This window comes from Condylura cristata, unplaced genomic scaffold (genome assembly GCF_000260355.1).
Source record: "Condylura cristata isolate star-nosed mole 26May11 unplaced genomic scaffold, ConCri1.0 scaffold00045, whole genome shotgun sequence".
Taxonomy (NCBI): Eukaryota; Metazoa; Chordata; class Mammalia; order Eulipotyphla; family Talpidae; genus Condylura; species Condylura cristata.
The window spans coordinates 3,713,674-3,779,121 of record NW_004567146.1 but is presented as its reverse complement, the minus strand read 5'-3'; the positions used below and the strand labels follow the sequence as shown (position 1 = coordinate 3,779,121).

Sequence of the window (65,448 nt, the reverse complement as noted above, 5' to 3'; positions counted from 1 at the left end):
ATGAGAGTAGCCTTTTAAAGATACAAGTAAAAGTGCAAATAAGTTTGACTATAACACTTTGTGCTTTATTGTGATGCAAACTTTGAACAAACAGGTATTATTAGGTGTTGTGTCCCAGAATCATAGGTCTGGAGACCAGAGTGGATGGTGAGAGTAGCTTAATTTATCATCACCTCCGTGGGAACGTGGAGCTTCTGGATCTACATCTTGACCTCTGCTGAGTTGAGGAGAATCCTTTCCCTGGGGGTGGAGTAAGCATTTCAGGAAACTTAGGTCTTAGTAGCTCCCTTGTCATTTTGGTTTCCTGATGTTTGTAGATTAGCAGGCAAAAAAATAAAAACTGTAATGCCAGGGGTAACTATCCTTTATTACAAAGAAGACAATACGTCTCTTACATTACCATGATTCATGATAATTATAAATTGACAATTAAGCAGCTATGGTAATCATGGGCCCAGATTGCTAGACAGATACAGAGATGTTCAAATGGTCTAGATCAGTAGAAGTGCTATATAAATGTAAGAGGAATCTAAAATGAGTTGTAAGTAGGACGATGATGAATGTTCTGGAAATATATGCAGTGACAGTACTCCTTAGTACTTGTTTCTTCTACACTCCTGTTTTTTAAATATCTATGATGAAATGACTTACATAAAGCATGATCATCCTCAACATGGGAAGATGTGGGCTGTAGCTAATGCTCTTGATGCCTCACATGTATCTCTCTGTATTTAATATTCCTGAGAAATAGATTGTTTCATACTATACTACAGAGAATTTGCCTGAGGACTTTGGTTTGCAATAATACTCAACTCACTCTACAGAGAAGCCTGGAGCTGACACAGTAAATGGCTCAGAGCATTCTTACACCAATAGAGAAATACACAGCTTCTTTGCTTTCAACTGAGATCAGTATAGCATAGAATCTATACATTCTCTTAGGGTACCATGGCAACAGTGAAATCCAGTTATTCACAGTAATGGGAAACCCATAAATACACCTTCCTTCCTTTGGTTATCTTTTCCATCCACTTCTTTCTTCTTCTTCTTTTTTTTTATTTAAGATTTATTTATTTATGGGGCCCTCCCTGGTGGCATAGCAGGTGAAAGCACAGCACTAGGAAGATTAAGCCACTTCTGTATGAGTTAGATCCCCGCCTGCCCGGAGGTGATCCACATGGATCAGCAGACCTCTTCTGACCTGCCCCCTGCTCCCTTCAGCAGTGTACTTCGTCGATCTGCCTGTTCTGCTCCCCACTCTCTCTGGTGAATCCTCTCACCCTCCGCTTCTCTGGTCTGCACCCCAGTTCTGTATGAATAAATAAATAATTATCTTTAAAAAAGAAAGATTTATTTATTTTTGATAAAGTAAACAACTCCATCAAAAAATGGGCAGAAAAACTAAAAAGACACTTCTCCAAAAAGGAAATGCACATGGCCAACAAGCATATGAAAAAATGTTCAACATCACTCGTAATAAGGGAGATGCAAATTAAAACCACAATGAAACAAAACCTCACCCCACTGAGAATGGCACATCTGCAAACAACTAGCAACAACAAATTTTGGCAAGGATATCGAGAAAAAGGAACTCTCTTGCACTGCTGGTGGGAATGCAAACTAGTACAACCACTATGGAAAACTGTTTTGAGGTTTCTCAATTTGCTAAAAATGGAGCTTCCCTAAGACCCAGCAATCCCACTCCTAGGTATCTACCCAAAAGACACAAAAACACTGATTCAGAAAGACACCTGCACCTACATGTTTATTGCTGCTTTATTTACAATAGGAAAGACATGGAATCAATCCAAATGCCTAAAAGTAGATGACTGGATTAAAAAGAAGTGGTACGATGGAATATTACTCCACAATGAAAAAAATAACCACATGCCTTTTGCAGCAACATGGAAGGAGCTGGAAGAGATCATGCTTAGTGCAATAAGCCAGAAAGAAAAGGAAAAATACTGGATGGTTTTACTCATAGAAGTATTATAAAGGACCAGGAGAGAAAATAATAATAATGAACAACTATATAACAGGGACATTTTATGGGGTGGAGTGGGGAATGGGATCAAAATGGGGAATGTGGAAGTGCACTGGACTATGGTGATGGAACATGGGTGAATTGGTGGTGGGAAGCCCGTGGAAATTACAGGTGAAATGGAAAAAGTCATAAAATGATGTAAAAATAAACTATTATGTTATTAAAAAAATTATTTATTTATGAATACAAGAATTGGGGTACAGACCAGAGGTGTGGGCGATGAAAGGATTCACCATAGACAGAGTGGGGAGCAGAACAGGGATATCTAGTGAAATACACTGCTGAGGGGAGCAGTGGGTGTGACAGGAGAGATCAGCTGTGCCATGTGGTTCACCTCCCTGGTGGGGGATTGAACTCATGTTGTAGTTGCTGCAGATAGCTTCATGGTGTGCTTTAACCCATTGTACTACCAGGGAGGGCCAGCAGCCTTTCCATTTGTCTCATGTTTCCACTTACAAACTGGTGTTTTCTAGGACTCTTCTTAAAATAAATTACTTGCATTCAGATTTTGCCTGAGTCTTTTTTTTTTTAAGGGAGCAATGAAATCATTGGGTCTATATGTATAACAATTCAAAGTTATACATATATACAAAAATATTGTTGACTTGCAATACATTAATTTATGGGGTATTCTTAAATATTATGCATAACAGTAATTGTTACTATAGTCTTTTATTTTCAAGATAACAAAAATATTCAAAATTAAAGTATTCTTTCTCAGGATATGCTGTTATTTCAAAGAATGCCAGTTTTCAGTCTGATGACTTTATATTTTCTATGATAGTAATGGTTATGCCTCATACTCTACACATTGAGTAACAGGGTTAGGATGGTAGATGATGATTTTGTTTTGGACATATTAAATTTGAGGTACCTAAGTAGATATGTGTCAGTATATGCAATTGATATTTAAAGCACAAAAAATATATATATATATCTGAAACAAGATATCTTTTTATTTTTTAAATTAACATTGACTTATATTATCGTTGGTATTTTGGAGTACAGGATTTCCCTTCCCTACTTAGGTATCGCCACCATATTGCACCTACCACATACACTAAACAACAGAAGTGAACTGAAATTTGAACTGAGTGAAAAGACATAATGATCCTTTAAACAGTGATTCTCAATGCAGGATGACTTTGTCCTTTAGTGAACATTTGGCAATGTCTGGAGGTATTTTTTGTTGACACCTTGTGAAGCATGGGCTTTACTATACTGACAACTATTGTGTATAATACAGGAATGCTGCCATATATTCCAAAACATATAAAACAGCTCACCATACAAAAACTTGATAACCCAATATGTCAGTGGTTGTTCGCTTCTTAGTGTTCTGAAAATCATGCAATACTTTTTGAATTAAAATCATGTGAGAACTATATGTTCTCTTCAGTTATATAATAGATTATGGTTTGATTATAAGATTTGTAGTTATCTTTTTCTGAAGATCTTGTGATTTTAGTGTTGCCTTATAGAAGTTCAGTTTTCTTTACTTATGCCTATGCTGCTAAAACACTATGGAAACCAATTTTATATTATTCTTCTCAGTGTTTCCTGCACTGATTTATATATATATATATATATATATATATATATATATATATATATCCTGAATTATTATGTAGATAGCTTTTTTTTTTCTCCAGAGTAAATTTCCTTCTATATTAGTTTTCTAGGATGGTTACACCAAATTTTTGCAAACATGATAACAAGAAAAATCAGGAATTTATTCTTTCAAAGAACTAAAGGTCAGACATCTAAAACCAAGGTAATAACAGGGCTATGATACCTCTTAAGATTTGAGGTAGATCTTTTCTTGGCCTCTTTCATCTTCTGGTAGATTCTGGCTTCCTTGTCTTCTGCCAGCACAGTTCCAATCTCTGCTTCCTTCCTTCTATCTCTGTTTGTCCTTTTCTGTCTAAGGTCATTTATTAGATTTCAGGTTCACTGTAGTGTCATTAACTTACTATCAGTAGATTATTTTTTTCCTATTTTCAGGGCTTTGGCAGCACTACGATCTATAAGTTTGTGGTATTTAATTTCCAACATTAAATCTTACATAAATTCCCATAGGTCAGGTGGCTACTTTATATTGAAAAAATTGCACAAAAACACACATAACTAGGCAACTAATTGATCCTATTATATATGACACAGTTGAGATTTGTTGATTTGATAGAGCATTAGAATAGTCGTTAATGTTTCTACTGAATCACCAACTTGAATATGAGACCCTTCAGAGTTGGTGTCTGTGCTTCAAGATGTTTACTTTGAACCAGTGACAGTTAAATGATACTGTGCCCTCCATATATAAAATACAGGTTCTGCAAACCAAAGGGTGAGGGAAAACAATCATATCTCTTGATATGGATCACAGTGAATTTCTGTAGCAGTTACAGCTTTATGAAATTTTAGGATCTGCTAGAATGGACACTTCTATATAAAACGGAGTAAACATTTTTAGTCATTTGTTTTCCTCATGCTTTGAAGGCCATTTAGAAAAGATATGTTAGTCATTTTAGCCCAGGTAAAAATAGGCTTACTGTTTCTTAATGGATAATGCAGTAAAGAGTGTGTCTAAAACTAGGGAGCCACTGAGGTAACATGTGGAAGTTCCATGATTGAAGGCAACTATAAAAGATCAATCATAGTAATAGACAGCAAAACATTTTAACCCATGGTTTCTAACTGTACATAATTGAACTGAGTCACTCACAAGGCAAGCAACATAAATCAGCAAAAGAACTGCCTGAGGTTGAGAGGGATTTGAGTGGGCTTTAGAAAAGAATCTAACAATCACTTACTAACTGCTATAGCCTTTTCCTCTTGTTTTAAGTCTTTCTTTTGTGAATTTGAAAACAACCACCAGCTTTAACAAAAACCTATACCAGGATGAAGTAAAGTTAAATTGGTATATGAGTCTGTAAAAGGTGGAATAAGCGTTGGCATTTATTATTTCCAAATAAGGAGATGGTTTTCTACTGCCAGCATTGGAGAGCCTGTCTGTCTGTAGACTAGTCTGTGGCTTCCCTACATGTACAATATTTTGTTTGGGGAAGACTGGCTACACCAAAGGAGTTAGCACGTTAAATATGAAAAGGCTTGTCAACTTCCTTTCCCTTCAATTGGGAAATTTAAAAAAATTGCTATTTTTTATTGTTATCAAAGTACCGTTATTTTATATCCTTTTATAATTTTGACATTATAAACCCCCCCTGCCCTTCAGATAAAAGCACAATAGACCTTCTTCTGCTAAAGCACCCGTAGGCCTTTGCCAAAATCCATTATATTCTTCTTTTGGAACAGTTTTAAACCATAGAATTTATAGAGTCCCAAGAGAGCCATTTAAAATAGCCCATATCACATAATGGTTTATAAACATAAAGATCCTGTATTTTCTTCCTCCGTTTCACTATGCTACTCCCTTTATAATGGTTTTCTTTGGATCTTTATCTGAAGAAAAAAAAACAAACCCGAAGTAGAGTTGTTAGTGCCACCTACATTGATGAAATGATTCCTGACATTCACCAGAGAAAGTTTGTGGTTCATTTCAAAACCTTAAGGGTTCAGAAGAGATGCCATTATATCTATATTATCAAGATGATAACAATTTCAGTTATAAGTATTATTTAGTATATTGTGATGCTGTTTGATAGCATAATCCATATCATGGTGTCTTCACTTTTGCCATAGTGATGAGAAAATGTTCTACAGAAGAAGTAGAAATCTGCTCAGGGAGGTAGTTATGTTCAGTTATGCCCATGTTAAATGTAAAATGCCTATGTGGAAATCTCCAAAGGGCAGATGGATGTTTGAGAAATCCAAAGTCAGGTGCAGTTAGCAAAATTTGACATAATATCTTCGTTTGTTCATTCTTTGCACAGCTACTTTTATGTCTTTGTTCCTTAATGTATAGATAGTAGGATTTAAGACAGGGGTGATGGCAAAGTCAACAATGAACAGGTATTTATCAATTGATGATGAGGGAAAAGGTCAGACATAGAGAAACATACATGGAGTGAAAAAAAGAACCACTACTGTAATATGAGACGACAGTGTGACACATGCCTTGGATAAGTCTCCTGAAGAACGCTTCCAGACAGTGACCAAAATAAAGATATAGGAGAGGATTAGAAGGAAAAAAATGTGCTGATAGTCATGAAGCCACTGTTGGCAGCTATAATAAATTCAAAATTGGCTCCATCCAGGCATGCAAGTTTTATGACCCTGGGGAAGTCACAGTAAAAGCTATCCACTTTGTTAGGACCACAAAAAGGCAAACTTATAACAAACACAAACTGAGACATAGCGTGAATCACTCCAATTACCCATCTGGTGATTATAAATGAAACACGTATTTTGGGGCTCATGGTGCTCAGGTGGTGGAGAGGCTTGCAGATTGCTGTGTACCTGACAAAGGCCATGTCGATGAGCGCACCATCTTGACTCCTCCAGTGATGTGGATGAAACATATCTGCATCATATAACTTTGGAAAGAAATCACTCTGTGTTCTTTTTTTTTTTTTTAAGATTTATTTATTTGTACATACAGAAGTGGGGTACAGGCCAGAGAACTCAGGGGCGGTGAGAGGCTTCACCAGAGACAGAGTGGGGAGCAGAACAGGCAGATCGACGAAGTACACTGCTGAGGGGAGCAGCGGGCGGGTCAGGAGAGGTCTGCCACGCCATGTGGTCACTTCCGGGGCAGGCGGGGATCGAACTCATGCGGAGTAGTTTTAGCTTCTCAGTGCAGTGCTTTAACCCGCTGCGCCACCAGGGAGGACCACTCTGTGTTCTTTTAAAAGGTCTGTGATCATCTTGGGAACAGTGGTAGAGGAAATACCCATATCAATGAGGGACAAGTTGGCCAGCAGGAAGTACATAGAGTGTAAATGAGAATCAAAAATCATCAAGAACAAAATGAAAAGATTTCCTAGGACAATCCCTAAATAGATTAAAGAGAATATCACCTTGAGAAAAACTTTAGTTTCCCAAGAACTAGACAGTCCCATTAGCACAAACTCAGAAGCTATAGAATTATTTAGTCCACCCATTGACTTGGGCAAGAGAATTGATTTTCAAATCACCTGTGGATAGAAAATATGAAAAGTCAGAATCAGTGGCACAAAAGAAGATTTCCTACTTATATTGCTAGTTTATTCTGAGATTTTATTTCCTAGAGGTAGAAATCATTTAATTAAATTAGAAAAAAATAAAGAAAATATAATTATTGTGATCAGGAGAGTGATCACATAAGAAGAAATAAGATATTATGAATATTTAAGATAGAAGAAAACTGGATTACTTCTCTTATTACATTTTCAAGAATTTTTTATTTTTCTTGTCAAGGATTTATAAACATATTCTCTGAGTACTTACCTAGGTATTCACTCAACTGAAAAATTCTAGCCATTTCAGTCTCCTTTATGTTGGCAAGCCTATCCTTTCTATTAATTGGTAAGTGAAACTGGTATCCACAACTTCCTTATTTGTAGAATGAAACTGACTTTGAAATATGTATATAATAATATATTTTTAATCACTTGTGTTGCTCTCCCTGCCCTGTTTATCATGCCTTTGTTTCTATAACTCCAGCTGCCCTTGGTTTCTTGCAATCTATAGAGACAGTATCCTCTCTTACTTTTTCCATAGGAACTCCAGGTAGTGGACCACCAATTTTAGGAGATTTAACCCTACCCCTGCTTGAGAGCATGTTATATGATTTTCCTAAATCAGTTTCTATTTTCGTTGGGCATAGATTTGTCTAAATAGGGTCACAGAACTCAGAACTCTTCAATGTGTCAGAACAATTATCTATGGAGGACTTTTTTTCCCCCAAATAAATGAACACATTTTCTAATGGAGAGGGATTTTTCTGATCGTTGTTTCTGATGCTGGTGTTATTCCTAAAGGTGAAGCAATCATGAAACTTTAAAGTCCATGTACAAAAAATAGAGAATAGTTTGATAGGATGAAGAGAGAGGACCCTCCCAGGTGGTGCAAGGGTTTAACACATAACACTGTGAATCAATCTGCAGGCATTTTTCTATTTTCCTCAACAGAATGATCAAACCCCCAGTTGGTGTGGGCTTGGGGAAGCAGTTCTTTTCATTTTCAGCCTATGGGAATCTTTCCAGAGGGCAACTAAATAATAGATCTTTTGAATTGAACACAGCAGTTCTATAAAAATTATTTTGAAGGAAATAAATATACAAAAGAATGAAATGTATTTGTAGTGCTTCTACCTACCTACATTTTATATAGTTGGAACTATATGGAAACATAATGAGTGTTGAGGAATAAAGGACAGATTAAGTGGCTCTACCCATACAACATGGGTTTAAAAGTTATTAATAAAAGTAAACTGACAGGTAAGGAAAAATAAAAATGAGTTCAGGAAACATAGAAAAATATTTTTATTATGAAGGTTAAACAGTATTTTTATGTGTTTAATATTTGCTCAAAAGTTTTTCAGGGGGTGAGATTTTAAATTTTATATTTGTTCTTGTATCCCCAACTTGATTTGCTTCATTTTTAAATGTAATTATCTATAGTTTTCTAAGTTAGGGACAATTGCATCAATATTAATTAAGGAAATAGGAACATTATATAGCATCAACTTCTATTGCTTAAGACCACAGACATAGGAACCAAATAGCATGACCCCTTTGAGCCTCCAGGTGCGTAGAACATAAACTAAGTATGTCCTACATGAGACATGGAATTACCTGCTGCATCAGTTTTTTTGTTTTTTTGTTTTTTTTATGTTAATGGAGCCTACTAAGAGATCCCACCTCTATAATAATTTTGAGAACTGAGTTTAAACAAGAGGCATCTGAAAATTCTATGGTATACAGCAGGCAATAAATATTATGATTTGTGGAATTTTAGAACTAGACCTGGAATTTTCAGATTGGCAACAGTCATTGGATAAATCAGACAGGAAGCATGTTCTTTCATGTTGTGTCAGTAGGAATAGAATGACAAATATAGACATTGTTTTTCTTTTTGTGATTCTCATGTTCATTGAATAAAGGTGATGGAAAATTTAATATATTCACATCCACCTTAACAAAAATACAAGAACTGTAAAGAATCTTTAATGTTTTACCCATCTTACAGTTTTAACTATGAGAATAAGATTGAGAACAAAAAAATATCAACATAACTTAAAAGTATTCAAATAAATTGATTTAAAGCATAAGGACAACAGAGAGAGATTGTGAGATTAAAAAAAAAAAAAGCAGTAATAATGATTGAACCAGATGCCAGACAATCAAAGATTGTTTTCTACTTACCTGCACAAGTCCAGGCTACTTACTCATAGCAACAACATTGGACTGAGAAACACAGATTAACACCCCTTTAGATAGACACATAGTTATAAACAGTTCTTACCATCATGCGTAGAGCCAATTAACAGGACTGTATATTAATGATTAATATATATGCTATTATTGGCTTTTTATAGAAATTGGGTCCTTCATGAACATTTGCTTTTCCCCTGGGTCAAGTGATATAGAACAGAGTTCCAAAGAAATCTAACTGTTCAGTGTGATGACCAATATTATGTAGTCACAGAGCAAAAATATTGTTCTGACAATATTTTTCTCATAGTTGCCGTTGCACATATTCACTGAATACTGAATTCATGAAAATTATCAGAATAAATGATTATATGTTTGGCATCAATATCATGTTAAACACCAAATGCCATTACTTATCCCTAATGACTAATTGCACTCAGAGTAGTGAAAATAGTGAATGGATATTTTAATATTGTGGAGCTTCAAGGATAAAGCAAAATATAAACTGAAAAATTTCATATAAGAGTTTCAATATGTAAAATCATTCTATGTAGATTACAGAGTCAAAACGACAGAATATGTCTTCGGGCTAAATATACTTATGTGATGTTTTTCACAATTTTAGGAACCACCTATATATATGCGTACTGTCCTACTAAGGGCTTTGTTGCAGGCTTGTTTTGACTTTCATTTGTACAGCAGTTGCCTGAGAATCCTTTTCTGAAGAAATAATCCACATCTTGTTTAAAAGAAAAAGAAGTTACCTAATCTATTTAAAGTACTCTATTTAAATATGAAGATATTTAGAAGAAATGTGAGTTCATTTTTTGGTGGGATTAGCTTAAATGTCTCATTGTTTTTTGACTAAAATGGCAAGGCTTTTTATAGAAAATGTATTTATTGATGAACTTCCTAAACACAGAAATAAGAAATATACTGGATAGCAATAATGAATCTGGGAATAGGATTGTATTACAATGTTTTAAGTATAAATTGTGTAGAAGAAGGAAAATCAGGAGCAGACATGATGCAGAGCCAACTTAAAAGGTCTTGACAGTCTTTCCTTTGCAAAACTGAAGTCATAATATTTATTGTTTTCATGTTCAGCCTAACTATGGAGTGGGAAGGCAACAGATTCAGCACTAAACATTAATTAACAGCACAGTTTTTATTGACTAATTGTTCTTCTTTCTTTTGTAATTGGGGTACCATCCGTTTATACTGTTTTGTATTTGAAAGTATAGAATCACCCCTTCTGTTGCTCTTTGCCATACTGCTTCTACAGGGGTAAAAAAAAAAAAAAAAGTAAACAAAACCAATTTGCCTAATGTTACAGTATTGCCTAACCCTGAAAAATAATTTAACTTATTTGTAACTTGGATTATTTATTTTTTTATTTCACTAATATTTTCTCTATTATTTAGTTATTTCTGCACTCTGAGATGAATTTTCTTGAAGTGGATACCTATTTCCATAGATGTACGTCTCTTCCTTTCAAAATGCATATGATAAGTTCCAGCAAGTATGGCTGTAGTTGCTTCCCTTAAGTTCTTATGTCTGTATGTATTTTACTTAGTATTCATTTCAGAATTTTTAAGAAGAGAAAAATATATTGTAAAAAAATGAGCAAGGGTATGAAATATATAAAAAACATATAAAAATAAAAATTAACAATTTCGAATGTATTTTTTTTGTGAATGTGGATCACTTAGAAGTTGTGTTGAAATGCGCATGAGTTAAATGAAATTCATATACCTAGAAGTGAGATCAACAGTAAGACCTCATTTTGTAAAACAGCAAGTCTAATGATACAATCTAAGAAGGGCACAATCAGGATTTAATGCTGTTATGTTCCTTTCACAAAGAAGTGTGAAAATGAATAGACTTCCAATCATTGTTGAATAAATGATGTCTCTAAAAAGTGGAGATTGGTATCTGTGAGCATGCTGAGAGGACTTCACCGTCAAAATAGCCTAGGAAACTATCTTCTGTCCTCCTGAATGACTGCAGTTATATGTGTGATGATTCCAGATTGTCTGATTTTGGAAAATATACTGGCTGCAAATAACTCTTGACAGTTTTTTCTTACTATGTACTGTGACTACAATTGATCTATTTTTGTTCAGTTGGTTAGATTGTCATCCTCTTTTGATTTATTAAAAGAGTTAAAGATTGATGTATCATTAACTTTTTAGAAACTAGTATTGAATGGAACCCATAAAATAATGTTTTTCCTCTTCTGCTCATAGCAATACACTAGAAATTAAGGCATTTTACTTGTTTATAATTTTATTCAGTAATGGCATACACCATCTAGGACTATATATAATATGTAAATCAGAGGCAATTTTATTTGAAAGACCCTGGGTACTGATATAACTGGCTTTGTCCAGTCTAACCTACTAATCACTACACCAACTGCATGTGGTTTTCCTATAGTCATATTACAGTCTTTGTATGAAGCATGTGTGTGTATATGCATATAGATTTTTGAGAAGGTGTGTCAGGGGAGGGCTACTACAAGAAACGAGTTATTATGGTATATGTTCCAGAACTATTCACTAAAACCTGTAGTGAATGTTATCAATTATTTTGTGACTTTTACCTTTTATTTTTTAATTTGTAGGACAAAGAGAAAGCATTACTATATTTTTTCCTTAAAATTTTAACTGACAGCTTTTTCTGGTTGCAAATATGCTCTGTATCCCTTTAACACATGTTTCCATTATTGAGTCCAAATATTCTGCTCTAGTATTTCTAGGACCAAACAGTGAGACAGGAAAGGGACTCTGGAGTTGATGTCTTTAAAGAGAAGAGTTGGAAGCTGTAACACATTTCCTGTCATGCTTTTGCCAGAGTTAGTAATTCAGTTACATATACCTACCAAAACTAAAAATTGGGTGGTCTTGTGTCCTATGAATTTGGTGGTGAAGGGGGAGTTTCCATTAGTTAAAGGACAGACATATGGATACTGGGGATGAGATAGCAACCAGTTACTGGACAGAAGTGTGTTCATATTCTCAGCTGTACTATACAGTTCCAGATTGTTTGGAAGAATGGTTAAATCAACTCACATCTGGTAGCACATGAAATTTGCATTAATACAAAATCTCAATATTAATATATATTGCCAGACTTCTTTAACAAGTTTACAGTGGAAATTCATTATGATTTAAGATGCATTTACCTAATTTCTAATGACAAAAAGTTGCATTTCCATAATTACTAATGAGCTGAATGACCATTAGTATTTTGTTGTAGTGAAATCAATTCCTGTTCAATTTTTTTTTTTTTTTTTTGCTCACCTTATCCCCTCTGTAGGGATTTTATCTTTTTGAATTTATTTTAAGGAGGTTGTTATATTTTGTACAAAAGTATAATGTGGTTTCGCCTTGGCTTTCTTCTCATCACCAAATTTCTAATGCTTTGAAAGCAGCACATATTTGTCCTTGTCCTCACAGTCTTGTCTTCTTTCTTAAACATTATAATCATAAAATGTTATTTATTAACCTAAGAGAAGAAATGAGAACTCGAGGGATTTAAAACACTTCTCCCTATGTAATTTTTTTCAAGTTACTCAAACTTAAATCAAAATGTAAGTCATCATAAACTTGAATTGTATAGATTGTGCTGTAATGTACAAGGGCAAAAGTATTATGATTTGATTCATTTATCATTTTGCTTTCTAAGTGTGTACAACTATAGGACCAGAGTAGGAAAAAGTCCCAGTGGTCTATGGTGAAAGGAGTATGGGTGCTTTGTGAATGAGTGTTCGGTAACATACTCATACTCATAAGTATGAACCTATTCTTCTAAATCATATAGTATTGTATATTATATGTATACAATATGTATAGTGTATATGTATAATGTATATTATAAACAATAACAATATTGTTTGTTACCTTACAAGTAAGCAGATAAAATAATATACTATACTTTTAACCCAGTATTCTATCCAGTGTAGCTAAGTTAGTCTTTGGTAGATAAATAGGTGTTTCTAGAGATAACAATTATCCCGAATTCAGAGTAACTTTATCAGTAACAAATGAAACCTTAATGGTTAACATGAAGTTGGGAACCTAAGCAATATTTAGTAAACAGTAGTTATGATTTTTATTTTTTAATGATCATTTTCATCATTGTCATCTGTTAATCTTTGAACATATACAAAGGAATTTATGCAAACATATGTGGAAGCTATTTTTCTCTCAAGTGGGAAGAATAAGTGTGCTAGATTTTTAAATATATATTCATAAGCACAGTACATCTGGAATGCCTATAGCTTATAGCTATGAGGAGGTAAAGTCTGAACTGAGTTTACAGGTTAAAATGTGGTCCAAGTCACAAACACATAGCGAATCTTTTGAAAACATCAAAGATCTACAATTTATCTTTTGAATCCTTATGTTTGCTTTTAAGTCTTTTTATGGCATTCTTAATGTCTTTATTTCTCAGTGTATAAATAGCTGGATTCATCACAGGTGTGATTACTGTGTAAAACACAGCAAGAAACTTGTCTACCCAAGTGATATTAAGCGGCCACAGGTAGATGAAGATGCAGGGTACAAAAAATAACACCACCACTGTGATATGAGAGATACAGGTAGAGAGTGCCTTTGATGCCCCATCTTTGGAGCGATGGCGGACATTTGTCAGTATATAGATGTAGGATATTAGCAAGACTATGAAACAGATTGTTGACAAGACACCACTGTCAGCATTGATCAGTAATCCCATTTTAGGACTATCCGTACAGGCCAGTTTGATCACCACAGGGATATCACAGAAAAAGCTGTCCACTATTCTGGGTCCACAGAAGGGAAGTTCTAAAATCATAAGCAGTTGACTTAGAGAATGCACAAAGCCACTGATCCAAGATATAGAAATTAGCCAGATGCACTTTTGTTTGTCCATGATGCTGTGGTAGTGGAGTGGCTTGCAAATTGCCACATAGCGGTCATAAGCCATTGTCACAAGTAATACCATCTCTCCCCCTCCAAAAATATGCTCAGAGAAGATCTGTGCCATGCAGCCTTCAAAGGACATGGTCTTATTAGCTCTTAGTAAGTCTGTGATTAGTCTAGGGGTGGTTACCGAGGAAAGACAGAAGTCAACAAATGAGAGATTGGCTAAGAGAAAGTACATTGGGGAATGCAGATGAGGGTCAATGAAGATTAAAAGCACAACAAAGAGATTTCCTACAACAGTCATGAGGTAGAGCGCTGAAAATGGCAGTAAGAGGAAGGTCTGGATTTTGCTTGAATCACAAAGTCCACGAAAAATAAATTCAGACACCATAGTCTGATTTGCTTGCTCCATTTAGTACAGCATGTTCTAATGCAACCTAAAAAAGAAATGAACTAAGAACCTTTAGAATATAAAGCAAAACTTATTGTTTAGATGTCAGAGAATAGATAAATACTTCTCATGTCAAAATTAAATTTGTAGCCATATACTCAAAACTGGAAATTAAGTTTTCTTGAATATATATGATTGAAGAGGAGCTAACTGAGTGTACAAGAGTGGACCATTAGAAGTCTAACCCATACAGGTAGCAAGAAAAATATTCTGACTGAAACTTCAGTAATTATGTGTTCCACAAACATTTTCTCCAAAGATCCAAATATTTAATCAATGGTTTATGCAATGACAATCATAGCTGTAAAATATACTCAGAGGTTCTGTATTTTACCAGGTTCAATCCAGGGCAATAATCTAATACTACACTGTTGCAAAACATTTTCTCAAAAACAGACACATTGCCTACTGGATATTTATGCGCAGATGGAATTAAACCAGTCTTCTATAAATTTTGGTGAAAATTATGTATCATATAAGTTGATAACAGATATTAATGTTCAAAAAAAAGGCTCCAGAGAATAACTAAAATTTTCGAGAAGTATATATATTCCTATGCATTTTGAATTTCCCATTGAAATTGTATACAAAATATATTTTCCTTCAGGTGATGAATGTCCCTTTAAAATACAACAACTGGTCTTTATTCCTCACCTGTAACAGAGATTTCTTTGTTGAGACTTGTTTTATTGACTGACACATAAGAGTTACCATTCTCCTGATTGAACTTCATGGCAGAAAATAAAAATTCTGAGTTCATATGTACTTATTCACTGTAAACTATTCACTGTATTTTTTACATTAATCTCTGTTGAAATAAATTTATTTTCTGTAAGCCAGAGGCCAAGTTCAAGCTATCTTTCCTCCCATCCCTCTTTTAGTCTAATTTTTCCTCATATCTTGGCATTTTATCCTACTACATGTTTTCAGTGTGGAAACAGAGATCACAGAGTTGACTATCCAGAACTTACCATATTCCAAATCTGTGTTAAGTACTTTAAAAACATTTTTTTTAAAGTTTTTGTTGGTTTCCTTTCATATGGTGGTGACTTTTCCACAAGCAGTGTCTCAATTGCATTCTTTTACATATTCTGACCAACACAGCAACTGAATACACTTTCAATCCTTTATAAGATCACAGAATTGCCTACTATTTTGAAGCGCTATTGACCTTTCTTTTTCTTTAGAACTCTTATATTCCATCTTTGTGCATTTTGTTGTTTGGTTTTTTTTTACCTTTTTCTGCCCAGTGTTTTTTTTTTTTTTTTTTCCATCGTAAAAGTAAGACTTTTTAAATATGATAAGCGACCATCTGGATTAGATTCTTTGGATATCACCCTACTTGAAATCTACTTATTTTATTTTACACAATAAATAAAAATATGAGACTAATAAACTATGTACACTAATGTACAATCTGTTTTTAATGTGCATATTTCTTGCCATTTTACAAGGAAGCTTAGCTTTCCTGAGTTACAAATCAGAAATTAATAATATTGAAATATAAACAGTGATCTATCAGTATAACTTACCTACAGAAACGACTTCTGGCAGGATTCTTAGTGTGGACAAGACTTGTTACAAGAATAAAAAATAAGTTAAAGTTTTCTGGAATATAACTTTTTTCTGTGATGAGGTTTTGGAGACACAAGTACAAATAACCAGTAGCAATAGGAAAGATGTACAGATTTACATTAAAATTCATTCAGTTTCATCATCTTCAAGTTGTATGATACTTTAGCCAGATAAATTTTAACTAATGTTTTTCTCCACTTACGATTGTATTAACTATTCGAAGAAGTCAAATCCAAAGGAATTAGAAAATATCATGAGAAATCGGATGATCTGCCAGAACCTATCTTCCCCAAACTGAAGAGCTTCTAGGAACCACTATTTATAGAAAGGTAGTCCTTTTTGTTAGTATGTGAATGTGCTGGTTGGAATTCAGAATTTCCAGGAATTACTTGGAAGAGAAGCCTATAATTCTTCCTGTAAGCACATTAAATAGGACATTTAGAACTCTAATCTCCACATCTGGTATGGAAAAAGTGCTGCATGGAGAAAATAAAATCAACTAATTTTAAAAATAGAGGAGCAGTACTGAAAGTGATATTTTACAATCACATTGCTAGGTATACTCACCCTACATGCATCAACTCTGACAAAGAGGGCTTATTCTAGATCCTAACTTAAGTCTGAAATGATGTCCGGTCAATTTTTGGCCATGATTGGTGTATCTGCTCCCTGTAATATATATACACTCTAAAGTGTAGTCTCTGATTTTGGAAATTTTCCATTGATCTGTTTTAAATATACGTAAGTACTTGGGAAAAAAAAAATCTCTATAACTCTCCTAAGGGATCTTTAGCTTCTTAATTTCCCTAAGGTAGAGATGGGTATTGAGACCATCATGCATTTTTCAAAGCTAGAGTGTAGTTAATACAGTTAAATACAACTGTAATGTAAGAGACAGAAGTTTAAAATATTGCATCATTCTGGTTATTAAGAGGATGTGACTTTTTTTCTTTTACTCTATGTTAGACTTGTGGTAAAGTGCACAAAGATGTCATTTTCATCCCAAGAGGGCTTTAATGCATGAAATGAGTGAGTAAATGACAGCCTGTTTAGGCATGATGCAACTATGGTATCAACTTAATGCTCATGACTTTAACCTCTGATCTTTGGATTTCAAGAACATTAGGTTTTAATATTCTCTGTGTTTCCTTGAGTAGAGTTCTGAAATTTTATAGTCTGAGTGTCAATCATGTTATAGACATTTCTCTAAGTGATAATTGAAGGGTATTAGTGAAAGGATACTGAAGACTAATGAGAGGTAGTTACACAGGGATGGGAGAAGTTGTTGCTTTAAAGGAGAGCTTGAGGACATGTGATGGCTATGAAACTTGAAAACACACACACACACTCACACACACACACACACAACCTCTGAAATGCATTAAGATATTTCTGGAGATTGGTAATTTTTCATTTATTTTCCTGGTTGTTGAAAGCTTTTTATCATTTTTGGAAAACTCAGATAGTTGTACATGTAATGATTTTTTTTAGCAAAGCAATATAATATCCTGAATTTCCCTTTCCGATATTTCTGCCACTGTCAGATTCAGAAATAATAGGTCCATTTGGAGATAATAGTATTCAGAGTTGAACAAATTTGAGAACAATATAAAGCAAAAGAAATGAATGAATTATATTCAGTAAGACATGAGAAAGGGTTGAAAGCAGTGCCAGAACATGTAGGAAACGTCTGACTTATGCCTGACAGGTAAAATATACTTAAATGTCACTAGAACTTTTACTTTAAAACTCTGGATACTGAAAGCCAATGATTTTTATGTAGTCATAAGATAACTGAGATCATAAGGAAAATTTCCTCCGAGAAGCCTAGGGGAGATCTACTTAACAATAAAAGAAGTCACTGTTTGGGACCATTGAATGGTAATTTGTGATTTATTGTTACCTGAGTGTGGACTAGAATGTGAACTACAGTGTTTTATGTTTAGAGTGGCACACTTTTTTTTTTTTTTAATTTACTTCTTTATACTTAGAGGAATGAGTACAGGCCAGAGGTGCGGGGGGTGAAAGGATTCACTAGAGACAGAGTGAAGAGCAGAACAGTCAGATCAACTGAAATACACTGCTGAGGGGAGCAGTGGGTGGGTCAGGAGAGGTCTGCCGTGCCAAGTGGGTCAGCTCCCTGGTTGGGGATTGAACTCGTGCTGCAGTATCTCTGGAGAGTTTCATAGAGCTATGCTTTAACCTGTTGAGCCACCAAGGAGAGCTCAGGTGGCACACTTTTTCTTCACTTCAAGAAACCCCATATGGTTCTCAGAGTAAAATTTTAGAAAGATCCTTTCCTTATGGCTATGGCTGGGGAATGTTAAAAGTAAGCATTGCGTAATATACCCGGATCCTTCCCCATAACAAAGGACACATGAAAGAAATTTTCTAGAGCATCATTTAAAAACTTTATCATAGCCAAAAGATATAGTCTTCAAGAAAAACACTGGCAATGCTGCTTCCAGAGAAGGAATTCAGAAGAGTTGAGCAACTATACCACTGGAGAAACATTTGTAAAAGTCACAGCTCTAAAATATAGGCCACCTAGAAAATGGTGATGTAATCTCTGAAGATTATAGAAAATGCTCTCCTTTCCAACAGGTTATCACTATACCAACAGGGCTCCAGCATAGCAACAGCAGATTACAATAGAAAGAATTGCATGTCACACACTGTGTTTGAGTAGAGCAAGTCCAAAGTCAATAAAGGAGGACAAAATAAGGGTACTCAAGAAAACTGGCCTCCACATTTCCAAGGAAAGAAGATGAAAGGCATATTGAAAAAGAATGAAATATAACAATCCCCAAATTGCAGACAATGATGGAGATTTTTAGTGTTGGTCGTGGTGTAACACATTTGAGTAGTGTAAACTTAAATCCCTAAGTCTCATACATGTTGAAAACCTCAATAAAAGCAATGCAGTTTTCGGCCCTCCCTGGTGGCGCAGCGGGTTAAAGCACAGCACTGAGAATCTAAAGACGCTTCCGCATGAGTTCGATTCCCGCCTGCCCCGGAGGAGACCACATGGCGTGGCAGACCTCTCCTGACCCGCCCGCTGCTCCCCTCAGCAGTGTACTTTGTTGATCTGCCTGTTCTGTTCCCCACTGTGTCTCTGGTGAAGCCTCTCACCGCCCCTGAGCCTCTGGCCTGTACCCCAGTTCTGTATGCACAAATAAATAAATCTTTAAAAAAAAAAAAAAAGCAATGCAGTTTTCAAAATCAAAAACCCCAAATCACTCCAAAATAATTTCTTCAAGGTGAACGTTGTAAATGAAATATTTACCTAATATTTCAAAATATAGCTAAACTTAAAAAAAAGCAGTATTTTCATTAACGATGAAGAAAATCACCATTGGAACAGAAGAAATTTATAAAGAATTTTTTGTCTTTCAACAGTGATTTGCCGAGTTCTTTCTGAATTGCATGATCAGTAGTATTGATATATTTTCTGTTCATGCTTATTTTTCTGCTTAATATTTGTATTTGTAATGGGTACTTGTTAGGTGCATTAAATTAAATAGGGACAATGTTAAGCCAAATATCTGCTTGAGGTATAAGCCATATTTTGGAACTATCAGGGAAAAGACACAGAGCTCTAGAATTTTGAAGGGTAAAATTGAATTACCTGAAATCTTTCAGGCTGAGAGACAAGACAGATTGCTTAGAATGTTACTAAAAATGTGGAAGGATTTTATATAAGGATTTTATATAGGTTCAAAACCAAAAATGTATTGACTCATAAAAAACTTAATCCACACTTCTCAATAGAAAAACACACTTAATTTCTTGATAGAATCTATGTGAGATCAATCTTCTTCCTTATAGCTCTTTTAGGTAAGAAAAAAATAGATTCTGGGGAGATGTATCTATCATGTCAGACTTATGTGACTTAAAACAATATATATAGTGTCTATGATGCATAAAATAGTTGTGAATCATTTAAGAGCATGAATATGTGGATCATATTGAGAAAAATAGTTAACAGCAGCAGACCAAAGAGGTCTGAATTGGTGATATGCTCAAAGAATATAAAATAGCTCACACATTTAAAATGACATTAAACATTAAGGAAATGAAAATAAAACTGAAAACTTTTTTAAAAGAACATATTACTTTATTTTTTTAAAGATGTATTTATTTATACATGGTACAGGCCAGAGGTGCAGGGGCAGTGAGAGGATTCACTAGAGACAGTGGGGAGCAGAACAGGCCGACTAATGAAGTACACTGCTGAGGGGAGCAGTGGGTGGGTCAGGAGAGGTCTCTTGCTCCCTGTGGATCACCTCCAGGGCTGGCAGGGATTGAACTCAAATGGAAGTGGCTTTAGCTTCTTAGTGGTGTGCTTTAACCCGCTGCACCACCAGGGAGGGCCCACCAACAGTGAAATCTTTTAACAAAAGAATGAATAAGATTGAACTAAGTGATATTTTAGAATATGAAATGTAAAGATTGAAAAGGATAAAAAATCCAGAATCCATATTTATGTATCGTACATACACAGAGAATTATTTTTTTAAACGTTTATGCTTCAGTCTTTCTGTTGGGAATGTTACACAGTCCAGAATACCATGCCATATTGAAAATGCATTATGATTAAGGAACAAAACAAAGGAATATATAAAACTGAACCAAAAGAAAACCTAGAAAGCTAGAACTGGGGTTACCGGAGGGAGAGGTTTGAGAATGGGGAACAATGTAGTGAGAGGGGCACCCAAATGGACAAGGGTGGAGAATTATAGGTGCTTTGGTTTGGGTATGGTTTGGTAACATACATTTAATAAGGTGAGAACTAAATTATGTACTGTATTGTAAACCAGCATTTCCTCAATAATGCAAAATAAATAAAAATAGTATGAAACCTGAAGAGTATCAAACACCATAGATATCAGTAAGGAAATAGAAACTTAAACCTTCTGAAACATACAGTAAGAATTCTTTTAAAAAAAATAACAGTTTATTTTTACATCATTTTATGCATTTTTCCATCTCAGGTGTAATTCCCATGGGCTTTCCATCACCAAATCACCTGTTTGCCATCACCATAGTCCAGTGCATTTCCCTCCCTCCACTGTTTTTGATCCGATTCCTCACTCCACCTCTACAGTAAGAATTCTTGCAAAAGTTTCATGACAAGTGATGGACAGTTCATGAACTTTGTACATAATTTAGCTGCTTATAGGTCATCTAAACACTGTAGTGAATTAAATGGTAATAGAGTCCATTCTAAGATTAGACTTTTGATACCATCTTCATAACACTTTTCCATGCTTCATTTGGTATAGCTAAAGAACTCAATAACCTGTTTATAAATTGAAAGAGAAGTTACAAAAACACAGGTTGCTAGATGCCATTCTGTACATATGCTACATCTTTTTAATTCATTCATCTATCATGGCCACTTAGGTGCTTCTGGAGCTGCTGAGATGCCCCAGTGCAGCATTAGATAAGTGATACTCAGAACAGCAGCTGAAGTGGTGACCGACCTGACAAATGACCATACTTATGCTGCTCAGGGAGACACTTGACTCTGGGTCTTTGCCTTCTCTGCCAGGCTGTAACTGGAGCAAAACAGAAAGTTTCAGTCACTTGGCTACTTGCAAAGCCTCTTAAATGTCCCTATCTGATGTTGACTGCTGGAGAGCACTACATATAGAGGCCCATAACAGACTTCTGAAATTTGGTGTGGTGGGGGCCAGAATCTGCTGACCTTAAATGCTAAAGATGTGAAAACATTGAATACTGAAGACTGAATGAAACCCTTGTGCTCTTCTGCAGTACCCTTATATCTCTTATCTGTTGTCCTACCCCCAATATGATACATTTTATGACATATGATATATTTTAGCATTTTTCCTGGGGTTATCTATCCTCCCCAGTAATCCTCTCCAGGGACCACCACCACCTATAACAACCTCAGGCACTAGTGACACCATCACCTGCCCAGATCACCAGAGGCCTCATAACCTTCTCTGAAGCTGCCAGGACACCAGAACGACGACTTCTCCCCTGAATCCCCACAGGGAAGGTGCCAGAGTGGCCAGAGGCCTGACAACCTCTTATGTTATGCCATTGTTCTCCCAGAGGTTCCTTAAACACTAACATTTGATCTGTCTCATAATTCAGCTATTTCACTCCTAGGAATCTTCCTGAAAATACAAACACACTAATTTGAAAGGAAGCCTGTTTATTGCCACACTATTTACAGTAGCCAAGATATATGGAAAAACCTAAATGCTCCAAGCAGATGAATGTATGGAGGATGTAGTATGTACACACACACACACACACACACACACACACACACACACATGGAATACTTGCAAGGATACAGTGGATGTCCAGATGCTTGACTGTTAAAAGTTGCTTTCTACTTACCTGCAGAAGTCCAGGCTGTTTACTTATAGCAACAAGAATGGATTGAGAAACAGTAACACTCCTTTAGATAGACTTATAAACAGCTCTTACCTTTAGGAGTGGAACCAATTAACAGGACTGGATACTAATGACTAACATATGCTCCAGTATTGGCTTTCTATAGAAATTGGGTCTTCCATGAGCATGGGTTTTTCCCAAGAGTCAAGTGTCATGTGATGCAGAACAGAATTTTAGGGAAATATAACAGTTCAGTGTGATGCCCATTTATTATGTGATTCTGACAATATTTTTATCAAAATTAAGGTTAGAGATATCCATTGGAATACTGAAAGTTATCAGAATAACTGATTATATGTTTATCAATAATATCATGTTAAATACCAAATGCCATTGCTCATTCATAATAACTAATTCCACTTAGAGTTTTTAAAATGGTGAATGGATATTTTAATATTGTGGAGTTTGAAGGATAAAGCAAATATAAATTGAAAGATTTCACTTAAGAGTTTCAATATGTAAATTATTCTATGTGGAATTCTATAGTCAGGATTTTTTTTTTTTTAAAAAGCAGAATATGTCTTTGGGCTAAATACACATAAGTGATGTGTTTTACAGTATTTACAAGCCACCTATATATGTATACTGTCCTACCAATGGCTTACTGCAGGTTTGCTTTGATTTTCATTTGTTACAGCTTTCTTTGGGAAACCTTTTCTGAAGAAATAATCCACATGTTTAAAGGAAAGAGAAGTGATTAAATCTATTTAAAGTACTCTATTAAATATGAAAATATTTAGAGGAAAGCTGACTCTATTTTCTGGTGAGATTAGCTTAAAGATGTCACTCCTTTTTGACTAAAATGGCAAGGCTTTTTATAGGAAATATATTGACAAATTCCCTAAACATAGAACTAAAAAAAAAAAAAGGATTACAATATAATGAGTCTGTGAATAGGATTGTATTACCATACTTAAAAGTATAAATTGTGGAAAAAAGGAGAAATCAAGACAAGAATAGGCAGAACCAACTTTAAAATAGCTTGATGATTTTTTTCTTTCCAAAACTGAACTCATAAATATTATTGTCATTAAGCCTATCTGTAGAGTGGACATGGAGTAGATTCGGCATTAAAGCATTAATTAAGATCACAGCTTTTACTGACTAGTTGTTCTCTTCCTTTCTTTTGTAATTGGGGTACCATTGTTTAATACTGTTTTTGTATTTTGGAAGTATAATATCCCCCCTTCTGTATTTTGGAAGTATAAAGTCCCTCCTTCTGGTGCGTTGCCACAGTGTTCTAGCAAAGCTCCAGCTCCCCCTACCATAGTTCCTCTGTCCCTGTCTACTTTGTGCTTGTCCCCTTCTTCCTTTATTAGCAATAGAAACTATATCAAGAAAAGTTGAGGCAATGTGAGTATGCAGCTACATGATTGATTTTTCTTACTTGACCAAATTTAACATGAGAAGGGTCAGGTTTCTGTGATGAGTAGTTTTGAAATATGAGTGTTTTTCATATATTATTACTAATTAAAAAAAAAAACAGTTTACCTAATCTTATAGAGTTGCCTATCCCAGGACAATAACTAAACTTACTTATACTTAACACAGCTTAATGTGTTCTACTATCATATAATTATAGTGGGTTTAGGGAGGTGATTTGAGGTATTTGAGGCAAATTGTATGACCAACTTTCAGTGGTAACCCTTAAACTCTAGATTCCATTTGGTATTTTTTTCACAAATACTTTAGTGTCCAAAACAATTTATTAGTGTCTGTTCTTGGTCTTTATAGCAGAGACCATGACAGATGTGTTAAATATTTCTTATGGGAAATGTGTAATTGGAAAGCCATTACAGCAGATTGCCAGAGTGAGTGGCTCCTGTGAAAGATGAGGTTGAAAAAGGGAAGGTGAAATTTTAGTACATCATCTTGTAATATTTCTAATCACTATAGCAGCTGTAGAATTGTCTCCCTTTTAATTTCTGGTATCAGTTATTTGCCCTTTATTCTTCGATATCCTAGTGATAATATTACTAATTTTGTTAAACTATTAAAATAATCAATTTTCTTGATTATTTGGATTTAAATTTTAGTTCATTAATTTTTCTCTATTATTTAATTATTTCTACCCTCTGAGATTAATTTTCTTGCAGTGGATACCTATATCCATCGATGTACATCTCTTCCTTTCAAAATGCGTGTGATAAAGTTCCAGCAAGTATGGCTGTAGTTGCTGCCCATAAATCATTATGTCTGTATGTACTTTACATTTATTAGTATTCATTTCAAAAATTTTAAGAAGAGAAAAAATATATTGTACAAACGTGAACATGAATAAGGTGAGGTATATATAAATTACATAAAAATAAAAATGAAGAATTTCCATTGTATCTCTTTTATAAATGTGGATCGCTTAGAAGTTGTGTTGAAATGCTCGAGTTAAATGAAATTTATATGCCTAGAAATGAGATTGACAGTAAGACCTCATTTTGTACTCTAGCAAGATTAATGATAAGCTTAGCAAGGGCTCGATATGATTCATTGCTGTTATGTTCCTTCCACAAAGAGGTGTGAAAGCAAGTGGATTTCCAATAATTTTTTTTTAATAAATGCTGGCTACTAAAAGTGAAGATTGATATCAGTAAGCATGGCTGAAATAATTTCATCTTCGAAATAGCTTAAGAAACTATCTTCTGTCCTATGCATGTCTGCAATTATCTGAGTAATGATTCCAGGTCATCTGGTTCGGTTGCAAACAACTTGACACAGTTTTTACTTGCTTTATATTGGAACTACAAGAGATCAATTTTTGTTCAACCTGTTTTGTTTTTTACTGTGTCATCATCCTCTTTTGATTTATTGAATAGAGATAAAAATTGATATGTCATTATTAACTTTTTCAATATTGGATTGAATTGAACCCAAAATTAGTGTTTTCTCTCTTCGGTTCTTTTCAGTACACTAGAAATTAAGACATTTTAATAGTTTGTAACACATTTTTATTCAGTAATACATTATCTAGAATTATAAATATGCATATCAGAGGCAATTTTATTTGAAAGATCACAAGGTGCTGGCATAATTACTCTTTTCCAATCTAACCTACTAATCATAACACCATACTGCATGCATTTTTAATATTCATTTTACAATTCCTTGTATAATGCATGTGTGTATGTGCATGCATATTTTTGTATGTCAGGAGAGGGCTTCCACAGGAAACAAATGTTATGGTATATGTTCCAGAACTGTCCACAGACCAAAACCTGTAGTTAAAGCTTATATATGTACACAGTATATAGTGTATATATTTTTTCCCTCAATTGTTTTATGTTGTGACTTTTACCTTTTATATTTAACTTGTAGAGCAAAGGGAAAACAAAAGTATATTTTTGCCTTAAATTTGTAACTTATAGCATTTTCTGGTTGTAACATCTGCTCTGTGTTTCTCAACACTTTGGTTCCGTTACTGAATCCAAATATTCTGCTCTGGTATTTCTGGGACTCAACCACTGGGACAGGGAAAGGAATCTGGAGCTGATGTCTTGAAGAGATCAATGGGAAACTTTAACACATTTCCTGTCACACTATGTTGCCAGAGTTAATAATTTAGTTATATCTGTCAAAAAAAAAGAATTTAGTTATTTATATCTAAAAAATAATTTATTGACATCTGTAGCTGTGTGGTCTTGTGTCTAGTTAAATTTGGAGAATGGGGCATTTGTATTAGCAAAAAGAACAGGCACAAGGATACTAGTGACCAGATAGCAGCCAGTTATTGACAAAACTGCATTCATATACTCAGATGTACCTAACAATTCCAAGTTGCTTGGAAGAATGGTTAAATCAGCTTACATCCATTAGTAGGACTAAAATTTCCATTAATACAAAATCTCAATACTAATACTTGTTGCTACATTTTCCTTTTACCCATTTAACAAGTGTATAGTGAAAATTCATTACATTTCATTTCCCCAATTTCTAATGATAAGTTGCATTCCCCTAACTACTAATGAGCTGAATGTCCGTAACAATTTGTTTTCCAAGCACCTCCTCCCCTCTTTTTAAATTCACTTTTGAGGAAGTTTTTTAATTGTAGGAAATTTTTATGTGTTTTTTTCTAATTGATGGTTTCTCATTTGTTTTCTTCTCATCATTAAATCTCTAATGCTTTCAAATAAAACATATTTGTTCCATACACAGTTTTTTTCTTAACTTAGATTTAATGTAACATTTTAATCATAAGATTATTTATTTACATAAGAAGATAAAAGACGATTTAAGGGGTTAAAACACTTCTTCCTGTGTAATTTCATTTCAGGTTACTCAGACTTCAGATCTAAACATAGGCTTCATAAACTGAAATATATAGATCATGCTAAAGTACAAGGCAGAAATATTACAGTTTTATTGATTTATCATTTTACTCTAAGTGCATGTATACATGGAAAAGTGTAGGGAGGGGCCCAGAGATCTATGGGGAAGGACTGTGGGTGCTTTGTGATTGGTTATATGCTAATATATGTCTTCTAAATCATATAGTGTTGTAAATCATATAGTGCTGTATATGATATGTACAGAATATTTAGTGTATATATGTATAGTATTATATATCATATGTTACCTTATAAGTAAAAGATAAAATAATATAGCATACTTTTAACCCAGTATTCATTTCTTGTGTAGCAATATTAGCCTTAGGGTAGATAAATAGGTGTTTTTATGGACTAGAATAATAACTAACTCAAAGTGACTTAGTCAATAATAAATGAACTGCCTTATCAAAAATAAATGAACTACCTGAATGAAACATATAATAAATAGTATTTATGATTTTTAATTTTAATGATCATTTTCATTATCATCATGTTAATCTTTGAACATATACAAAGGAATTTATGCACATATATACAAATTATTTTCTTTCCAAATGGTAAAAATAACTGTTCTAGACTTTTAAACATATTTTCATAATGGAATAAGCACAGTACATCTGTAATGCCTACAGCTTATAACTATGAGCAAGTGAAGTTTGAGCTGAGTTAACAGGCTAAAGTGTGGTCCAAGTCAGGTGTAAATAGTAAACCATTTGATTATATGAAAGATCTACATTTTATCTCTTGAATCCACATGCTTATTTATTAGTCTTTTCATTGCATTCTTAATTTCTTTATTTCTCAGTGTATAAATAGCTGGATTCAGGAGAGGTGTGATTACTGTGTAAAATACAGCAAGAAACTTGTCTACCCAAGTGATACTAAGTGGCCACAGATAGATGAAGATGCAAGGTCCAAAGAATAACACCACCACAGTGATGTGAGAAGTACAGGTAGAAAGTGCCTTTGATGCCCCATCTTTGGATCGAAGGCGAACAGTTATTAGTATATAGGTATAGGATATCAGCAAGATAATGAAACAGGTTGTTGCCAGGACTCCACTGTCAGCATTTATCAGTATCCCCATCTTATGAGTATCTGTACAGGCCAGTTTGATCACCAAAGGAATATCACAGAAAAAACTGTCCACGGTTCTGGGTCCACAGAAGGGAAGTACTAGCATCATAGCCAGTTGACTTGTGGAATGCACCAAGCCAATGATCCAAGATATCAACACCAGCCAGATGCACTTTTGTCTGTCCATGATGCTGGAGTAGTGGAGTGGCTTGCAAATTGCCACATAGCGGTCATAAGCCATTGTCACAAGTAATACCATCTCTCCCCCTCCAAAGAAATGCACACAGAGGATCTGGGTCATGCATCCCTCAAAGGATATGGTCTTATTATCTCTTAGAAAGTCTGTGACCAGTTTAGGGGTGGTTACTGAGGAAAGGCAGAAGTCAACAAATGAGAGATTGGCTAAGAGAAAGTACATTGGGGAGTGGAGATGAGGGTCAATGATGATTAAAAGTACAACAAAGAGATTGCCCACAACAGTCATGAGGTAAAGCATTGAAAATGGCAGTAAGAAGAAGTTCTGAAGTTCGTTTGAATCACAAAGTCCACGAAAAATAAACTCAGACACCACAGACTGATTTGCTTGCTCCATTTAGTACAGCATGTTCTAATGCAACCTAAAAAAGAGATGAACTAAGAGCTTCTAAATTGGAAAGTAAAACTTCTTGTTGAGGTGTCAGAAAATAGATAAATACTTCTCATGTCAAAAGTACAATCTTAGCCATATACTCAAAACTGGAAATAAAGTTTTCTTGAATATATGTGTGATTAAGAAAGGGAGCTAACTGAGTGTAAATGGGTGGGCCAAAAACTTTGAACATCAGAAGTGTAGCTCTATGGGTAACAAGAAAAATATTCTGATTGAAACCTTCAGTAATTATGTGTTCCATAAGCAATTTCTCTAACGTTTGAATCAGTGGCTTTTATTTGGTGTATTTTAGCAGGTTAAATCCAGGGCAATAATCTAATGCTACACTTATGATGCAAAACATGTTATCAGAAAAGGCAGTTTGCTAAGTGGAAATTTATAAGCAAATGCAATTGAACCAATCTTCTATAAAATCTGGGGAAAAATGTTTATCAAATAACTTAAAAACTGATATTTATGTTCCAAAATAGACCCCAGGGGATAACTAAAACTTTTGATAAATATATATTCTCATGCTTTTTGAATTGCCCACTGAAAATATTTGTACAAAATCATGTCTTCCTTCAGCTGATGCATGTCCTTTAAAATTCAACTGGTCCTTATTCCTCACCTGTAACAGAGATTTCTTTGTTGAGACTTGTTTTATTGACTGACACATGAGAGTTACCATTCTCCTGACTGGCCTTCATGGCAGAAAATAAAAATTCTGAGTTCATTTGTACTTAAACTATTCACTGTATTGTTTACATTAATCCCTGTTGAGATAAATTTATTTTCTGTAAGCCAGAGTCCAAGTTCAAGATTTCTTTTCTCCCATCCTACCTACCCTTTTTTACTCTAGATTTCCTCATACCTTGGCCTTTTATCTTATTACATATTTTCAGTTTGGATATTGAGAGATTACAGAGTTGACTACCACAACTTATCATGTTCAAAGCATGAGTTAAGTACTTAAAAAAACCGCTTCAAAAAACTTTTGTTAGTGTTCTTTCATATGTTGAAGAACTTTGCATTTCCACCAGCAATATCTCAGTTGTGTTCTTTTGCATAGCCTGGCCAACATAGCAACAGATTTACTTTAAATCTTATATGAGATCACAGAATTTCCTACTATTTTGAAGCTCTATTGACCTTTCTTTTCTTTAGAATTCTTACTTTCCATTTTTATACATTTTTATGCCTTAGATTCTGCACCTTTTACTGCTCAATTGTTTTCATAGTAAAAGCAAGACTTTTAAAATATGATAAGTAACATCTGGATTAGTTTCTGTGAACAATCACCCTACTTGAAATCTTCTTACTTTATTTATATATTTTATAATACCATTTTGCTGAAAACTATGTCCATTAATGTACACATCTATTTTTAATATGCACATTTCTTGCTAATTTACAACTAGAAAGCTTAGCTTTCCCGAGTCACATATCAGAAATTAATAATACTGAAATATAAACAGTGATCTATCATTATAACTTACCTACTGAAACGGCTTCTGGTAGGATTCCTAATGTTGACAAGATTACAAGAATAAAAAGTAAGTATTCTGGAATAAGATTTTTTTTTCTCTGATGAGGTGTTGGAGATACAAGTACAAATAGCCACTAGCAATAAGAAGGATGGACAGACTTACATTAAAATCCATTCAGTTTCATCATCTTCAAGTTGTATGATACTTTACCCAGATAATTTCTAACTAATGCTTTTGTCCACTTACAGTTGGATTAAATAGTTGAAGAAGTCAAATCCAAAGGAATTAGAAAATATCATGAGAAATTAGAGGATCCACTAGAACCCATCTTTCCCAAACTGAAGAGCTTCTGGGAACCACTAGTTTATAGAAAGGCGGTGCTTTTTGTTAGTGTGTGTTTCCGCTGGTTGGAATTCAGAAGTTCCAGGAATTAGTTGGAAGAGAAACCCATAATCCTTCCTGTAAGCACATTAAATAAAACATTTAGAACTCTAATCTCCACATGCAGATATGAAAAAGAGAAAATAAAACCAGCTTATTTTTAAAATAGAGGTAGGCATTGAAAGTGATATTTTATAATCACATTACTGAGATATACTTACCTAACATCAACTCTGAAAGGTGATCTTCTCTGATGGAGTGGGTTTATTCTAGATTGCAACTTAAGTCGGAAATGATATCCAGTCAGTTTTTGGCCATGATTGGTGTTGTTGGAATGTATCTGCTCCCTGTGACATATATACACTCTAAAGTGAATCCTCTGATTTTGGAAATGTTCCATGATATGTTTTAAATAGACCTCTGTACTCAAGAAAAAATTCTCTATAACACTCCTCAGGGATCTTTACCTTCTTACTTTCCCTGAGGTAGAAGTGAATATTGAAGTCAGCATGTCTTTTTCAAAGTTATTACTAAGTTAGTACAGTTAAGTATAACTATAAGAGACAATTTGAAATAGTGAATCATTCTGTTTATTAAAAGGATTTTTTTTCTTTTACTCTATGTTAGCCATGTGGTAAAGTGCATGAATATGTTATATTCATCCTGAGAGGGCTTGGATGAGCAAATGACCGCCCATATTACCAGGCTGCATCTATGCTACCGACCTAATGTTCAGGACTTGAACTTCTGTTCGTTGGATTACAAGAACTTTAGGTTTTAACATTCTTAGTGTTTCCTTGAGTAGAGTTCTGAAATTTGATAGTTTGAGTGTCAACCATGTTATAGACATTTCTGTAAGTGATAACTGAAGAATATTAGTGGACAGATACTGAATACTAATGAGAGGTCGTTTCTGAGGTGGGGGAGGTTGTTGATTTAAAGGGGAGTTTCATATATGATTATATGAAACTTGAAAAACCCATAGACCTCTGAAATGCAATGAGATATTTTTAGAGAGCTGGTAATTTTTCATTTATTTTCCTGGGTGTAGCCAGATTATTTTTTTGGGAAAACTCAGACAGCTGTATGTGTATGATTTCTTCAGCAATTTACTTTCCAGATCTCTGTCCACCATTTCTGCCACTTTCAGATTCAGAAATAGTAGGTCCATTTGGAGATGAATTGCAATCAGAATTAAGCAAATTTAAAAACTATATAGAGCAAAAGGAATTAGTTAACTATAATCAGTTAAAAATGAGAAGCACTGCCAAACATGTAGGCAACTTCAGATTTACCCCTGAGAGGTAAATAGTATTTAATTTGTCACCTGAGTTTTTATACTGACAAAACTCTGGACACTGGAAATCAATGATTTTTAGGTAGTGGTAACATAACTAAGGTCATAAGGCAAATAGCCTCAGTGCAACATAGAGAGGCGATCCAAGGGAGATCTGCTGAACTGGAGGAGAAGTCACTGGTTGGGACCTTTGAATGGTAGTTTTGTGTATCCTGAGTGTGGACTAGAATATAAGCTACATAGGGCCTTATTTTTAGGGTGGCACGCTTTTGTGGGCTTTTTTTTCTAGAAACTGCACATAGTTCTCACTATAAAATTTTAGGAAGATCTTTTCCTTGTGGCTATAATAGGGAAATTGTGAAAGTACATATTGTGTAATATACCGAGGGCTTTCCCCATAAAGAAGGACACATGAAAGAAAATTTCCAGAGCATCATTTACAAACTTTAAATGATCAAATTTATGTAAAAATAAACTATTATGTTATAATTTTTTTAACTGATCATAGTCAAAAAATGTGATGCCTTCAAGAAAATACAGTGAGAATGCTGTGTCCAGGGAAGGAAGTCAGAAGAGTTGAATAACTACACTACTGGAGAAATACTTGTAAAAATTACAACTCTAAAATATAGACCAGCTAGAAAACAGTGATATCATTTGAAATGATTACATAGAATGTTCCCCTTTCCAACAGGTTACTATATCATCAAGGCTCCAGCAAAATAATAGCAGATTGCAATAGAAAGAACTGCATGTCACATACTGTCTTTGAGGAGACCTAATTAATCAAGTCCAAAGTCAATAAAGGAGGACAAATGAGGATACTGAAGAAAATTGGCCTCCACATTCCCAAGGAAAGAAGATGAAAGGCACATTGAAAAAATAAAGAGCCCAAGTTGTTGACTGTGATGGAGATTATTGGTAATTTTGGTGTTGCTCATGGAGTAACAGATCTGAGAATTGTAAACATAGATCCCTCAATAAAATGTTTGTAGCTTGCAAAATCAAAAAACCCAAATCACTCCAAAATAATTTCTTCAAAGTGAACATTGTAAATGAAACATTTATGTAATATTACAGCATATAGCGGAGGCTAAAATAAATTATTTTAATTAGGGATGAAGAAAATCACAAGTGGAACAGAAGAAATTATTTTAAAAATTTATATTTTATATCAGTTCATTTTAAAACTATAGTGACCACCCCAATTGTAGATCTCATAAAATTTCCTCCCCCAATTCACCTGTGCACCATCACCACAGTCTTCTGTGCTCCTCCCTCCCTCCTTGTGATCCCTTCCCCTTCCCTGTAATATGTCCCTGGTTTATAATTCTTTTGTTTTGGTTTATTATTATCTTGTCCCCTGTGTCTTATTGGGTTCCCCTTTATTCTTCCTATAAGTGAACACATTCAGTATTTTTTTTTTCTTTTTCCTTCTGACTTATTTCACTGAACATGATTCCTTCTAGCTCTATCCATGTAGCTGGGAATGCCATGAGTTTATCCTTTTCGTTGCAGAGTAATATTCCACTATATATACACCCCACAACCCCACATCTTCTTGATCCAATCGTCCATTTTTTGGTATTTGGGTTGTTTCCAAATTTTAACTATTACATATAGTACTGCAATAAATGTGGTGGCGCAAGTATTCTTTTGAATTAGTGTTTTTAGGAGTGAAATTACTAGGTCATGTGGTAGCTTCATTTTTGGTAGTCCTAGGAACTTCCACATAACTTTCCATAGTGGTTGGAGCAATTGCACTCCCAAAAGCAATATGAGTCTTTTTTTATTTCATCCTCACCAACATTTGTTGTTGCTAGTTACTTTGATATGTGCTATTCTTATTAGTATTAAGGTGCCATCTCATTGTGGTTATGATCTTCAGTTCCCTGATGATATGTGATGCTGAACCTTTTTTTGTATGTTTGTTGGCCATTTGCATTTCCTTTTTGGAAAGTGTCTTTTAAGTTCTTCTGCCCAATTTTTGACTAGATTGTTTACTTTGTTTTTGTTGAGTTGTGTGAGCTCTTTGTATATCTTTGTGATCAGTCCCTTGTCTGTTGCATGAAGTGCAAAGATTCTTTTCTCAATCAGTGGATGTCTGTTTTGGTTAATGTCTCTTTTGCTGTACAGAAACTTTTCAGTTCACTGTAGTCCCAAGTGTTTATCTTTTCCTTCATTTTCTTTGCTTTGGGTGATGAATCAAGATGCTACTGAAGTATATGTCTTGTAGTATTTTCCCTATATATATTTTTTCTATTATTTCATGGTTTCAGGTGTTACACCCAAATCTTTCATCCATTTTGAGTTGATGTTTGTGCATGGTGTGAGGTAGTAATCTAGATTCATTCTTTTGCTGTTGGAGGAATTTATAAAGAATTTTATGTCTTCTCAAAAATGAATTACTGAGTTCTTTCAGAATTGGATAATCAGTAATATTGATGTATTTTCTGTTCATGCTTATTTTTCTGTTTAATATTTATATATTTAATGGGTACTTGTTACTTGTTAGGCATATTAAATTAAATGGAGACAATGTAAAGCTGCATTTCTGCTTGAGGTATAAACCATATTTTGGTGTGATCAGGAAAAAAACTAAAAATCTAAGCTACAGATTTTTGAAGGGTAAAATTGAATTACCTGAAATCTTTCAGACAAAGAGATGAGACAGATCACTTAGAGTGATACTAAAAATGTGGCAGGATTTTGTATAGGGGACAGTTTAAAACCAAAATTGTATTGACTCTTATTAAGCCTGAATCCATTTTGAAATACACTTATTTCTTGATAGAATTCATATGATAATATATTATTCTTTATACCTCCTATAAGTAAGAACAAATTCTGGGGGTGTATATCTTTCAAGTCAGACTTACATGGCATAATGCAATACGTATAATGTCTACGATGCTTAAAATAATTTTGAAACATGAAAAGAGCAGGAATGTGTGCTCATATTTCTGAGAAAAACAGTTAACAGCAGCAGACCAAAGAGTTCTGAATTGTTAATAGGAGTAAAGAATATAAAATAGCTCATACATTTAAAAATTACATTTAAAATTAATGAATTCAAAAACCAATGAAAATTTTTAACAGAGGAATGAATAAGAAAGAAACTTACTCTTTCCTCTTTTGTGGCACAGCACTGGGAAGCAGTCTGCAGCACCAGTTCCATCCCTGGTCAGGAGCTGACCCACATGGCACAGCAGACCTCTCTTGACTTGCCTGCTGCCCCCTTCAGCAGTGTATTTTGGTCAGTCTGCCCATTCTGCTCCTTACTCTGTTTCTGGTGAATCTTCTCACCCCCAAACCTCTGACCTGTACCCCAGTTCTTATATGCATAAATATTAAATAAATCATAAAAAAGAGGCAAGTGATATTTTAACATTTAATTCTATTTTAAATTTAAGTAGGTTTAAAAAGCATAGTAGAAGTTTAATAGGTTCAAAGACATGTTTTCCAAACTGATATATGAAGATATTAAAAGGTAAAAGTCCAGAATCCCTACTTATCTATCTGTGCCTACACAGAGAAATTATAATTTTTCAAAGTTTATGCTTCAAATTCTCTGTTGGGAATGTTACAGAATACAAAATACTCTGCTATCTTTGATAAGTGCTATGATAAAGAAAGGAAACCAAACCAAGAGAAACCCCAGAAAGGTAGAATTGAGGTCACCCGAGGGAGAGATGGGAGGAGGGGGAGTAAAGAAGAGAGGGGCACCTAAATGGACTGGGGTTGAGGATCACATGTACCTTGGTACTCGGTGTGATGTGGTCACATACATTGAATGAGGTGAGAACTAGTACACCTAAGCGATATACTGTGGTGTAAACCATCATTTCCTCAATTAAAAAAAGACATACACACAAACAAACAAACAAAAAACAGTATGAAATCTGTATATCACACACCTCAGAATATAGTATGGAAATGGGAACTTAAGCCTTTTGAAACATGTAGTGAAAGTTCTTGCAAAAGTTATATAGAGTGATGAACAATTCGTAAACTTTGTACATAGTTTATACTTTAGTTGTACTTTAGTTGCTTATAAGTCATCTGAACACTGCAGTGAATTAAGTGGGTAATAGAATTCATTCTGAGATTAGACTTTTAATAACATCCTCATAACACTTTTCCCATGCTTTATTTGCTAGAGCTAATGACCTCCCTAACCTGTTTATAAACTGAAAAACATAAAAAACTCCTTACAGGTTGCTAGTACATTCATCTTTTCATTTAGTGTACATTTTTGAAAGATATTTGCTTTCTCAAATGTAGGAAACAAAGTTGAAGGAAAAACTCTTATTTCATGTTATGATTATGATTATTTTTTCTGATATTATTACCTCTATAGATGTCTCTCCAGAAAAAGTAGATAGCTTTAACACTGTGAATGCTAATTTATTCATTTGTAAAAATAAAGATACAGAGATACATTTTTACTGAAAAACTTAGAGATGTTTTATGAATAATGCTTTTGCTCAGCAAAATGCTTAGCATAATAGAAAATTTCAGGATTTGCTTTATTGTTGAACTAGCAGCAACAATAGTACTATGTACATTAACTTGAATTTCAAGTAATCTTTGAAGACAATCGACATCATAGTCATAAAGACAGACCAAATTGCCAGTACAGGAGGTCATATGGTCAAGAAATTATTATGGAATACGACAGTTGATAAAAGCATATCTGGAGGTACAAATGCTCTCCATTTGTGAGCTGGGAATGCTACTGAGTCCTGGGTGATAGGGAAGGTTTGAGTACTTTTGGGATTATACAGTGAACAGTTTGTAATGTGAAACTTAAAAAAAACCACAGAAATCTATCCCTGGGCTAACATCGTAACCGTTTGATGGCATTTTTAATCTCTTTGTTTCTTAAAGTATAAATGGCTGGATTTAGGAGAGGTGTGATGACTGCATAAAATACAGCAAGAAACTTGTCCACCCAAGGGATGCTGAGTGGCCACAGATAGATGAAGATGCAAGGCCCAAAGAATAACACCACCACAGTAATGTGAGCAGTGCAGGTGGAGAGAGCCTTGGATGCCCCATCCTTTGAGTGATGGCAGACCGTAAATAGAATATAAGAGTAAGATATCATCAACACGATGAAGCAGAAGGCTGCCAATACTCCACTGTCAGCATTTATCAGCATTTCTAGGACATAGGTGTCCATGCAGGCTAGCTTGATTACCAGTGGGATATCACAGAAAAAGCTGTCCAGTTCCCTGGGTCCACAGAAGGGCAACCGTATAATCAGAGCTAGTTGACTTATTGAATGCACAAAGCCAATGATCCATGATGTCATCACTAACCCAATGCACATTTGTCTGTTCATGACAGTGGAGTAATGTAGTGGTTTACAGATGGCTATATAACGGTCATAGGCCATTGACACAAGGAGCACCATCTCAGCCCCTCCAAAAAAATGTCCAAAGAAAATCTGACACATACAACCTCCAAAAGAGATGGTCTTGTCTTCCTTAGGAAAGTCTGTGATCAGTTTAGGCGTAGTGACTGAGGAAAGGCAAAAGTCAATGAATGAAAGATTGGCTAACAGAAAGTACATAGGGGAGTGGAGGTGAAGATCAATAATAATAATAAGCACAATGAAGACGTTGCCTAAAATGGTGATCAAATAAAGTGAAGAAAATATTACTAGGAAGAAGGCCTGGAGCTCCCATGAGCTACAGAGCCCAAGAATAATAAATTCAGAAACCACAGTCTGGTTTGCTTCTTCCATTTAGTCCAGTTTGTTCTAAATTTACCTGAAGAAGAGAAAAATGACATTAGATTTCCCGAATCTATATATGTGATTACAAGAGTAATTCTTATATGTTACTGATTGACACATGTATTGATGTAATCACTGTGGAAAACCACTTAGCCTTATCTTGTGAAGTTCCGCTATCACATATTCTATGACAGTTACTTCACTCATATTTATGTGTTTAAGACAAACTCTTGCATCTGTTTAAGGAGAAATTTGCAATAATGACTGTAAGTAGGACAATAAAATATTGTTCAGAACCATAAATAAAATACATCGATGTAAATTGATAGTGATGTGTTAATAGTAATGAAGAAAAATAAAAAAAAAACATAATAGATCTACAGGACAAAACTTTTATAAGGTGAAAAGCAATAGAAACTTACAGTGCACTTTGCAGACATTAATAAATTCAAATTGTGTATCCAAGCTAAAATAAAATACTTTATTTTGTTTTCAAAGAAAATGGTAGGAAAGTAGTTTCTACATATAAATTTGAAAAATTGATCAACTTCAGGTGATCACATCTGAATGGAGAGATACTATACTTCCAAAATACTTACAGGGACATTAACCAGTGGTACTTAAGTAAAAAACTTAAAAATATGTCTACGAGTAGGTTTAGGAAAAGAAAAACTGAGACATCTAGGACATTGATAAAGCCATATATTTTTTATTAGTGAATATGTGTTTTAAAGAAAGGTATTAATACTCGTCTTGGTAAAATGACTAAATTGTCAACAATGAAAGTAGTCAAAAAATACAAAACTCCTTAAGGAAACCATGATTAGCAAACAGTGAAAGAATAAATGTCCAGCACAAAGGATGAACTCAATGAACACCAGGAAAAAATGTTTTCTCTACCTGAAAGTCAAAGCTTCTGGAACCTGGAAGAAATCTTTCCACTTCTGTGGTGTATTTTGGTTAATGCTGAAGTTTAATCTTGATTTGTGAACTCTCCAGTGGGTTTAAATCTCATTTTGCCAGCATTATCCACATCCTAATTTTAAAGAGACAAAACAAGATAACTTCTAAGAAACTAAAATCTGGAAATATCTGCATAAACTAAAATGGTCCGCTGATTAATTCTTGAGAGCCGGTACATCAAGTTACTTACGATAAAGATTTTAGTGGTGAGCTTTATGTAGTATATACCAATGTTGATTTTAAATTATGCTTATCTAAAACTTATGTAATTATTTTAAAAGATGTATTTATTAATGCATACAGAACTGGGGTAAAGGCCAGAGGTGCAGTGAGAGGACTCACCACAAAGTGGGGAGCATCGAAGTACACTGCTGAGGGGAACAGTGGGTGAGACAGGAGCAGTTTGCTGTGCCATGTGAATCACCTCCAGGGTATGGGGATTGAACTTGCTGAAGCAACTGTGGCTGTCTTACAGTCCCAGCTTTAACCCGTTGCGCGACCAGGCCTCCCAAAATTATATAATATTTACTTTTAATTCCTATTTATAACAATGACAATCACTTATTATACTGCTGAAAAGTCAGGCCAAAAGGTAAATGTCCAAAGTAATAAAGTTAATAGAGGATTTATTATTGGCAACATATTTGAAAGAATATGAAAACATAATTAACATAAAAATCCACTGAAGGGGTCAAGAGATGTATGAAAAATATTCTCTATATCTATAATTCTGTAATTGCTGTTAGCACTAATTGTTTCAGATTTTTCTCTAATTTACTTACCATCACTGTTGTCTATAATGGACCCTGGCAATATTGTTTAAATCCACTAGACTTATTAGATATCAGGGATAAAAATAAGAACTGAATTAGAAAATACATAATGTGAGGGAGGATTTTACTTTTTTCTAGTATAGTCAGAAAGAACTTACTGAATATTTTCTTACTGCAGCCTCTGATCACCTTTCATCTCTGCTATATCAACTACTCCTTAATTATAAAAGTCAAAATGCTATTTTAAAGTAATTAATTCATAACTATTAATAAATATTAATGAATATTAAATAACATTAATAGTTTTTATTAATGTCAATGTTAATTTTCAGTTGCATCATGGGTGATAGAAATAAATCTCGTTTCTACAATTATACAATTATACAATTATAGTGTAAGTGTAATCTAATGACTTAAAAACAGACCAAAGAGAATCAAAACTTAAAAAAATAAAAGCAATAAAACTAAAAAAAGAAATGAAATGATTTTTATTTTTTAATTACTAATTATTTCAGGACCCTGTAAATACTAAGTTTCTCTCTCTCTCTCTCTCTGTTTCTCTGCATAGCTCCCATGCTGGAAACTTGCCCATGTCTAATTCAGTCATCACAGTAACCCATGAATAGGAGTTAGAATTCTGAGATAACCCTTCGTACAACCTGTTAGAAGTTTCAGAGCTGAGAAATGCTGGGCTTGCAGTCTTTTTTCAGTAGTATCATGATGCATCTCCTCTTCAGTTCCAGGAGTATAGGTTCATGTTCTTGATAACTATTGATATAGCTTCTGCAAGAGCTCCTTCTGCATTTTCTCTCAGGTTTCTTCCTGAGCTACTTACTAATAATCAACTCTCTCCAAGTCAAGAAAATTCTATTACAGTTCTGTTTCTATGCCTGGAATAGTTTCTTAAATCAGAAACTTTAGATTCTGAGGATTTTAGCTCTGTGGGAACATAAGTATCTCCTCAACTGACGCATTTAAGGAGACCATTTGAAAGGATTTCTTTTGATGCTCTAGGGAGTCCAGAAATTTCAAGATGTACCTGGAGAAGAAATATTCCATATTTTTGGAAGCTCTGTATCAATACCAAAAAATCTCAGTTAATATTCATGTAGATATGACATTGACATTAAAATATTGTGAACTTGTTTCATTGTAATAGAGGAAATTAATTAAAGAAATTTATAGAGTGAAGTATGTCTTTTCTTACCAGAGAGACATCATGCTTGGCTATATATATTTCCCATGTAGAAAGTATTGTCTTTAATCTCTATTCTAATGAGAATCTGAAACATTATATTGCAACAAATAAAGAATACATTTCTCTATGACCAGTGTTCATGGAAGTGTGAGGCATATATTCACTGTAAAATGTAGCCTCTGGGGTAGAAAATTTTCAAGCTAGCCATACTATTCTCCATAGGGACGTCTTAATTTCTAAGTTTCTGAGAGATTTGTGTAAGTATGTTTTTTTTTTTTTTTTAATCAAGGTCAAAGAGCGGTCTGGTGAGCACAGTTATTAACATTGTAATGATGGAAGAACATTGTAATGATGGCTGTCTTTAAAAAAAAGTCATTATTTCAGAACTATGCCAGAAGAGCCAACTATGAACTATTGATTTTCCAGGATTTTATTGGAGAATCGAGAAACTTTAAGTCTCAAAAATTTCTGTGGTTACTTGAACAATGTCTCAGATTTAACATTAAACAAAAAAATATAAATATTTTTCTGAACAAGAAAACAAGAATGGAAACGTAATTTTTATTTTCAATTGCAAAGTATTTGGAAAACTCAATAGTATTGATCACAATCCTAACATTATAGAGGTTTGAAAAGGAAATATAATAGTCTCTACTGTTTTTTCCTGTTACTTTTTTTTTTAACTAGAAAAAGACATTGTCTAAAATTTAGTGGTTGTTGTTTCAATTTCTTTTACATGCAATTACATAATTATATGTGCGCATGTCAACCTACATGAATGGAGTTGTGTTTGGTTTTGCATATATAGATCATGAAATGTCTTTTATTCAGTGGTAATATTTGTTTCCAGAGAAAGAATGGAAGATACTATTTATTTTTTAAAATTACCTACTTTTCTGTTCAATACTAAGGACACTTTTTTAAAATTTTTTAAAAGATTTATTTATTTATGCATAGAGAATTGTGGTACAGGCCAGAGGTGCAGGGGCGGCGAGAGGCTTCACCAGAGACATTGTGGGGAGTAGAACAGGCAGATGGACTGCTGAGGGGAGCAGTGGGCGGATCAGGAGAGGTCTGCCACGCCATGTGGTCTCCTCCGGGTCAGGCAGGGATCGAACTCATGCGGAAGTGGCTTTAGCCTCTCAGTGTTGTGCTTTAATCCGCTGCGCCACCAGGGAGGGCCAGGACACATTTTTTAATTCATTGTTAAATTACTTTTATTGAGATAGCTCTGGTATACGCCATATACGCTTGAGAGGTATAAGTTTACACCTTGGCAGAAGCATTTTACCAGGTCACCCTCAACACCAAGGTACCTATGGTCTTTTTTTTTTTTTTTTTTTTTAAAGATTCATTTATTTGTACATACAGAACTGGGGTACAGGCCAGAGGCTCAGGGGCGGTGAGAGGCTTCACCAGAGACAGAGTGGGGAGCAGAACAGGCCGACTGACGAAGTACACTGCTGAGGGGAGCAGCGGGCGGGTCAGGAGAGGTCTGCCACGCCATGTGGTCACCTCGGGGGCAGGCAGGGATCGAACTCATGCGGAAGTGGCTTTAGCTTTTCAGAGCAGTGCTTTAACCCGCTGCGCCACCACGGAGGGCCACCTATGGTCTTTTACTAAATTCTATTGGGTTCCCTTTACATTTTGCACCCATACATCCATCTCTGCTGTTGGCTTCAATTCTACAGTAAGATTTTTAGAGTTTTTTTTTTTTATCACTTCCTTTGTTTTGTTTATATTTCACATATGAGTGAAGTCCTTCAGTCTTTCTCCTTCTGACCTTACATAACATAATCACCTTCAGTTCCATCTATGTTGTCCCAAATGGTAAGAGTTATCTTTTTTTTTTTAATATTTATTTATTTATTCGTACAGAACTGGGGTACAGGTCAGAGATGCGGAGGGTGAGAGGATTCACCAGAGACAGAGTGGGGAGCAGAACAGGCAGATCGACGAAGTACACTGCTGAGGGGAGCAGCGGGCGGGTCAGGAGAGGTCTGCCACGCCATGTGGTCACCTCCGGGGCAGGCGGGGATCAAACTCATGCGGAAGTGGCTTAAGCTTCTCAGTGCAGTGCTTTAACCCGCTGCGCCACCAGGGAGGGCCATTATCTTTTTTTATAGCTGATTAGTATGCCATTGTGTGCATATGCTACATCTTAATCCACTAATCTGCCTTTGAACACTTGCTCCTAAAAGTTGGCCATTATAAGTAGTGCTATAGTGAACACAGAAGTGCATTTTTATACCTTAAAATTAATATTTTTGTATTGTTCAGACAAATGTCTTAGTGTAGAATTGCTTGATATTGTGGGTGTTTGCTTTAATATTGTGAGAAAACTTACATTGTTTTCCATAGATGGTGGACTAGTCTACATTTCCTCCAAGAATGTATCAGGCTTTCTTTTTCTTGACATCCTCACAAACACTGTTTCAGATCTTTTTGATATGGCCCATTCTTACAGGTGTGAGGTAGTATCTGTTTGTGCTTTTTTTCATTCATTTCCCTGATGATAAGTAATGAGTATAATTTCATTTGCCTGCTACCACTTGGTGGTTTTCTTTGAGAAGTGTCCATTTGATCTTCCACCCATTTTTTTGTTTGTACAATTTGTTCTCTTGTGTGTTGAGTTGTATGGGTTCTTTGTAGATCTTGGATACTAGTCTCTTTCTGAATGTGTCATGTGGGAATATTTTCTCCTGTGCAGAAGGATGTTTGTTTTTTTCTGTATAGAAGCTTATTTTTGCTTTGTTGTCTTGCCATTGCAGTTCAATTCTGAAGACGTTTCTGAAGTCAGTGCATGAAGAATACTTTCAAAGTGCGTGAAGAATACTTTCAAACAGTAAGTATTTTATTATTTCAGGTTTTATAGCCAAACCTTTAATCTATTTAGAGTATATGGTATGACAGAATCATCTTGTTTTTTTTTGTGTGTGTGTATATGACTGTATAACTGATCCAAACATCCTTTTGTTGAAAAGACTTTCCTTACTTGTATTGTATATGGTTAATTTATCATAGAAAATCTATGTAAGTGCAGTTTCATTGCTGGGACCTAAATTCTATCCCATTAGTCTTTGTATTTACTTTTGGCTCAATAGTGTACTGTTTTGATTGGTGTAGCTTTGAACTGTAGTTATAAATCAATTCCTTTTTTGTAAGGATTTTTTTTTTTTTTTGGTCTATTTGAAGTCTGTTGTAATTCTATATGAGTTTCAATAGCGTTGTTCAATTTCCTTGAAGAATGCCACAGAACTTTCATCAGGATTGAACTGATTCTATATTGCCTTAAGTAAGATATTAATTCTCCCACTCTAGAACAAGGAATATCTTTCAACTTGTTATCTATTTATTTTAAACATTGTAAAGATACATTTTAAAAATTCTTTTCAAACATCATCAATAGTTGATTGGTGTTGTAAAGCAAACTTGGAAACAGTATGCATGGGGTGGATTATTGAGATTAACACTAAGTATATAGGTAGTGTGAGTGAGTAATGTTAATCTGCAGATCAAATTGACTAAAAACAGGCAAAGTAAGGCCCTGTTCTTGAGACAGAGTAAAAATAACTCTACAAAAGTGTAATTGAAGAGACATTGACCTATGCTAGAGAAGCTGCCATGAAGAGTCATGATCTTTGTGAAATCCTGTGATCACTTAGGTAGATCAGCAGAGGCCTCACAGCCTTCTCTGAAACTGCCAGGATCCACAGAGAATGATAAGACCCTTTCACGAACCCACTTTAGGGAAGGTGCCAGAATGGCTCGAAGCCTCACACCTCTTATGAGATCCTGGCAGTGCCCTCCAGAGATTCCTTAAAATATGAAAAATGGATATGTCTTGTCATCCAGGTATTTCACTGGTAGGAATCTTCCCAAAGAGTACAAAAATACTAATTTGAAAGGAAACTTGCACTCCTTTCATTGTAGCACCACTCACACTAGTCAAGATAATATGAAAATAACCTAAGTGCCCCAAACAGAGGGTTGGATGAAGAGAATGTAATATATGTATACAGACAAACACACACAACCATACATGCACACGAAATACATGTAGTAGAATACTACTCTGATCAAAAAAAGATAAACTGATTCCATTTGTGGCACTAATAGATGTTGCTGGACAGGGTTACTCTAAGCAAAATATATCAAAAGTAAAGATAAATTTGAGATGGTTTCACTTATATGTGGATTATAGTGACACCAGACAAAGGTCAGATAAAGACAAACCTTTAAAGCTGATAGTGATGTGAGGCATCCAGGAGAGAAGGAGAAAGGGTGAAAACATAGGGGTGAGGGTAGGAAGAGCACAGTAGACTATAGTGATAGGTGCTTTGATGATGGGAGAATTATGGTGACCATACCTGAGGGGAGAAATAATGTACTGTCAAAAAATCAACATGGATGTGAGGAAAACTATTTCATTTAAAAGTAAATAACAAAATTTTAAAAAGAAAATGATATGATATTGAGATTAAACCATGTGCTGAAAATAATTGCATTTGAATGTTGGATGTGACTCTAGCAGAATGTCTTTGACAATATATTTAAGTTCCATCTTATTTGATATTAATAAGTATAAAATGGAGATAGTAATTATATAAATGTGGTTAAAAGCAGATAGAATGTTTCTGAGGATATGTCATAAATATGCTTGCAGCTATTTAAAACTAATTCTTACTATTGATTATGTTAATAGTTGTTCCTTTTCACTGGCATTAGATTAAATAACATGTGATTTGTAATCTGCCATTAAAATGTCAGGATATGCTACTAATTTACTTTGAAGAATTTTGCTTTCATATTTTATTAAATAGAATTTCCTTTGATTTTCATTTATGGTTTAAATTAAACTTCCACTAATTTTCCTTCTCTTAATGTGATGGGAATTAAAAGTAATGCTCCCATGGTGAATGATCTGGGGACTCAGGTCACCAAGCCATCAAGTGGTCACCAAAAGCCATTGGTAGTGCTGGAGCATTTGTGAAAAGCACTAATTACATAGCACCAAAGAGGGAAATACTTTTAATAGTTCTAGCAATAGTGAAATTATTCATTTCTGATGTCCCTTTGTTTTGGTCAGGTAAGTGCTAATGGTATGTCAATACTTAAAATTGTCAGCTGTTTCTATTATACATGTAATACACAATACCTACCACAAACATCATAAAATGCCATTTTGTTCTATCTGTCCTTCTCTCACTCTACCCATTTTCATTTCAATAAGCATTTACTGAACACTCAGTGGTTCTTTTATTTCTAAGAAGGGAATAATAGTTTTCATTTCAGTTTGTCTGCATTTCTACATATGCTTAGTTTGTGTTCTAGTTTGGAGGACATTTCTGACTCTAGTTTTACATTTCATTAGGAACTATGAAGGATCTTGGAAAGGGTCACCTATAATGTGAACAGCATTAGAGATGCCATATGAGTGACATTACTTTTTAAATTTTGTTGTCTTTGATTTTCAATAGAAAAGAGATGAAAAATAAAACTTTTCTACCAAGAACCATTATCATCCATTGTTCATGAATTTTTGTACTCATGCATGCCCACAGCTATCAAACCATATACTTTCTCTCCCATCCTCACAACATTTACATGGGACAGGATTTATGGATAAAACACAAGAAACTTTCATGCAGGCCTTACACCTAGCAAGGCAGAGCAGAGATTAACCAGTTGAAAATTACAGTGTTAAGAAAGTAATATGAGAGGCTTTCAAGTATAAAATGGGAGCATAGAGGAGGAACATCCAGTTCAGTCTGGAGGAGAGAAGACATGATCCTTGAGTAATTGGTGCATATACATAATTTTTTAGACCAGAAATTATCACCCAAATGATAAAAGGTCAGGGATACCTGTATGGAGAGCAAAAACACTGCTAGACTCGAAAGAATGGATCTCTTTATAGATCATACAGTTGCAGGTGGAGAGAAAAGATGAGTGCTTGGGGGAAGGGCTCCAAACATGTTACAAGAACTCTTTGTGCCAGGCAGAGGTGTTGTGAAGCAGGATGTTCTGAGGAATTGAGGGCAGGAAGAGAAGACAGGAAATGCTTTCTTGATATGGAAGTCTTATCACTTTAACTTTTATGCCATTCTATTGTTACCTAATCTTTTTCTTCTCTCCTATTTCTTTCCTCTCCCTGCTCCTTCACTTTCTCCCCTTTTCCTGACATTTTTTTTCTTACCTTGTGTCAATAAACTAACCAAGAGATATACTTTTTAAGAAACTAGCCATAGATTGCTCACACACAAATTTTATGTTGGTGGTGGATCTCTGAAAATATTTTTTGTGACCTAGGTGAGGCTTTGTGGCTAAACAACTCTGCATTTGTAAATATTTCAGATTTCAATGCTTATTTGAATAGTTGGCTTTACTAAAATATGAATTTGATTGATTGCAACTTGAACCTCTTACTTCATATTTAAAATATCGCATATTTTAAGTGAAAATCAGCACAACGTGGTTCTAAACCATTTAAACAATATAGAAATATAGATATTAGCAAGTAAAAGCCACATGTAGTACTAGACTCATCAATAGTAATTTTTGGTATGTACTCTTGGAGAAATTTTTAATTCAAATGCAAACACAAAATTTCACATTATTAATTTTATGCAGTCATTTTAATTTAAAATTGAAATATTTCCAGATCTCTATGTGCACAATTATTAGCTATTTTCAAGTGCTTCTTAGTATTCCATTGTATATATGTGCTAGTATGTGACCAGAACCTCCTTGATTAACCTGTATGAACAACATTTTGTTATATGAGTCTATATGCTTGTGTGTATATGTGTAAATAAATATGTAATATAAGTTCACATGCTGCAGATATAAATGTGTCCTCATGTTGGCATGTCTACATGTAAATTTGTACATTTGAATTTCTAATAAATTCTGCCAACTTCTAATCCTTTAATAATGTATGAGCACCTTTTAAATTGAAACCTTGAAAATACTGGGAATTTTCTTTCTTTATCTCTGTTCTCTGCTTTTTTTTTTTCTGTTTACAAGTAAAACAGAAAATAATTAAGGGCCTAGTCACTGATGATTATGTAAGAAACATAAATAAATATGTTTATTGGGCATTTGTATGGGCTGTTGTTGTTCTTGTTAGTAACCTTTAAATGTATACCTGCTTTGTGTAATTAGATTTCCTTCTTGTGAGTTAGTATATTAACTTTTCTATCAAGTACAGCATTCTGATTGATTCTAGTATTCCTCCCTTTCTATTGGACTGAGTGAAATGGAGACCATTTGTATTTATAAGGGAATTATTAACATTTGGAAAAAGTGAAAAATGGAAATAAACTCCCAATTTCCTACTAATTCAAAATTTATCATTATCTTTTTGCTGACTTTACTGTTAGTCTTTAAAGTATTTTTGCTCAGCTGGAGACAAACTGGGCATACATTTTTTAGATGCCAGGATACCCATGTTTTCAAGATCCACACATTTTGTCAACAATCTTTCCACAGAACTGATTATAGACTCTTTGAAATGTCACCCCTCTGTCATTCATCACAGTAATTGTCCCATCCCCTGTTTGCTCAAATATGCTCTATTTTTCCTCCCAATTATTTGTTACAAAGTTCTCTGTTGCCTACTCTTGTCACGTACCTCATATGGTGCAAGGTTGTACCCATGCTTGATGTGGGTGGTAAATAGAGAAGTGATGACATAAGAATAGTGGTACCAGTTATACTCTTGAGTGAAAGCTCGATGGTAGCAGTGCAAGTGGGGGGCCCTCGGTACCTAACTCAAATGTGGAATAAGTGCTTATGATTTAGTGTGTCTGTTTGAAGGTAGCTTAGAAATTATGTCAGAAAAAAACCCCAATATATTAGGTTAAATCTATCACATTAAGATTACAAAAAAAGAATAACTTCATATGATTTAAACTGCATAGAAGTCCAGAGATTAAAATTTATTGCTAAGAATTTAAGATAAGCGCATTTCTATTCTATGTTTTAAACATGGATTTTCTTTGTATTTTGGATTGTAACCATCTCTTTTTAACCAACCATACATTATTCTTCTCTTTCAATAGTACTGATTTTTATTTTGACATAGAAAATTGAATGACTTCCACAGTGGGCATTATCATGAATATTTAAATTCTGTACTGCAGACATTAAGTTATTTCTTATATATCTTAAAACACATATAATCCTGAGCTTTGTAACTCAGTATTTAGTTAATCTCTTGTAATTTCACTAAGCAAATTTTCTTGGTGTGAATTTTTTAGTCCTCCTTTAGAATCTGTTTTGAATGTGTTTTTTAAAGAGATGCCATCATTGTAAGAGTGTCATTGCACATAGCATCATCCATGATAAATTGTCCATTAAAAAATGTAGACTTAGAAAAAAATAACACTTCAGTGCAATCTTACCTACAGTTCATGTTAAGTACTGAGTTTATTAATTCATATTTGATTAATGACTATCACTATTTCTCTTTTGTAAGTAATTTTTATATTTAACTTAACACATTTATCTATTTGAAAGATAATTTATATTCAAATTATTAATCACCTTGTTATAATTTTAAAATATTCCCCCAAGTTGTTTTTATTTTTTTTGTAGAGCTGACTTCTCTAAATAAAGATAATGACATGTTTATATATAGATACAATCTTTATATATCTATGCTAAACATATGATTTTAATTTTGATATTTTAAACACTGCCAATTGTTTTCTTCTGTTTTGTTAGCAAAGTTTGTGCTAATGAATTTTCCATTTTTATATTTAATTTAATATTCTTATACTTTTCAATTGTCTCCCTAATACATAAATATTCAAATGATTCCCTTGAGTTTATGTTAAGAGACAGAAATCTGAAATTTTCTAGGTTTTACCTGTGGTGCCAGCAACATTACTTGAATAAGTCACCTTGTTGACACTAATGTGAAATGTCTTCAATAGTTACCTGAGAGGTCACTCTCAAGTTTATTCTAGATTTTTCATTCCATTGCTTACATTTCATGACTAAAAGCAGAAACACGGTCAAGACTCTTCTTAAATGCCTATCCCCACTATTGTTTTTAGGATGAAAGCAGAGCTCTCATAATAGATGCAAGATTCCATATCATCTGGCCTATTAATTTCACCTGATTTCAATAATTTATTTCTTTCCCACTAGCTTTCCTAATTCAGGGTATTTGCACATGGTATGTCCAAGTCTAGGCTACTCCACTTTCCGTTCAGTAATATCTCTAATTAGTAGTGTGTGAACAAGCACCACTGTGATGAATCACCTTGTTCTCATATTATGCTGTTATTTTCCTTTGCATCATCCTATGAATTATCTTTATTTTAAGCTAATTAATGTCTACGTCCATCTGTGAATTATCTTTATTTAAAGCTATTTAATGTCTAGGTTCATCATTAACCTATAAGCCTCTTCAAGTCAATATGAGCGATTTGCCTCTGAACTTGACATGTAGTAGGTACACATTAGAAATAATTGGTTAGACTCAGTAGAGATAGAAGTGGAATGGAGATATAATGGATAAGGTACTCAAAATACCTTAAAACTATTAGTGAAGATTTCTCCTTTAATATAAAATTAATAAAAATTTTAATTGCCTCTCAAGTACTAATTTTTTGAAATAGCCCTTGGTTATTATTTTGTTTTTGGTCCTTTAGGTACTACCAGACAAAGCTAATGTATGAAGCAAATTATTCTGAAGTTTCTCAATTTGTATTGCTGGGACTTTCTGCCTCTAGACCAGTGAAGCATTTCCTCATTGCATTCTCCACAGTATTTTATGTAACAATTTTTCTGGGAAACCTCCTTGTAGTGCTTACTGTGACATTTGACCCTCATTTACATTCCCCCATGTACTTTCTTTTAGCCAATCTCTCATTTATTGATTTCTGTCTCTCTACCTTAACGGTCCCTAAGATGATTTTTGACCTGTCTTCTGGGCAGAGAACCATATCCTTCCAGGGGTGTGTCACCCAAATATTCATCCTTCATGTTTTGGGTGGGTCTGAGATGGTGCTGCTCATCGCCATGGCCTTGGACAGGTATGTAGCCATATGTAAGCCCCTGCACTACATGACCATCATGAACCCACGCATGTGCATTTTCCTTTTGTCTGCTGCTTGGACCATAGGCCTCATTCACTCTGTGGTCCAGTTGGCTTTTGTTGTCCATTTACCATTCTGTGGTCCTAATGAAATAGATAGTTTTTACTGTGATCTTCCTTGGTTTATCAAACTTGCCTGCATGGACACGTACAAAATGGAATTTATGGTGACTGCCAACAGTGGGTTCATTTCCATGGGAACCTTCTTCCTACTGATTATTTCCTACATCTTCATCCTGCTTACAGTATGGAAACGCTCTTCAAGTGGTTTGTCTAAAGCCCTCTCCACTCTGTCAGCTCATATCACTGTGGTGATTTTATTTTTTGGGCCATGCATCTTTGTTTATGTGTGGCCATTTCCCACAGTGCCAGTGGATAAGTTTCTTGCCATTTTGGATTTTATGATTACACCCATTCTGAATCCTGCCATTTATACATTGAGGAACAAGGACATGATGAATTCAATGAGGAGATTAAGCAGTCAACTCCTGATTTTGAGGAAGACTCTTTAAATAACTGATGAAGTACCTTTTCTAAGTACTGTAGTGTGCAATTACTTATCAGGTTATAATATCTTGAAAAAGTTTATTTTCAATTCAGTAGGCTGAAAACTCTTGAATAGTTCATTATTAATAATAATAGGATAGTTTATTTATTAATAACCAATAGTATAAATATATTATTTATTATCTATAGGCTGTTTCACATATTTTTTTAGATTTAGAAATGCAGGTAATGTTCATTTTATGTGGCTTATATTTTTAATAGCTTATAGACTCTTATTTCCTGTTAAACTGTTTTTCCTATATTTTTAATTCAAGTACCATTGTTTTACATTTTTGCTAGTGTTTTGACTGTAACTTTCCCCCCACATGAATAGAATCTTGACAATATCTGAATTTCAGTTGATTTTTCTGTATTTGCATAGCAAAGTATAAGTTGCTATCTCCTGTGCTGAAAAGTTATTTTCATGTAAATGGAATGATAAGGTCTTTGTTGGCCTTTGCAAGAAAAACAGAATTCTTTCTATATTGATTCTAATTTATGGCTGCTTCTTTTTCTTCTTTTATTACTTATGATAGAAGATTTACTCGTGTAAATTTATTTTTGAAATATATTTAATTCATTGTTGATTAAATGTTATATATACAGAAAACAAATGCAGTGGAAATATATAAATTAAATGATTATCAGTTCTTTGAGTGCCACTTTAGATGTGGTCACAAAGAGGGCAAAGTTAGATTACTTTTCTTCCCACTTTTCCTTTTATTTATGCCTTCTAAATTTGTGTTAACTAAGAGGTAATATTCAATCAAAGAAGGAAAAGCTTGCATGGAATTGAAAAAATATGTGACATTAAAGAGTGGGAGCTCAGATACAGCATAGAGCAGCACAATACTGATATCCTTTCTAAGTCTGTTTAGGTTTCTGGGGTCATTTTTTGCAATCACAGATGTAATATTGGGAATAAATCACTTGTTGAAATTATATTTTCATACTGAGGTAGAATTAGATTTTCTATATTTCATGTCCTATATCCCAATGTAATAAAATAGCTTTAATAATTTGTCCTTTAATATTTGAAAATAAAAATTTCCTGTTTTAGAATTTTTGTGTTCAATATTCCTTATGATTCAATTGTAAATCTTCATTTATGATTCGTTATAATTAATTCCTTATGATTCAATTGTAAATCTTCATAGGCAAAATTCTCCATTTTGGAAATATTGCTATAACTTTAATTTTAAATATTGGGCTATCTGTAATATCTGCTTAACTTTTTTTTTTTTTTTTTTTTAGATTTATTTATTTACACATACAGAACTGGTGTACAGGCCAGAGATGCAAGGGCAGTGAGAGCATTCAGCAGAGACAGAATGGGGAGCAGAACAAACACATTAACTGAAATACACTGCTAAGGGGAGCAGTGAGTGGTCAGGAGAGGTCTGCCACACAAATGTGGATCACCTCCGGAGCCAAGGATCGAACTGGTCCTGAAGTGGCTTTAGCTTCATAGTGCTGTGCTTTAACTCGCCGTGCCACCAGGGAAGGCTCTGTTTAACTTTTTTTTTTTTTTTTTAAGATTTTTATTTATTTACTCATACAGAACTGGGGTACAGGCCAAAGATGTGGAGGGTGAGAGGATTCACCAGAGACAGAACGGGGAGTAGAACAGGCAGATGAACAAAGTACACTGCTGAGGGGAGCAGCGGGCCGGTCTGGAGAGGTCTGCCTCACCATGTGGATCTCCTCCAGGGCAGGCAGGGATGGAACTCATGCGGAAATGGCTTTAGCTTCATAGTGCTGTGCTTTAACTCTCTGCGCCACCAGGGAGGGCCCTCTGTTTAACTTTTTAATGACTAGTGAATCCCTTGTTAACATAGAAGGATATTGTTGGCTGTTACTTTTTTGTATCTTAAATTCACTTTTATTCCTAGAATATGAACAGTCATGCTTCTAACATAAGACTTTGCAGTTAATTTTCCCTCTGTCTGGGAAATAAATCTCTTAGTTTTCCTTTGCTCCCTTCAAGTTTCATTTAAATATTATCTCCTCAAAGATAAATTCTCTGTTCTAACCATTAAATTTAATACTGTAACCATCCAGTCTCAACATATCCGTGCTTATCTTGCTTTATTTTTCCTATTGCACCAAATAACTTGTAACAAAAGAATGTATTTTTTCTTTACATTAATGTATATATGTAGTGAGTCTTTTATGTCTTATCCATTTGATCTTCAAAGGTTTCTATTTTGCTATTAAATCATTACTAGTCTGAACATTAAAAGGATTGTAATTGGCAATATGTCTTTCATCTTAATAAGTAGATTAATTATGATATATATATATATATATATGAGAGAAGCAGTGTTCATGGAGATATGCATCCTTTGGTATTTTATTAATATTTCTTACTCTAACTGTTGACTTTTGATTGTGTGTAGACTGCAGAAACATCCTTAGACTTGTTTGTAATAGTGGCAAGTAAGGCAGGATCAAATATGTTTAGAAATACTTTAAATAATCAGTTTTGTAAGTTCTGAACTTAGTCAGCTAGAGAGAGGTAAATGTTAAATTATTGCTTAACTATATGTAACATTATGTTTTACTCATTCAAGTAGATTCCATGTCAGTATAAAATGAGACATAACTTCAAAACACGTTTATAAGAAAACATTAAATATAACAAATCCAAGTTCTGGACAAAATTATTAAGCACTCTTACTAATAATTCACCCCTTTGAGTACAGCTAGTAGTGTTGAACAAAACACCAAGAGAAATTTAGCAAAGGAAGGAAATTTTCTGTACACTGAAAACTGTAAGACAAATGAAAAAAACTGAAATGGTAGACAAATCATTGGAAAAATAATCAATATTCATAGATTACTACAATTCATATTTTTCAAATAATACTTATCATGTTAGTGAAAGCTCTATTAAAATTCCAGTGATGATTATTACAGAAAAAGAAGAAACAATTTAAAATTCCTATGTTACTTATATTCACAATAGAATATTATTCAGTGACAAATATTTAAAAGATAAATTTCTGAAATTTGCAACAATGTGGACAAAACAAGAGGGTGTTATAAGTCACAGGAAAGACAAATGCCATTTTATTTCATTCATGTGTGGTAGGTAAAAAAAAAAAATTGTTAGGAAAACTAAAACCAACTTTTAGACTATAAGAACAAAATTGTGATTGCCAAAAGGGAAGCAATTGAGTTCTTAAGTCAGGTAAAAGGAGTCAACTGTATGTAGATGGAGGGAAACTGTATGTAAATGGAGGAAAACTGGCTGTTAACATAATATAGTATATATAGATGTTGATCTATATCCCTGTATACCTCAAATCTATGTTTGTATCAGTATATATTTATATCAGTATGTCACTATGTAAACATTCCTATAGAACCACAATAGTCACTTTAAATGTAAATGGACTGGACTCATTAATCAAAAGGCACAGAGTGGGTTGTTGGGTCTGACAAATTCCTGTTTTCTCCAAGAGACCTACCTAAGTTTAAAAAGTGGTTAAAGTAAATGGTTGGTAAACAGTCCTGCAAGTAAATGGTACCCACAGAAAGTATGGGACAGACATAGTTATGTAAGATAAAATAAACTTCCAGTTAAAATAAACTAACAAGAGATGGAATAAACATTATATCACGATTAATGGATCATTACATCAGGAAGCTATAACACTAATCAGTATATATGCACCAAATAATAATATAACAACTATTATATTAAGAAACCTTAAAACAGATAAGAACTACAGCACATTAGTGAGAGGGGTCTTCAGTATCCCAGGTATATCAACAGACAGATCAATCAGACAGAAAATCAAAAAGGAAGCAATAGTCTGTTATGAGTAGTTAGAACAGATGGTCCTACTAGGCCTTTATAGGTGACCAAAAGGCTGACTACACAGTGCACATGGAATATTTTTCAGCATAGCCTACATGTTGTGTAGCAAATAAATATGAAGAAACCCTGTCTGATCAAAATACTATCAATATTGAAGCAATCACAAGAAGCAAGCAAAAAATTTTCTAAATAGGTGGAGATAGAACAATACTACTAGTGACTGAGTATTAGGTTAATAAGGAATGTTAAAAATCCTTGGAAACAAAGTAAATTAAAGATATGACACCTACCAAATAGTAAGGCCTACAGAACAAGCAGTAGTAAGAGGGACATTAATAGAAATAAAGGTCCACATTGAGAAAAAAGAAAGCTCAAAGAAGTAACCTAACCTTATATCTGAAGTAAACAGAAAAATAAGTGAGACAGAAGGCTTAGGACAAAAGAGATAATAAAATTCACAGCAGAAATAAATGAAATAAAAGTCAGAAAGAAGTTCAAAAGATAAATGAAACCAAAAGCTGGTTCTTTAATAAAGCATACAAATCTCTAAATAGACTCACAAACTAAAAAAAGGGGGAAAATTTGAATAAGTAGAATCAGAAATGAAAGATGGCAAGTTACTAAAGACAGTAACAGAATGCTAAGAATGTCTTTATAACAACAAATATGAAAATCAGGAAGAAATGGACACATGCTTAGGAGTATACAGCTTTTCAAACTGAATTAGGAAGAAATACAAAACCTAAATAAATTACAAATAAGAACATTGAAACAATAATGAAAAGTCTCTCAACATACAAAATCTCCAGGCCAGGTGGTTTTTCAAATAATAATTCTACCAAAACCTCAAAGTAGAGCTAATACCCTTATCAAACTCCTCAAAAAAAAAAAAAAAAAACTGAAGGAGAGGAAATTTTCCCATATACTTTTTATGAGACCAACATTACTCTGATGACAAAAACAGACAAGGACATCACAAAACAAAAACAAAACAAAACCAACAAAAAAACTGAGCGATATCCCTGGTGAAAACAGAGGCAAAAATCCTGAACAAATCATTAGCCAACCAAATTCAACATCCATTAAAACATACTAAGTGGGATTTATTCCAAGATGCAAGGATGGTTCAACATACACTAATCCTTCATAAGATTCACAATATCAACAATTGGAAAGACAAAGATCATATAATCATACCAGTGGGTATAGTGGAGGCATTTGACAACATTCAGCACCCATTTACAATTAACATTTTATGGTAAAACGAGAACAGAAGAAAAATACTTTAACATAATAATGGCCATATATGCCAAACCCACAACTAGCTCATATTGAATGGTGAAAATATGAACATTTCTCCTATAAAATCAAGTCATGACAGGGTATCCACTCTTACCATTACTGCCCAAAATAGTATTGGAATTCCTAGCAAGAGCCTTTAGACAAGAGAAAGGTATAATAAATACAAATAGAAAAAGAAGATGTGATGGTATTACTATTTTTATTAGACAGTATCATATATATCAGAAAACCATAAAGACCTCACTGAAAGCTATTAGAAATAGTAAGTCAGTATAACAAAATGGCAAGTTACAAAGTCAACATACAAGTAATAAACTACAAAATAATGAAATCAGGAAAATAAGTCCATAAACTATTGAATAAAAAATATTGAATGTATATGAATAAGCCTAAAAAGGTAAGTAAAGGATATATTTAATGAGAACTAAAAGACATCATTAAAAGAAATAGAAGTCACAAAGTGATGGCAAGATAGCCACGACTCATGGATTGGAATAATTAACATTGCCAACAAGTCAGTCTTTATCCAAAGCAAAATTGTATGAAGGTTTAATGCAATCTCTGTCAAAGTTTCAATGAAATCCCTCAAATTAATAGAGCAAATATTATTGAAATTTATAGGGAATCATAAGACCCTGAATATCAAAATCATCATGATGTGTGAAAAGAGTAATGGGGGTCTCATGCTCTCAGGCTTAACACTATACTAAAAGGTTATAGTCATCAAGATAATATATTTTTGGAATAAAAATAGACATGTAGACCAACTGAAGAGAATTGATGGCCCAGTTATAAAGCAATTTTTTTCATTTTTCTTTCTTTTTTCTTATTATTTTATATATGTTTTCAGCATTCTTCATTTGTATACAATGTATGCTTTATCATCTTGGGTGTAATCCTCATGGAGTTCCCACTACCCATTCATGTATGCATCATCACCATTGGCCCTTGTGCTTTTCCCACCCCTATTTTGATCCTGCTTTCTCCTCCCTCCCTGCAGAGTATCACTGGTTTATAGTTGCCTATTGATCTAGTTAATAATATGGTCTGGTACATTTGTAAGCTGCAGAGAACAGAAATTCACAAACATGGTAACTATGTGAAGGATGTGTTTATCTTGATTTTAAGAGTCATTTGACATTGTGTATGTATGTCAAGTCAAAGCTTTTCTATACATTTATACTTGTCAATTGTATGACAGATATAATTGTATATTATATGATATTTGATTATTCTTCAGTGGGCTAAATTAATCCATTTCTATCAATATGGACTCATGGATATTCATTTTATAACTGGGTAATGATCCAATACAAATATTTTTATCTTGCTACATAATTCATTCTACTGTGGACATTGGGTTTCCTTACATTTCTGTCCTGTTCCTCTTTGACATACCCACATCTTTGTGTGTGTGGTATGCATATGCACACTTATTTATTGGTATTGTGGGATCCTCCAGGTTCTGCACTCTTGCCTTGATTTGATAGTGTCATTTTGTTGAATTTCTCAGTTTGATTGTTTGTATATGGGATTATCCCTGGGTTTTCAGGTTTTTAATTCAGTGTGGTAGGTTAATATTAATGATACATTTGTTGCTTAGATTTGAATTTATTTAATGACAAATGACGTTAAACGTCATTCATACATTCTTTTTAACTTCTGCATTTCTTCTTTGGTGATGTATCTATTGAGATATTTGCCTCATTGAAAATAGGGTTGTTTTCTTAATATTGAGCTTTAAGGACTTTTCCACAATTTGGAATTAAGTCCTTTACGAAGGACTTAATATATATATTGCAAATATTTTTCCTAACCTGTGACCTCTTCTGGGGGAGAGGTGAGTAGTAAGCAAAATCGTCAGGGTGCAAAATACACTGTGGGGAGGGTTACAGGTGTCTTGAGGTGGGTGTGGTATGGAAGACATATCCTGTGTGTCTGAGTCATATGTAGCATTTCAAACTAATTGCCTTCATGAAAAAAAAAAAACAACTAAGAACAATAACTGAACTTCACTATATTCATGAAGATTGCATTTTGAGTATGAACAACTACAGAAAGGAGGGTAAACAAAAACCATGATAAAATCCTGGAGCCCTTCTTGTGGCATAGTGAGTTAAAGCACAGCACTGCAAAGCTAGTCGTAGCCACTTCAGTGTGAGTTCAATCCCCTGCCAGTGGGGATCCACATGGCACAGCAGACCTCTCCTGCACCCCTCCAGTGTACTTAGTCCATCTGTCTGTTCTGCTCCCCAATGTCTTTGGTGAATCCTCTCACCAGAGGATTCTGGTGAATGCCCCTGCACCTCTGGCCTGTACCCCAGTTCTGTATGTATAATTAAATCTTAAAAAAAAAATACTACTTCCTATCTACTATATTTGGAAACAAGCAAGCATCGAACACACTAACTAAACCCCACAAAACAGAAAATAAGAAATGGCTAGGATATAGAGAAAATGAAACCCCATGGATTGTTGGTAGGTGTATAAAATGGTGCCACTATGTTCAAAAATAACAAGGCAGTGCCTCAAAAAGTTTAAGCATAGAATTATCATACAACCTACCAATTTCATTCACTGATATTTACTAAAGAGAACTGAAAATAGGTACTTAAATAAAATTTTATACATGAGTGTTCATAATAGCACTAGTCACAATAACCAAACGTTAAATATATGCAAATGTGCATTAGATGATGAATGGATAGACAGATGTGGCCTATTCAGACAGAGGATTTTATTCAGCAATGAAATGATGATACACTGACAACACTTCAGAATGTATGATGTCGAAAACACTAAGAGTGAAATAAATCAGATATTGAAAATTACGTATGTATGTTCTCATTTATATAAAATATCTATAATAGGCAAATTCATAGAGAGAGAAGCAGATGAGTGATTCCTGGGATTAGGTGTGACTAGTTCAAGTGACAATTGCACAATATTATAATCATTCATAAGGTCACAAATTTTACCCTTAAACGAATTAATTGTCTGTTAAGTTAGTTAAACAAAAGCAGGTGGGTTTCAACGCTAAAAAAAAAAATAAATGAGGAAATGATATTTTTATTATAAGTTAATATTTCAGTCACCTTCTGGTTTGCGTGTAGTTTCATCATCTCATTTAGCTCAGGATTACCTTTCTCTTTGCTTGGTCTTGTTAAAATGATATAGTCATGTGTACTTAGGTATTAAGTAGATATTCACCAAGCACTTAGTAACATTAGAATAGCTGAAAGCAATTTTTCTAGCAAAAATCAATTTTGTTGAAATGGTGTGTTGAAATAAAGTTCTTGAGCTAAGAATGTGTAGTGTTTGGTCTTCTGTGTATTCCTGTTGCTTCTCTGAGCAGCCTATCATTCGTTCAGTAGCATGGTATGATTTTTGGGAAAGAAAAAAAAAAAAAAAAAAGATTGGCCCTCCCTGGTGGCACAGCGGGTTAAAGCACAGCACTGAGACGCTAAAGCCATTTCCGCATGAGTTCGATTCCTGCCTTCCCCGGAGGAAATCCACATGGCGAGGCAGACCTCTTCTGGCCCGCCCCCTGCTCCCCTCAACAGTGTACTTTGTCCATCTGCCTGTTCTGTACCCCACTCTGTCTCTGGTGAATCCTCTCACCCTCTGCATCTCTGGCCTGTATCCCAGTTCCATATGAATAAATAAATAAATCTTTTAAAAAAAAAGATTAAAGAACTGGACTTTGAGATAAGAAATTAGTGACATTTGAATATTTGGCTATAGGTTTAGCAGAGTGATTTTGGCCATATATTAAATTTCCATGTTATTTAATAATAGTATATCTGAAATGGGGAGGGTAGCTATACCCATGAACTAATGTGCAGGTACTGTGTTTCATGAACACTCCATATATATATAGTTCCACTAGAATTTTTAATGGCTCTTACTAATGAACTTGTTAATTAATAGCTATTCCCTTTTCACTGGGTTGGTCGAAGTGATACTAATAGACTTTAAAATGTTAGGAGACACTGATCTTTCTTGAAGATACTTTTTCTGTCATATATTATTACACAGAGCTTCCCTTGCTTTGCATTTATTTATTAACCCAAACTTTTATTTTTTACTTTGCTCTTAATGTCATGAGAATTAAAATGGAGTTCCCATGGTAACTGGGCTGGGGACTCAGGTCACTGAGTCATCAAGTGATCACCAAAAGCTGTGAATAAAGCTGGAGCATCATGAGAAAAACTAACCACATAGAGCACAAAGGAAAACATTCCTTTAAAAATCTAGTAATATGAAAATATTCATTTCTGCTGTGCATTGTCTTTAGTCAGGTAAGTGGGGATGAAATACTTATAAATAATAGGCTGCTGAAATTTTCAGTTATTTTTATTTTAAAAGTAAAGCTTTATTACTGGTGCCACAACTTTATAAATGTCTCCTACCCTCTCAACCACCCTCCTCAGTCTCATCTCTGTTCTACTTTTCAATTCAGGGAGCACTTACTGAACCCCTACAGTACCAGTCTCTCTAAATGAAATGTGAAATTTCTCTTAAAATTGCATTGCTCCACAAACAGATTGTGCATGATATACGGAAATCTTTCTTGGTCTAGTGTATATTTTACACTAAATAATTATAAGTTTCATATGTAAGTTTTATATATCATATTTCTAGAATTTTGTTTTAGTTAAATTACAAATTATATATTCTATTTTGTAGGGAATACTGAACTAAGTGTGAATGTGTACATTCTTAATACTGCCCTAGGTTCATAGTTTATTGAATACCAACGATATTCTAAGAATTGTAATGCCACCATTTTATAACAAGTAAACAAATTATTTCTGAAGTATTCTTTACTGAGAAAGCCTTTCAGAAATATCCATGCATTTATGTATATGCGTGCCTACAACTATCTAAAAGTTGCTGTGAAAGTGACCTCCCTTTCCCAATCTCAGAATTTCCTGTACCAGTATTTATGAATAAGACACAGTCTCTGGTCTCAAGAATCTTATGGTCCTAACAGCGAAGACACAGAAACTTGCCACCTGTAATTACAATGTTATGAAAAGTATTATAAGCAACTTGCAGGTGTAATGTGGTAGGGAAAGAGAATGAACTAGTGGAGACTGAAGGAGAGGGAGTGATGCACAACTCATGGGTGCCGTTAAAATTGTAAAAAAATATGAAATAATCAGCCAAGTGAAGAAAAGGTCAGGAATACCTTTGGTATAAAAGAAAAGTGTGCATTGATTTGGTGATGGGAAACCCGTGGGGATTACAATTGAGATGAAAAAAAAATGTGAAAAATGATGTAAAAATAAACTTTTTAATAAAAAAAAAAGAATTAAAAATAACATTAAAAAAAAAAAAGAAAAGTGTGCATCAATCAGAGCATTTCAGAACTAGTGTTCTAGAAATTGATGAGTTTTCTGAGGTGGAGAGAAAGAGTAGTGTCTGGGGCATGACTGTGTACACACTACAGTAGCTGCAGGCATCAGCCAAGGTGCTGTGGCAGCCAGAGAGGCAGGTGAGGAGTCTGAATCAGTGAGCAGCAAGAGAAGACTCTGGGCCTCTCCCCACTTTGTGTTACTCCAGCTGCTTCCCTTTTCTGTGATGTTTTTCCTTACTTCTTTAGATCACTCCTTTTCCTTTACTTTCCCTGTGCCTGACCTTCTCTCTCTCCTGTTGTCACTTTCCATTGTAGTATCAATCAACCAAACAAATATTTATTGTAAAGAAACTAGTAGTTGTTGACTACTTTCAGATATGATTATTTTTATTTTAGGAATGAATCTTTTCCAGAGAATATTTTCCATGTTGGCCTCTTGTGATTTCTGATAATAGTTGTTAACATAGTTTTAAACTTTAGTGCATTATTATTTTAGTTTTTTAAGAATCATTTATGCATAAAAGAACTGGGTGTAATCTAGAGACCGGGGTGGGAGGAGGGAGAGTGAGAGGATTCTATAGAGTGTGGGGAGCAGATTAGGCAGAATTACTGGAATACACTGCTAAGGGGAGCTATAGGAGGACTGGATAGGTCTGCTGCCCCATCTGTTAGCTCCATGATCTGTTTAAAACTAAGGCCATCAAGGGGATGGTACTGAGATTTACACCCTAGGTACCAGGGAGTCTCTTTAATGCACTTATAATTTTTAATTGATGGGTATTGTCATTGCTACCTTCTAGTTCAAAAGAAAGTATACCTTGAAATGCTGATTTTGGTATAAAATGCATTTTTATTTTAAAACTAATACATGATGATTTTAACTACTCATAGGAAACAAAAATATAAAAAACAAAAACCCAAAAATATAGACACTAGGAATTGAAAGCCATGAGAGGGGATCGATTGGTCATATTGTGTACATGATCAAAACGTGAAGATAGAAACCACTGGGCCTTTGCAGTGACTGCTGCTGTTTCACTTGGAAAATCATTCTTTGCTGTTTACTGAGTGATGATTTGTTCTCCCATGCTCAGTCATGCCCTGTCTTTCCTTACCAGTTATTGAGTGACAAATTCTCCATCTGAGTTCCTATGTCAGCATCTCCTAGCATCATCACTGCACTGTTTCTTTTTGGCTCACGTACTGCTGTATGTCTATGAATTTCCTGCTGGCCTTTCCTGCCTGCTTGGCTGCCCTCTCTTTCTTCTTGGCTGTTGTGATCATTGCCCACAATATGCTGCTTTGCTCCTGAGGCTATGCAGATTTGCGTTCTTAAGAGACCATGTGGAGTGACATGGGGAGGCCAGTGACATGAGAAATACATAATGAAGGGCCTGGTAAGCTGGGGGTGGTAACACAAGTGTGGAATCCATGACATCGTTGAGGTGCCCAACAAGCATCAGTAGTTTGGATACTTAAATATCAAGTAGTTTAAATTATATGATGAAAAATTAATTAGTTGATATCATATTGTACTTTCTAAAATTGACAGTTGACCTTTGTACTTACTAGGAATCATTTCATATGGTTTAAATTAATAAATGCATATAATACAGAGATGAACTACCATTGAATTAAAGATCAATATAATCCTCATTTTAAAGTGATGTAGGTTTTAAAATTGATCAATTACATATTTTTTATCATCTATTCATTTTCTCAGTAAGTGTATTTTAAATATTGGCCTATAACTCAGCATTAACTATGGACATAAATTAATATACTGATCCTTTGTTACTTGATATGTGAGTGCCATGGATTCATTGTTAATTCTCTATCATGGACATTATTCTACTTGTAGTTTTTAAAATAAACATTGGTCAGTATACCTCATACCTGAATTTTGACTTAACATTCATAATTACTCTAATAAAATATTTTGTTATTATTTACAAGTTAAGAGAAGTTTTAAACTTTTTATTTAGCATGTGTCTTCTTGGAGAGTGGTATCAGTTTTCACTGTCATTATCACGAAGTATTTATTTCCTTACAGACTCAAATACAATGCATCTATTTTTAAAAACTAAAATTTGATAGTTCCCTGCAGCACCACTGTTTGTATTGAATTGATTTATAATGGCAGTTTTAGTTTTCACATAATTATTGTGTAAGAATTTTTTTTCCTTTGTTGATAGTCTTCATATGTTTTGCTTGATATTCCATACATTTAACTTTTGAGTACACTAATTTCACATTAATCACTAATGTGATATTTAACAAGTAGATTCTATAGTTTGTTTTTACTTTTACTTATAGTACTTATGCCTCCAAATAAAAAAAATATATTGACATATATATTTGTGCACAGTCTTCAAAATATATGCAGAATTTACTGTGATTTTTATTATGTTATAATACTATCAATAATTTCTTTCCTGATTTTTGTAATAGGTCAGCTTACAATGGATTTTCCATCATAATGTTTGCTGTTTAACGTTTCAATATTCAATTGAATACTAGCGTTATGTTGAGAGGCAGAAATCTGAATTTGCCAAGTTTTCTTGTGCGGGCACCATAAATAAATCACCCTGTCCACACTGATGAGAAATATGTCTTCCATATTCTTCTGAGAGGTAACACTAAGTTAATTTAGATCTTTCATTCCATTGTTTACATTGAAACTTTTGTTACTGATAGCAGAAAAATGGTGAATCTTCTGCTTAAATGCCCTCCACTATCCTTGGTTTTTAGATGAAAGCAGAGTTCTCGTCATGGATGCAAGATTCCATCTTATCTGGCCTATTACTATCGATGATCTCTATCATTTATTTTCTTTCCCACTCGCTTCCTGTTCTGGTTCTTTGTAAATGGCATGTCCAAGTCTTAGCTACTTGACTATCTGTTCAGTAATATCTCGGTCATATTAGCAGTGTTAGAAAAAGCACCTCAGTGATGAGTCACTTGTTCTGAGAGTACTTTGCTCTTTTCCTTTACATCAATCCTATAAATTGTGCCTTTATTTAAAGCTATTAATGTCTGCATCCAGCGTTAGTCTTTAAAATCCCTCCATAAAAATTTATGCTGTGCCTTACAGCCTGACATAGTGGTTGACATATAGTAGAAGCATGTTAGGAATATTGTTTATGATTACTGGGGATTTTAGTTGAATGGAGATATTAATGGATAACATTTCTCAAAAATACATTTTGGCTGTGAGTGAAGATGTCTCCTCTATTTGAGATTCAATATTATTGAATTACTCAATGTTCATTATATATAAATGTTTGATTAAAAGTTGTTCTTTTGTTTTTGTTGTTTTAGGCATCACAAGAAAAAAGCTAATGTATGAAGCAAATTACTCTGCAGTGTCTCAATTTGTATTACTTGGACTTTCTGCCTCTGTCCCCATGCAGCATTTCCTCCTTCTCTTCTCTACAGTGTTTTATGTAACCATTTTTCTGGGAAATTTCCTTGTTGTGCTTGCTGTGATATTTGATCCTCATTTACATTCCCCCATGTACTTCCTTTTAGCCAATCTCTCATTTATTGATTTCTGTCTGTCTTCTGCAACTGTTCCCAAGATGATTTCTAACCTGTCCACAGGACAGAAGACCATATCCTTCCCCGGATGTATCATGCAGATATTCGTCCTGCATCTCATGGGTGCATCTGAGATGGTGGTGCTCATTGCCATGGCCTTCGAC

The 65,448-nt window shown here is 34.2% G+C and overlaps 6 protein-coding genes across 6 annotated transcripts in view; 2 read left to right on the top strand and 4 right to left on the bottom strand.

Annotated features, from left to right (window-relative positions):
* Positions 1 to 5,887: 5,887 nt before the first annotated feature.
* LOC101631316 (olfactory receptor 4F15-like) lies at positions 5,888 to 7,104 on the bottom strand. Its single transcript, XM_012734011.1, is given in 4 exon segments — positions 5,888 to 6,193; positions 6,196 to 6,485; positions 6,488 to 6,553; positions 6,825 to 7,104. Coding segments are annotated over 4 exon segments (942 nt in total).
* A 6,636-nt stretch (positions 7,105 to 13,740) lies between these two features.
* LOC105853155 (olfactory receptor 4F17-like) lies at positions 13,741 to 14,679 on the bottom strand. Its single transcript, XM_012734010.1, has one exon. It carries the CDS (start codon positions 14,677 to 14,679, stop codon positions 13,741 to 13,743), a length of 939 nt encoding a protein of 312 aa, XP_012589464.1.
* Positions 14,680 to 27,777: 13,098 nt separating this feature from the next.
* On the bottom strand, positions 27,778 to 28,716 carry LOC101631079 (olfactory receptor 4K3-like). The gene has a single exon (XM_004694586.1). It carries the CDS (start codon positions 28,714 to 28,716, stop codon positions 27,778 to 27,780), a length of 939 nt encoding a protein of 312 aa, XP_004694643.1.
* Positions 28,717 to 36,760: 8,044 nt separating this feature from the next.
* Positions 36,761 to 37,672, bottom strand: LOC101630854 (olfactory receptor 4K3-like). The gene has a single exon (XM_004694585.1). The coding sequence runs from the start codon at positions 37,670 to 37,672 to the stop codon at positions 36,761 to 36,763; it is 912 nt and encodes a 303-aa protein (XP_004694642.1).
* Positions 37,673 to 50,281: 12,609 nt separating this feature from the next.
* On the top strand, positions 50,282 to 51,220 carry LOC101630629 (olfactory receptor 4F6-like). Its single transcript, XM_004694584.1, has one exon. It carries the CDS (start codon positions 50,282 to 50,284, stop codon positions 51,218 to 51,220), a length of 939 nt encoding a protein of 312 aa, XP_004694641.1.
* Positions 51,221 to 65,085: 13,865 nt separating this feature from the next.
* The window catches only part of LOC101630408 (olfactory receptor 4F6-like), a 942-nt gene continuing 579 nt past the window's right edge, over positions 65,086 to 65,448 (top strand). The window contains exon 1 of the mRNA XM_004694583.1: positions 65,086 to 65,448. This exon is cut by the window's right edge and continues 579 nt beyond it. Coding sequence (XP_004694640.1) covers positions 65,086 to 65,448 — 363 coding nt within the window.

Excerpts from the sequence above, each read along its gene's own strand:
- LOC105853155 (XM_012734010.1), bottom strand. The coding sequence starts at position 14,679 with ATGGAGCAAGCAAATCAGACTATGGTGTCTGAATTTATTTTTCGTGGA.
- LOC101631079 (XM_004694586.1), bottom strand. The coding sequence starts at position 28,716 with ATGGAGCAAGCAAATCAGTCTGTGGTGTCTGAGTTTATTTTTCGTGGA.
- LOC101630854 (XM_004694585.1), bottom strand. The coding sequence starts at position 37,672 with ATGGAAGAAGCAAACCAGACTGTGGTTTCTGAATTTATTATTCTTGGG.
- LOC101630629 (XM_004694584.1), top strand. The coding sequence starts at position 50,282 with ATGTATGAAGCAAATTATTCTGAAGTTTCTCAATTTGTATTGCTGGGA.